We start from the raw sequence: 72,089 nt of genomic DNA on the forward strand, positions 1-72,089 counted from the left end.
TGAGACGACACCGTTTGAATTATGGTTTGGGAAGAAACCTAAGCTGTCGTTTCTAAAAGTTTGGGGATGCGATACTTATGTCAAGAAACTTCAACCTGAAAAGCTCGAACCCAAGTCAGAAAAATGCGTCTTCATAGGATACCCTAAAGAAACTGTTGGGTATACCTTCTACCTCAGATCCGAAGGCAAGATCTTTGTTGCCAAGAATGGATACTTTCTAGGGAAGGAGTTTCTCTCGAAAGAAGTAAGTGGGAGGAAAGTAGAACTTGATGAAGTATTACCTCTTGAACCGGAAAATTGCGCAACTCAAGAAAATGTTCCTGAGGTGCCTGCGCCGACTGGGGAGGAAGTTAATGATGATGATCATGAAACTTCAGATCAAGTTGCTATTGAACTTCGAAGGTCCACAAGGACATGTTCCGCACCAGAGTGGTACGGCAACCCTGTCTTGGAAATCATGTTGTTAGACAACGGTGAACCTTCGAACTATGAAGAAGCGATGGCGGGCCCGGATTCCGACAAATGGCTAGAAGCCATGAAATCCGAGATAGGATCCATGTATGAAAATGAAGTATGGACTTTGACTGACCTGCTCGATGATCGGCGAGCCATAGAAAATAAATGGATCTTTAAGAAGAAGACAGACGCGGATGGTAATGTGACCATCTATAAAGCTCGGCTTGTCGCTAAGGGTTATCGACAAGTTCAAGGGGTTGACTACAATGAGACTTTCTCACCGGCAGCGAAGCTAAAGTCCGTCCGAATCATGTTAGCAATTGCCGCATTCTATGATTATGAGATATGGCAAATGGACGTCAAAACGGCATTCCTTAATGGTTTCCTTAAGGAAGAATTGTATATGATGCAGCCGGAAGGTTTTGTCGATCCTAAGAATGCTGACAAGGTGTGCAAGCTCCAACGCTCGATTTATGGGCTGGTGCAAGCATCTCGGAGTTGGAACATTCGCTTTGATGAGATGATCAAAGCGTTTGGGTTTACGCAGACTTATGGAGAAGCCTGCGTTTACAAGAAAGTGAGTGGGAGCTCTGTAGCATTTCTCATATTATATGTAGATGACATACTTTTGATGGGAAATGATATAGAACTCTTGGACAGCATTAAGGCCTACTTGAATAAAAGTTTTTCAATGAAGGACCTTGGTGAAGCTGCTTATATATTAGGCATCAAGATCTATAGAGATAGATCAAGACGCCTCATAGATCTTTCACAAAGCACATACCTTGATAAGATATTGAATAAGTTCAATATGGATCAATCTAAGAAGGGGTTCTTGCCTGTGTTACAAGGTATGAAATTGAGCTCAGCACAATGTCCGACCACGGCAGAAGATATAGAAGAGATGAGTGTCATCCCCTATGCCTCAGCCATAGGTTCTATTATGTATGCCATGCTGTGTACCAGACCTGATGTAAACCTTGCCGTAAGTTTGGTAGGAAGGTACCAAAGTAATCCCGGCAAGGAACACTGGACAGCGGTCAAGAATATCCTGAAGTACCTGAAAAGTACTAAGGAAATGTTTCTCGTTTATGGAGGTGACGAAGAGCTCGTCGTAAAGGGTTCCGTTGACGCTAGCTTCGACACAGATCTGGATGACTCTAAGTCACAAACCGGATACGTGTATATTTTGAATGGTGGGGCAGTAAGCTGGTGCAGTTGCAAGCAAAGCGTCGTGGCGGGATCTACATGTGAAGCGGAGTACATGGCAGCCTCGGAGGCAGCACATGAAGCAATTTGGGTGAAGGAGTTCATCACCGACCTAGGAGTCATACCCAATGCGTCGGGGCCAATCAAACTCTTTTGTGACAACACTGGAGCTATTGCACTTGCCAAGGAGCCCAGGTTTCACAAGAAGACAAGGCACATCAAGCGTCGCTTCAACTCCATTCGTGAAAATGTTCAAGATGGAGACATAGAGATTTGTAAAGTACATACGGACCTGAATGTAGCAGATCCGTTGACTAAACCTCTCCCTAGGGCAAAACATGATCAACACCAGAATTCCATGGGTGTTCGATTCATCACAATGTAACTGGATTATTGACTCTAGTGCAAGTGGGAGACTGTTGGAAATATGCCCTAGAGGCAATAATAAAAGCATTATTATTATATTTCCTTGTTCATGATAATTGTCTTTATTCATGCTATAATTGTGTTATCTGGAAATCGTAATACATGTGTGAATAACAGACACCAACATGTCCCTAGTAAGCCTCTAGTTGACTAGCTCGTTGATCGACAGATAGTCATGGTTTCCTGACTATGGACATTGGATGTCATTGGTAATGAGATCACATCATTAGGAGAATGATGTGATGGACAAGACCCAATCCTAAACATAGCATAAAGATCATATAGTTCGTTTGCTAGAGTTTTTCCAATGTCAAGTATATTTTCCTTAGACCATGAGATCGTGTAACTCTCGGATACCGTAGGAGTGCTTTGGGTATACCAAACGTCACAACGTAACTGGGTGACTATAAAGGTAGACTACGGGTATCTCCGAAAGTGTCTGTTGGGTTGACACGGATCAAGACTGGGATTTGTCACTCCGTATGACGGAGAGGTATCATTGGGCCCACTCGGTAATGCATCATCATAATGAGCTCAAAGTGACCAAGTGTCTGGTCACGGGATCATGCATTACGGTACGAGTAAAGTGACTTGCCGGTAACGAGATTGAACGAGGTATTGGGATACCGACGATCGAATCTCGGGCAAGTAACATACCGATTGACAAAGGGAATTGTATACAGGGTTGCTTGAATCCTCGACATCGTGGTTCATCCGATGAGATCATCGAGGAGCATGTGGGAGCCAACATGGGTATCCAGATCCCGTTGTTGGTTATTGACCGGAGAGTCGTCTCGGTCATGTCTACATGTCTCCCGAACCCGTAGGGTCTACACACTTAAGGTTCGGTGATGCTAGGGTTGTAGGGATATGTATATGCAGTAACCCGAATGTTGTTCGGAGTCCCGCATGAGATCCCGGACGTCACGAGGAGTTCCGAAATGGTCCGGAGGTAAAGAATTATATATAGGAAGTTCTATTTCGGCCATCGGGACAAGTTTCGGGGTCACCGGTATTGTACCGGGACCACCGGAAGGGTCCCGGGGGTCCACCGGGTGGGGCCACCTGCCCCGGGGGGGCACATGGGCTGTAGGGGGTGTGCCTTGGCCTACATGGGCCAAGGGCACCAGCCCCAAGAGGCCCATGCGCCTAGGGTTTCAAGAAGGAAGAGTCCCACAAGGGGAAGGCACCCCCTAGGTGCCTTGGGGGGGAGGGAATCCTCCCTTGGCCGCCGCCCCCCTAGGAGGTTGGATCTCCTAGGGCCGGTGCCCCCCCTTGGGCTCCCTATATATAGTGGGGGAAGGAGGGCCTCTCAACCAAGCCTTTGGTGCCTCCCTCTCCCTATCCAATACCTCCTCCTCCTCCATTGAGCTTAGCGAAGCCCTGCCGGAGTACTGCAGCTCCACCACCACCACGCCGTCGTGCTGCTGCTGGAGCCATCTTCCTCAACCTCTCCTCTCCCCTTGTTGGATCAAGAAGGAGGAGACGTTACGCTGACCGTACGTGTGTTGAACACGGAGGTGCCGTCCGTTCGGCGCTAGGATCTCCGGTGATTTGGATCACGTCGTGTATGACTACCTCATCCCCATTCTTTGAACACTTCCCTCGCGATCTACAAAGGTATGTCGATGCATCCGATCACTCGTTGCTAGATGAACTCATAGATGGATCTTGGTGAAACCGTAGGAAATTTTTTGTTTTCTGCAACGTTCCCCAACAGAGATAACACTCTGAAGTTGTGAGATAATTTCATTTTCCCTAACTGAAACTCACATTGAGGAACTACTGCAGTGGACAAAAATGTACCTCCTCAAGCAACAACAATAACTCTAGGCTTCACTGGTACACTACTAGGGAAAACCTTATACACAGAACTTTAGCAGTAGCGCGGGTGAAAAAAGCACGCTGGTGCTAAGTAGCAGTAGCACGCTTGTGCAAACCGCGCTACAGATAAAGTTCTAGCAGTAGTGCACCTGATTCTAAACTCGCTACTACTAAAATTCCCACGGCATAGCCGATAGGCTACACATAGTAGTAGTGATCTATATCGAAGCGTGCTACCGCTACTTGCTTTGTAGCAGCACATTTACGCTGAAAGGAGCTACTGCTAAAGGATATAAAATTAAATGGAAAGCAAATAGAAAAATAAATGAAAATGAAAGAAATAGAAGAAGGTGAAAGGAAAAGAATAAAATGAAAAGAAAAATAAATGAAAAAGGGGGAAAAAGAGAAAGGAGTAGCAGTAGCGCGTATTGCAGAACGCATTGTAGCTAACTTAGCAATAGTGCACTTTCTGGAACGCGCTACTGCTACTTCTGACTTAACCACGGGGTTCGTCCTTCCCCACGGCCACTTCCCCCAAATCCAACTCCTCCGCTCTCGCCGCCACCGTTGCTCGTCAGCCGCCGCGCGCTCTTCGCACACCCTCGACGCCGCCCCCGACCCCGGATTCGACGCTGCCCCGGACGCCGCCCCCGATCCCGACCTCGACGCCGCCCTCCGCCGCGCGCCCGAGCCCTGACCCCGACCTCGACGCCGCCTGCCCCTCCCTTGCCGCAGGCACCCGAGGTGAGCATGCCTGCTCCTCCCTATCCCCTACCTCTGCCTAGGGTTCTTTAAATTTTAGTTGCATCAAATTAGTTAGGGTTCATGTAAGGGTGGAAACGAATCGGATGCGGATGTTAGTGGATGCGGATGCGGCTCAAATTAGTTAGGGTTCATGTAAGGATGGAAACGAATCAAATTTCTAAGATGAATCATAAAATGAGTAAAATTTGACCACTTATTTCAGTTTTAAGTTGGATAATTGGAATATCCGCTACCACTTTCCACACCCTAGGTTCATCAAATTAGATGGTAATTAGGGCAGTAGTTCCTAGGTACTAATTAGTTAGTAAGAACTAGGTACTAATTAGGTACTAGTTTATTTATATTTATATTAAGTTTATTTTTAGTAAGAACTAGTTGAATTAATAGAATTAGTTGAAGATGTCACATTTGTTCTTATTTTTTTAGTTAAAGCAATTTTTCCCGCATCGACGTCGACGATGCCTATCCCGTATCCTCGTCATCGACTCGGCGGAGGACGTCTGCTTGACCAGATGGGCCATGTCCGGGACTGAGCTCCGCCGGGCTGGTACTGGGAGGCGCTACCTACCGGGGGCCCAGCTTGGTGAGGAGTCAGCCCGTCGTTGACCCGAACCTTCTTTGGTGGCGGTTGCGTGGGCCAGTGACGGTCGAGAGGCTTAAAGACCCCGCGGAGGTGGTACGTCACGTGTCAGCGAGGAGGACGCGCACGTCCGTCGCTACTTGTTTGCGCTGGAGCACAGGTTCTCCAATACCTGGCAGGTTCTCCAGGGATCTCACTGGAGCTATGATCCTGCGATGGTTCCTTCTCTTTGGATGTCCACCGCCCGCGCCAATACCCGTCGTTCGCTAGGGTTTTAGTTGTATTAGTGATGTTATATGTATGATACTATTCGGGATGTATTAGTGATAATATTCGACGATGTACGGACGCAAGAGATGATTTACTTTTGCTTATTGAATGCATGCTAATTTGAATACTTATTTATTTTATGATTTGATTTTGCTTATTGAATGCTCATGACAATATGAGTCCTATAAGATATTTTGAAACGTATATCTTTTGTTGCTCAAATAGGATATGTGCTTGCCCAAGTGGCCGGTCATGTTTGCATGTTACACCTCCGAGTGGCCTATGTTTTGCCGGAGTGTAGATTCATTTCTGTTCCGGCAAATTTCAGGCGCTCGACATGTCCTATTTTAGCAAAGGTCATGCCAGATTTTTCCGTAAATTTTTGCATTACTTGTGCCAGAATATGTAGGAAATATCGAGTGCCCCGGATTTGTGTGTTGAGTATTCTGGTAGTTGTCTTCGATCAATTTTCAATTAATGTTTCAACTATGAACATAGGAAATGACTGACGACGAAAAGGTTTTCGGTATTTGCAAATACTGCGAAGACGAGCGCGGCCTGTGCGACAGAATCTTCCTAGATGGTGATAGGCGCTTCAGCATCAAGCTGGATGAGAACTTCGAAGTGGATACAGTAAGTCACAACGACAAGTATTCTTTCGTAATTAAGCATGACATCTGCTTCATTTGCTTCAACTTATAATTTAATTTTTTTTACTATTCTACTAGCGTATCCCCTGCCATGCAAGAGTTTTTGTCTTGGATAAGATAGGTTTCAGTCCTATGAAAACTACTATGATGGTAAAGAGAGTTTACTTGAAGACCGAGCATGGTTGTATTTTCCACGCAAAATTATACAACGCAGACACCTTAACCTATTTTGGATGCAAAACTTGGCAAGCACTATGCAGGACTTATGCATTTGAGCCTGATATGGTTATCACCTTAGATATTCGTCCGAAAGGTTTCATTGCTAAGTATGTTACTATATGATGTTCTTCAACAGGGACTCCCGATGAATGTTGTGCCTCATTGGATGGAGACTAAAGGTCGCATGAGAATTGTTAGCTTACGGCCAAGATATCCTACAATGCACTTTAGTGCATACAAGATTTCTAATAGCCAGGAATGCTTAATAGTGAAAGACTGGAGCAAAATTGTGAACGATCGCAGAGAAGTACTAGGGGGCAGCAATCAGAAACGCAGCCCATGATTAGGAGACAGGTTCATTTGCATGCTCCAACTTGATGAAGTAGGAGTGCTACACATGTTTTATGTTATTTTACCTTAGAGATAGCAGCAGGAGTGATTAATTAGCTAGATAGAAATGAGTTTGAAGATGATGATGCGCTACACTATGACTATGATGATTACATAGCTAATGTTGGTGGTAATGACTATGATGATTATTATTAGCTAGTGTTGGTGGTGATTAGATAGCTACCGCAGCTAGTGTTGATGGCGATTAGCTAGCTAGAATGAGTTTGAAGATGATGATGTGCTACACTATGACTATGATGGTTAAATAACTACTGTTGGTGGTAATGACTATGATGATGATTACATAGCTTGTGCTGGCGGATTAGATTCAAGTGGAGGCAACATGTGGTGCACATCGAAAGTACTACTAGTCCAAACTAGATCAAGTTTGGATTGGTAGTACACTTTTGACGTGCACCACATATTGCCTCCACTTGAACCTAATTCACATTTATTTGACACACTGTTACGGACATAATGATATAAACCTCATAATTGGTATTATACCAAAATTTATATAATGGCGTATTAATATATTGAAAATAAAAAAATGAAAAATAATACTAGTAGCGATGGATAGGAAACACGCTGCTACTAACTAGATTAGCAGTAGCGCGTTATAGAACAAACGTTGCGGCTATGAGTCTTAGCAGTAGCGCACATCGTACACGCTACTGCTAAGTAATAGCTGTAGCGCCTTATTAGTAGCGCGGTTATCCGTGCTACTACTACTAGGGTTTTCCCTAGTAGTGGTACTAATTGGCAATTAGATTTAATTGCAAATTCATGATTGAGAAATGAAGAAGTACTACAATAATCTAGTAAAGTTATAGATCATTTTCCATTGATATGTATAACCACAGTAGGTGCTGGCACTGGTAGCTGCTGGCCCATAGCAAATGCCGAAATAAACATACTCCCTCCTTTCATCTATATAGGGCCTAATGCGTTTTTTGAGGCTAACTTTGACCAAACATTAGAGCAATAATATATGACATGCAACTTACACAAAGCACACCGTTGAATTCGTGTGTGAAAGGAGCTTTCAATGATATAATTTTCACATTGTGCATGTCATGTACTATTAATCTTGTCAATAGTCAAATGCGGTCTTAAAAAATGAATTAGGCCCTATATAGATGGAAGGAGGGAGTAGCATGTTCTTCCTCTGCAACAACTTCAGTTTGTTGTGGATTTGTTTCCTCATTGTCCTGAAGTATATGCTCATCATTCTCCTGTTGCATAAGATGTACACCGGGAACTAACTTGCATTTGTGTCCATGCATCCATTTATCTTCACACCTCCAACATTCTCCCACTTTTCTAATTTTCGGATTATTGGTATTACTCACTTCAGCATGTCTGATTGGTAGTTGTGGTGCAGTGGTATATGGTATAGATGTAGATTGTTTCACTGAATTCCCAGCTGGAAATTTTTGATAGAAATTTGCATAAGGAACACCTTGTTTTTTAGGTACAGAAGTGATAGGTGGATAGCAAGGTTCAATGTCTTTGGCCAACCAGTATGCATCTGTCAGAGTTTGAGGTCTCAATGGCCTGATTTGAAACTTGATGCCCTCTCTGAGCCCATTGACATAACATCTGACAAACCACAACTCACTGAGCTCAGGATTTTCTTCATGCACATCTGCCATCAGATATTCAAAGAGCTTTGTGTATTCAGACACAGAAGTATTTAACTGTTTAACTGAATTGAATTTTTCAGTTAAATCATAAGACCCTTGCTCTGAGAATCTTTTGATGAGCTCAGCACAAAACTGTTTCCAAGTTAATTGTATCTTGAGCAAACCTAATCTCCTCAACCAAACATCAGCCTCTGGTGCTGCAGACATTTGAAAATACTTGTTACACTGCCTAATCCATCCTACTGGATCCTCTCCTTGAAGGCATATCCTATTTGGCGCTTACGCACCGGTTCACCAACGAGCACCTGCAGGCGTTTCTTATTAGGCCGACCCATTCCGTTGCTTTTTTTCCTATTTTCTTTAAACGCAAAATGTGTGCGTCGACGGGGATTCGAACACGCGTCCCATTTAGGCACGCGCCCGTGACTGAACAATTAGCTTGTTTTTCTCTTTTTTTACTTTGTTCTACAGTTCAGTTTTTCTATTCTTTTTCCTTTTTTTCTCATCTTTCTTTGTTTTCTTTAGTGCGCGGTTTTTTATAAATTCGATGAACTTTTTTCAGAATCAATGAACTTATTTTCAAATTCGATGAACTTCTTTTAAATTGGATGAACTTTTTTGAAATTCAATCAACTTTTTGAAATTTGATGAACTTTTTTCATATTCGATGATTTTTTTTCAAATTCAATGAATTTTTTTTAAAAACGATGAACTTTCTTTCAATGTGATGAACTTTTTTAAAATATTGATGAAATTGTTTTTAAATTGATGAACTTTTTTCTCAAATCAGTGAACTTTATTCAATTTTCTTGAACTCTTTTTGTTTCATGTGAACTTTTTCAAATCTGTGAACTTTTTTCAAACTCACGAATTTTTCTTAAATTAGTGATCTTTTTAAAATTTCGTGAACAATTTTCATTATTTGTGATTTTTTTGAATACGTGAGCCTTTTCTATTTTGAAAAAAATTGTAAATTTTTTATTAATATGCGAACTTTCAATTTTTGGAACCACGCAGCTCTGTCCTTAAATACTGTCGAGGCAGTACCGGCCACAAGTGCTAGATAATTTTTACTGGTTAGCCAAGCGGGTGTAGAAAGCAAATGCGTGAGTTCGAATTCTGGTGCTGCAACCTATTTTAGGATTTTTTGTCCACTGGCGTTACACATTCGTGGGCCGGCCTAGCAAGGCGCTGCTGCGAGCGCCAGTTGGTTAGTTGGCGCTGAAGGCGCGGAGTAGGAGCTCCCCTCCTAGAAACCTAGGGAAGTCCATCTTTGGTCCTTTAGTCAGTGATTTCATGAACTGGGCCTGCATGTTGATGGGGTTATGTACCTAGGGTAGGGTCATGGACCTGTTCCAAGTAACTTACCCTAGGACATCCCTAGAAGAGGTCGCCTTCCAGTCGACCAACGAGGATTCACTCGACTGGCCTGAAGGACTCGACCACGAAGACTCACTCGACCACCAGGAGGTCAAGAGGCACTCTGCACCGCAACGGCCTGTAATTAAGTAGACTTTATGATAGTAAAGGCACTTTATGTGGAGCGTTACCAGTAACGCCCCAGACTTAACTCACCTTAAACCCTCTCCTACGTGGGCTGGCTGGGGTCCTGGCGCACTCTATATAAGCCACCCCCCCTCCACAGGCAGAAGGGTTCGGCACCTTGTAATCCATACATTCATAATCCACTCGACGCCTCTGGGCTCCGAGACGTAGGGCTGTTACTTCTTCCGAGAAGGGCCTGAACTCGTACATCCTTTGTGCTTACAACCTCTCCATAGCTAGGACCTTGCCTCTCCATACCTACCCCCACTCTACTGTCAGGCTTAGAACCACGACAGTTGGCGCCCACCGTGGGGCAGGTGTTTTAGCGATTTTGTGGAGAAGTTGCGATTCTTCCGAGTACTTTCATCATGGTGTCTGCTGGAATTTTGGTCGAGGGTCAAGAGATCCGTCTCGGCGCTCTCGCCTTCATCGCCGACGACTCCGCATGGCTCCAGGAGGCTCCACTCGACGTAGATGCACTCCCCGTCCGCGGTGCGACGCATTTTCGCGCATGTGTCCGCGGCGTTCTGCTGCGGCAACCATCGACCCAGTATCGGTCGGCTCCTCCATCTTCCACCCTCCCGGTCTCCCGCCAGCGCAAGCGCTCAGGCCGGTCGAGGCTTCAGCGATGGGTGAGTCACGCGGTGGCTCGCCAGTCGGCTACTACACAAGTTGCGGCAATCGAGCCCAACGAATCTCTCTACGGCTTGTTCGATCAGTCGACTGGCTCCGGAGAGACTGCATCCGAGTGCGGAAGCAGTGATCCAGCGGCGGAAATCTTGATGGTCGACGGGCCCCACAGTCCTCCTGGCTTCGCCCGTGGTGGTGGAGCAGGCGACGGCGGCGACCCTGCACGAGGCTACAAAGAGTACCAGCCCGAGCCACTCGACTCTATGCAAAGAGAAGAGCTTCGCCGCAGGAACGAGGATCCCCTGCGTATTCCCATCGCAGGAGAAACCCCCGAGGCTCGTGCCTTGGAGGAGGCGCGTCTGGCCAATTTGGCCGAGCGCACTCGACTGGAGAACCTTCAGCGAGCACTCGACGAGCGCGCGCGGCAACGAGTTCCCGACACCAGTCGACGTCAACTCTTCCCGCCGACTCAGGTATATCGAACCCCAATTCAGAATTTAGCAGTTGCGACCCGTATAGCAGAGTCCATTCAGCCTTCGCAGTCAGAGGCTGGCAGAGGTTTGCTGCAGATCAGGGATCTGCTCCAGGCAGCAGGAGATCAGAATTCAGCCGTGTCTCAGTCGCGCAACAGAATTCACAGTCGATCTGTCACTGTGAATACGGTTCAGTCGGCTCACAGCCCCAGATCGCCTCCGCGGCGCGAAGGGCGTGAGAATCGGCGAGATCAATATGGCGACAGACTCGACCGAGATGATAGGCGTCGAGTGCCCTATTCCCCTCCGAGGGGTGGGTCTTACGCTCCTCGGCAGCCAGATGATAGGCGTCAGTACAGTACAGGGCGTAGGGTTCCGGTTGACCCCAGAGAGCCAGGCTTCGACGCGCGATCCATTATCGTGCAAGGGTTGGTCGACCGGAACAGAGCCCATCGAGGCGCACTCGACAGAGATGTGCCCACGAGCCGTCGAGTACATGTTTCTGGTCCTGAATGTTTCAGCAGAGCTATCAGAGCCGCAGTTATCCCCCCCAATTTCAGGTTGGCAACAGGAGTCAGCAAGTTCACTGGTGAGTCTAAGCCTGAAACTTGGCTTGAAGACTACCGAGTGGCAGTTCAGATCGGTGGTGGGAACGACGAGGTGGCCATGAAGCATTTGCCCCTCATGTTGGAAGGTTCTGCCAGGGCATGGTTGACTCAATTGCCTCCTAGCAGCATTTACACTTGGGAAGATCTGTCCCGAGTGTTCGTCAGAACGTTCGAAGGGACTTGCAAGCGACCAGCGGGATTGACAGAGTTGCAAGTCTGCGTGCAGAAAACCAATGAGACTCTCAGAGAGTATATTCAGAGGTGGATCACTTTGCACCACACTGTGGAAAATGTCTCTGACCATCAGGCAGTATGCGCCTTCAAAGATGGTGTCAAGAACAGAGAACTGAGTTTGAAATTTGGTCGAACCGGTGACATGACCTTGAGTCGGATGATGGAGATTGCTACCAAGTACGCCAACGGCGAAGAAGAAGACCGACTCCGAAGCGGCAAGCAAGCCGAGTCAGTCGGAAAAAGGAAACACCAGTCGGAAACAGAAGCGGAAGGCTGAACCGGCAGCTCCTGGAGAGGCTCTGGCCGTGACTCAAGGAAAGTCTAAGGGGAAACCAAAAGGATCCTGGAACCCCAAGAAAGTAAAGGATAAAGAAGGGAACGACGTGATGGATATGCCGTGTCATATTCACACGAAGAAAGATGAAGAGGGGAATATCATTTACCCAAAGCACACCACTCGCCAATGTCGACTCCTGATCCAGCAGTTTCAGGGAAAACAGTCTAAGGACAAGGAGAAGGAGCCGGACAAGGCCGAAGACAAAGAGGACAGTGAGGGAGGATATCCGCATATCAACTCCACTCTGATGATCTTCGCAGATGTGGAAAGCAGAAGTCGACTGAAAGTGATTAACCGAGAGGTTAACATGGTTGCCCCGGCAAAGGCAAATTATCTGAAGTGGTCTCAAACACCCATCACATTCGACCAATCTGATCACCCGACTCATATTGCCACCCCTGGGAGGCAAGCTTTGGTGGTCGATCCAGTTGTCGAAGGCACTCGACTGACAAAGGTGCTGATGGATGGTGGAAGTGGGCTGAACTTACTGTATGCAGACACACTGAAAGGTATGGGCATTCCGATGTCCCGACTGAGCACTAGTAACATGAGCTTCCATGGAGTTATACCAGGGAAGAAGGCCGAGTCACTCGGCCAGATAGCTTTGGACGTAGTGTTTGGCGATTCAAAGCATTTTCGCAAAGAAAAGTTGACGTTTGAGGTCGTGGATTTTCAAAGTGCATATCATGCCATTTTGGGGAGACCAGCCTATGCACGGTTCATGGCTCGACCATGTTACGTGTACCTCAAATTGAAGATGCCCGGTCCCAAAGGTGTGATCACTGTCACCGGTGATAGGAAAAAGGCAGAGGAGTGCTTTCAGAAGGGCTCCAAAATTGCCGATTCCCAAGTGACAGCGGTCGAGTTCGAAGAATACAAGCAAAACGCAGATCCGAGTGACTTGCTGTGATCCAAGAAGCCCGCCACAGAATCTGCATTCCAGTCGTCCGGTGAGACGAAGCTTGTTCACATTCACCCGACCGACCCCGAAGCAGCTCCGACCCGCATCTCCACAACACTCGACCCAAAATAGGAAGAAGCGCTCATCCAGTTCCTCCGTGAGAACTGGGACATTTTTGCATGGAAGCCCGCTGACATGCCAGGTGTTCCCAGGGGACTGGCTGAGCATCGCCTAAGAGTCGACTCGTCTGCAAAGCCAGTCAAAGAACATCTTCGGCGGTCCGCCGTCCAGAAGAGAAAGGCCATCGGTGAAGAAGTGGCTCGACTGTTGGCGGCAGGATTTATCCGAGAGATATTCCACTCCGAGTGGCTCGCTAATGTCGTCATGGTTCCTAAGAAGGACAAGTCGCTCCGAATGTGCATTGATTTCAAGCACATCAACCGGGCCTGCCCGAAAGATCACTTTCCTCTCCCTCGCATAGATCAAATTGTTGACTCGACCGCGGGATGCGAGAGGTTGTCTTTTTTAGATGCTTACTCCGGGTACCACCAGATCCGTCTGTATGGGCCCGATGAAGTAAAAACAGCTTTCATCACTCCATTCGGGTGCTTCTGCTATATCACCATGCCATTCGGCCTCAAGAATGCCGGAGCCACATTTATGCGAATGATCCAGAAGTGTCCACTCACTCAAATCAGTCGGAATGTGGAAGCTTATATGGATGATATTGTTGTCAAGTCACGAAAAGGTTCCGACCTGCTCGCTGACCTCGCCGAAACATTTGCCAACCTCAGAAGGTATGATATCAAGCTCAATCCATCAAAGTGCACATTTGGAGTTCCTGGTGGCAAGTTACTCGGTTTTCTCGTTTCCGAACGGGGAATCGACGCCAACCCAGAAAAGATTGGCACTATTCTCCGAATGAAACGCCCTGTGCGAGTGCACGATGTCCAGAAGCTTACTGGATGCTTGGCCGCATTAAGTCGATTCATCTCACGACTCGGTGAAAAGGCATTGCCTCTTTACCGACTGATGAAGAAGGCTGACAAGTTCGAGTGGACTCCAGAAGCTGATGCAGCGTTTGCCGAGCTAAAAGCTCTGCTCTCCACCCAGCCGGTGCTTGCTGCTCCAATCAGCCAAGAGCCTCTGTTGCTCTACATCGCAGCCACAGGACAAGTCGTCAGTACTGTGCTAACGGTCGAGCGGGAAGAAGAAGGAAAAGCTCTCAAAGTTCAGCGCCCAGTGTATTATTTGTCTGAAGTCTTGACTCCATCCAAGCAGAGATATCCTCATTATCAGAAGCTTGTGTATGGAATATACATGACCACAAAGAAGGTTGCTCATTATTTCTCTGACCATTCAATCACAGTCGTCAGCGACGCTCCACTATCAGAGATTTTGCACAACAGAGATGCAACTGGTCGAGTGGCCAAATGGGCGATTGAACTTCTTCCCCTTGATATCAAGTTTGAGGCAAAGAAAGCCATTAAGTCCCAGGCAATAGCAGATTTCCTCGCCGAGTGGATCGAACAGCAGCAGCCGGCTGAAGTTCACTCGGAGCATTGGACCATGTTTTTCGATGGTTCTAAGATGTTGAATGGTTCCGGTGCTGGGGTTGTCCTGGTTTCCCCCAGAGGAGATAAGCTCAGATATGTGCTCCAGATTCACTTTGATTCCTCCAACAATGAGGCAGAATATGAGGCCCTCCTATATGGGTTGCGCATGGCCATTTCACTCGGCGTCCGTCGCCTAATGGTCTATGGCGACTCGGATTTAGTGGTCAATCAGGTGATGAAAGAGTGGGACGTGAGAAGCCCAGCCATGACTGGATACTGCAGTGCAGTGAGGAAGCTGGAGAAAAAATTCGAGGGGTTGGAGCTCCATCATATACCCCGACTGAAAAATCAAGCAGCTGATGATCTAGCAAAGATAGGTTCCAAGAGAGAAGCCATTCCGAGTGGTGTGTTCTTGGAGCATATACATACTCCGTCAGTCAAAGAAGATCCTTTCACCGAAGAAACTCCGCAGCCCAAGAGTGCCACAGATCCGACTGAAGTTGAAGTCCCAGCGGTGGTCGACTTGATCATGGAGGTTTTGGTAGTCATTCCCGACTGGACGATTCCGTATGTCGCATATATCTTGAGGAAAGAGCTTCCGGAGGATGAGGAAGAGGCTCGACAGATCGTCCGTCGATCTAAGGCCTTTACCGTCATCAAAGGACAATTATACAGAGAGAGCACGACTGGAGTCGGTCAGAAGTGCATAACACCAGAAGAAGGTCGACTCATCCTCAATGATATTCACTCGGGAACCTGTGGTCATCATGCGTCCTCCCGGACCATCGTGGCCAAAGCATACCGAGCCGGATTTTACTGGCCCAAGGCGAATGAGATGGCAAAGGAGATAGTGGATAAGTGCGAGGGATGTCAGTTCTACTCGAATATGTCGCACAAACCTGCGTCAGCTTTGAAGACCATCCCACTCGTCTGGCCTTTTGCAGTCTGGGGGCTGGACATGGTCGGCCCTTTGAGAACAGGACGAAGTGGCTTCACGCATGTACTGGTGGCAGTCGACAAGTTCACCAAGTGGATCGAGGCTAACCAATCAAGAGCCTCGACACCGGTACTGCTGTTAGCTTCATCAGGGAACTAATATTCAGATATGGAGTCCCGCACAGCATCATTACGGATAATGGGTCGAACTTTGACTCAGAGGAATTCAGAACCTTCTGCAACTCCCAGGGCACACGGGTCGACTACGCATCAGTCGCCCATCCGCAGTCGAATGGACAAGCAGAGCGAGCTAATGGACTGATTCTCAAGGGACTGAAGCCGCGACTGATGCGTGATCTCAAACACGCGGCTGGAGCTTGGGTCGACGAACTTCCATCTGTACTCTGGGGACTGCGGACCACGCCCAATCGGTCGACCGGAAGAACTCCATTCTTCTTGGTCTATGGAGCCGAAGCAGTCTTGCCGAGTGATCTTCTCCACAATGCTCCTCGAGTCGAAATCTACAATGAAGCAGAAGCTGAACAAGCGCGGCAGGACGCAGTCGACCTTTTAGAGGAAGAAAGGGAGATGGCTCTGATCCGGTCGACCATCTACCAACAAGATCTGCGCCGTTTCCACGCCCGAAATGTGAGAGGTCGAGCCTTCCAGGAAGGGGATTTGGTTCTCCGAGTGGATCAGCACAAACCACACAAGCTTGCTCCTTCTTGGGAAGGCCCCTTCATCGTCACCAAGGTTCTCCACAACGGGGCGTACCGTCTTTACAACGTCGAGCATAATATCGACGAGCCCCGAGCTTGGAACGCGGAGCTACTCCGCCCATTTTACACTTAAGTTTTATCACTCGGATGAGTTGCAATAAAGTACTTCTGTAGTTCATGGGTTTAGAAATAATTGTGTCATCACTTTTTATTTTTGTCCACATAAAAACTCCCCCTCAGTGGGTGGCTTAGCCGCGAATCCGTTTCGCCTAAGTTTGTAAAAATCCTATCGAGTGGTGAGCCAGACTCACACTCGGAGGCTTAGCTGCGAATCCGTTTCGCCTAAGTTTATCAAAATCCTACCGAGTGGTAAGCCAGCCTTCCACTCGGGGGCTTAGCTGCAGTCCAAGGACTCGCCTAGGTTTATCAAAATCCTACCGAGTGGTAAGCCAGCCTTCCACTCGGGGGCTTAGCTGCAGTCCAAGCACTCGCCTAAGTTGTGAAAATCCTACCGAGTGAAGAGCGATCCTCTCACTCGGAGGCTTAGCTGCAGTCCAAGGACTCGCCTAAGTTTATCAAAGTCCTACCGAGTGGTAAGCCAGCCTTCCACTCGGGGGCTTAGCTGCAGTCCAAGCACTCGCCTAAGTTGTGAAAATCCTACCGAGTGAAGAGCGATCCTCTCACTCGGGGGCTTAGCTGCAGTCCAAGCACTCGCCTAAGTTTATCAAAATCCTACCGAGTGGTAAGCCAGCCTTCCACTCGGGGGCTTAGCTGCAGTCCAAGGGCTCGCCTAAGTTATACAAATCCTACCGAGTGAAGAGCAACCCTCTCACTCGGAGGCTTAGCTGCAGCCTCGTGCTCGCCTAAGTTATAAAAATCCTACCGAGTGAAGAGCAACCCTCTCACTCGGGGGCTTAGCTGCAGTCCAAGCACTCGCCTAAGTTGTGAAAATCCTACCGAGTGAAGAGCGATCCTCTCACTCGGGGGCTTAGCTGCAGCCTCGTGCTCGCCTAAGTTATCAAAATCCTACCGAGTGGTAAGCCAGCCTTCCACTCGGAGGCTTAGCTGCAGCATCGTGCTCGCCTAAGTTATAAAAATCTTACCGAGTGGAGAGCAACCCTCTCACTCGGGGGCTTAGCTGCAGCCCTGCGCTCGCCTAAGTTACAAAAATCCTACCGAGTGAAGAGCGACCCTCTCACTCGGAGGCTTAGCTGCAGCCCAGTGCTCGCCTAAGTGGACTAAAGAATAAGTCGATTGCGGTACAGGCACCTTGCTTTGAACCTGCAAAAGACATTCCGAGCCGAAGGCAATCATATTCAAGTGCCAAATTCAAGTTTGGATCGATATCTAAAGGAACCGAAAGTGCTCGGGCGTCAAGCCTGTTAAGGTTTGTCGGTTACAATTCCACTCGGCATACCGAGGCAAATTTAAAGTGTCGAGCCAGAAGAAGTTTTTTACCCCTCCTGTGGAGGGCTGGAAGGTGCAACAAATTCATCAAGGTCAATTCCGTCGGCGATCCGAGTGGCAGCTGCAAGGAAAGTCTCCATAAAGGACCTGAAGTCGTGCTTCTTGGTATTGGCCACCCGAAGGGCCGCCAGCTTCTCCTCTCGTGCATCTTTGCAGTGGACTCGGGCCAGACACAGAGCGACATCTGCACCACACCGAGCCGAGGACTTCTTCCACTCCTGCACTCGACCAGGGATCGTGTTCAAGCGGGCCATCAGCGACTCAAGGTCATTCTGAAGTGTCTCCTCAGGCCAGAGCGTCGAGTCGATGCGAGATGTGGCGGCCTTCAGCCTTGCGAGATAGTCCACGACAGCTGCGACACGAGACTCCAGTCGGAAAACATCCATGGCAACTTCGTCGTTCACCGGAGAATTGACGGGGTCAAGGTTTGGCTCCAGTCGGCTGGTTTCCTCTTCAAAGTTTTGACAAAATTCTGCAAGGGTGATCACTAAGTCAAGGGGATAGTCGAATGGAAGAAGCCACAGTTGGAAATATTTGCCAAACATGGAGGTTTACCTTCAAGCATAAGAAACAGCTTCTTGGCAAGGCCACTCAGGAAGGCCTCCAGTTCAGTTTTCTTCTCAGTCAATTTGCTGACTTGGTCGGTCAAGGCAGCTTTGTCAGTTCTCAGTCGACTGACTTCCTTGTTGGCAATCCCAAGAGCAGTTTTCAGATTGGTATTGTCTTGTTCGAGCTTGGTGACTGAAGCTAACTTCTCGTCAGCAAGCTTGATCTTCTCAGCTAGCTCAAGGTCTTTCTTCTGCTGGGCCTCCCTTACCTTACCTGCAAGTTACAGTGAGATCAGATGCCGAAACAAGCAAGGGGAAAAGCAGTCGTCAGGGTCTCACCAAACATACCTTCGGTCTCCTCCTTTGCCTTTGTCAGCTTCTCCTGAACCAGCTTCAAGCTCAGCTCGACTTGAGTATGTTTTTGTTCCAGCTCTGAGTAGCGAGCCACAAGATCACAGGAGTTCTGCGAAGAACCAATCGACTAAACGTCAAATGTAACTCACTTCCGAGTGAAAAAGGGAAAAAACACACGTTTCTGAGACTACAGCCGAATACAAGCATTCGACCGTAGTCTCGGGGACTACACCCAGTGGGTGCACTCAGCGTGCCCCCACTAATCCTGTTGAAGACAAAGTCGACCAGTCGACCTCAAAAAAAAAACAGTGTGCGAGACACATTCTCTAAGACTGTGATCAACTGCAAGCAGTCGACCACAGTCTCGGGGACTACATCCAGTGGGTGCACTCAGCGTGCCCCCACCGGTTTGCGAAATCCAGTTGACCAGTCGACTGACAGAAAGATTGACATCATAAAGCCTAAGGCCGACTGCCAGCAGTCGACCTTAGCCTTGGGGACTACACCCAGCGGGTGCACTCAGCGTGCCCCCGCTAACACGGAGTTTATTCGACACACCCAGTGGGTGACTAATATAAATTCCGGAAAAGAAAAGTTTTTGGTAGCATATCCAACAGAACAAACAGCGGTCGACTGACCTGGACATTGCTTTGGAGGGCAGAACTGGCGTCATAAGCTGCCTGGCTCGCGTCCCGGATGGTCTTCAGCTGCTCCATCATGAGTCCCGCCTGGCGTATCGCCTCCTTCGCTGCGCCAGCTTGGTCCTCTGGGACGTGGTGCGTCAAGAAGAGGGAAGGCTGCTGAGCACTCGTCAGTGGATTCGCGAAGGTCACCGTGTGTCGAGTGGTGTTCTCTTCCTCCACAGTCAGAATTTCAGGCGCCGGCACATCCTGAGGCACCTTACTGGCGGACGCTTTCCGACTCCTCCTGTGCTTCAGCGGCTCTTCATCCTCATCATCATCAGGAAGATCGATAACAGTGTTGGGTGGAGCTGCGGAGAAGGATCAGGATCAGAGATCGCGAGTCAGTCGACTAAGAATGGTATTAAGAACACAGTACCTGGATTCGAAGTTGCTGCATCCTCCATCTCGTGGTCATCGGCCCGGGCCGAGGTCTCAGAAGTAGCAGCACTGCAACTCCAAAGGATCAGTCGACTAACCTCAGCGTCGACTAGAGATAAAGTTCGCACAGAATAAGAAAATATGAGCAACACAATTACCCTGATATGGTGGGGATGGACACCTTCATCTTCGGCAGGAGCTTGGTCGGCTTCGATGAGGCCGCCCTGGGCTGCTTCGGCGCCTTTTCAGTCGGCGCCGGAGAGGTGGTCCGAGGGCGCTTGGTCGACTGAGTGGCGGTCGCAACCCCCTTACCACGTTCGGTCGAAGGGTCGTGGACAAGCTTCGACCGCCTTTCTGAGCGCGGTGGAACGACCTCCTCCTCCTCTTCTTCCTCGTCCTCGATGTCATCTTCATCACCTTCATCATCATCATCGTCGTCATCATCCCCTGCAGCATCCGAGTCCCATTCCTCCTCTTCCTGGCTCTCGCCCCCGCTCGCCTCGCCCCCGCTCGCCTCGCCTTCCTCAGTCGAAGCTTGTGCCCCATTGGGCATCGAGTACAGCTCGGTGAAGGCCTAGCAGATGCCCAAACAAGGATCAGTCGACCAGTCGGCAGGGTTAGCAGAAATGAATACGACAAGGACACGATGGAAAGCAGAGCAAGTGTACCTTGTTTGGGTCGCTGTTGTGGTCGAGTGGAGGAATCCTTCTGGCTCCGCGCAGGTTGTCCCTGTTTCCGGTAACGGCTACCATCCATCTTTCCAGAGTGGCATCGTCGACTTCTTCTGGATGGACTCTAGTCTCGTCTTCGGGCCCACAGTACAACCACATGCAGTGGCTCCGGAATTGAAGGGGTTGGATGCGACGCCTGAGGAAGACCTCCAGAAGATCCATGCCCGTCACCCCCTCCCGAACCAACTGCACCACGCGCTCCATCAACATCTTCACGTCGGCTTTCTCCTCCGGAATCAGCTTCAGAGGGGAGGGCTTGTTCACTCGGTCCATGGTAAACGGAGGGAGTCCACTCGACTGCCCTGGCGTCGACTGGACCTGACAGTAGAACCAAGTCGACTGCCAGCCTCTGACGGACTCGGGAAAGGACATGGGCGGGAAGGTGCTATTATTCCTCACCTGAATCCCCAGGCCCCCACACATTTGGACGACTCGGGTCTTCTCATCACCTGGGCTCGCCTTCTTCACGGTCTGAGAGCGACACGTGAAGATACGTTTGAACAAACCCCAGTGCGGTCGACAGCCCAAGAAACCCTCACACATGGACACGAATGCAGCAAGATAGGCAATGGAGTTTGGGGTAAAGTGGTGGAGCTGCGCTCCAAAGAAATTCAAGAAGCCACGGAAGAAAATGCTTGGCGGCAAGGAAAACCCACGATCAACATGAGTGGCCAGAAGCACACACTCACCCTCTTCTGGCTGTGGCTGCCACTCCTTCCCCGGCAACCTCGCAGCTCCGTGAGGGATCAAGCCCTCGTTGGCCATGTCGAGGAGGTCCTTCTCCGTGATGGTCGACTGGATCCAGTCTCCTTGGACCCAGCCTTTCGGCAGGCGGGATCTGGACGAGGACCCTCTGCGGCTGGTGGATCTCCCCTTCGCCTTCTCCGATGCCGACGCCTTCTTGGCACGCTCCAGCGCCGCCGTCTTCTCCTTGGCCATGGTCGCCGGTGAGATGCACGAAGGGAAGTGGTGCGGGGGCGAGAGCGAGCACGCTGAGCAGGGAGGAAGGAAGCAGAGGGAGAGAGGGAGAATGCTGAGGCGCAGCACAGAAATCCTCGCCGGGCACATTTATAAGGTCCCTTCCGAGTGGCTGACATGTGGGCCCGGTCGATCTAATCATATCTGGGAGCAGTTATGAGGACTGGATACGTGGCGAAAAAGGCGGCGCGGAGATCGAGGCGTCTATGCCCCGTCCCATCCGAACGCCGTGGTCTGCCCCGCTTCGCGCGCGCCCCCAAATTTCGCACCCCGCGGAATCCGCGAGCAACAAATCAGTCTGTCAGACGCGGTGTTTCCGGCGATCCGTCGCTCGGAGATCGTCGAAGCTCGAAAGATCACTCGACGCAAAAATAGAATGGATCGAGTCGACCAAAGACAAATTGCTCCCTGTCAACGAAGAGATTCTTTGATCCAGAACAGCGCACAACTAGAGCGCAAAGGTTAATCGGAAACGACATCAACTCCTTCTTCACTCGAAGCCTCAATCCATTCGGGGGCTAATGATGGGGTTATGTACCTAGGGTAGGGTCATGGACCTGTTCCAAGTAACTTACCCTAGGACATCCCTAGAAGAGGTCGCCTTCCAGTCGACCAACGAGGATTCACTCGACTGGCCTGAAGGACTCGACCACGAAGACTCACTCGACCACCAGGAGGTCAAGAGGCACTCTGCACCGCAACGGCCTGTAATTAAGTAGACTTTATGATAGTAAAGGCACTTTATGTGGAGCGTTACCAGTAACGCCCCAGACTTAACTCACCTTAAACCCTCTCCTACGTGGGCTGGCTGGGGTCCTGGCGCACTCTATATAAGCCACCCCCTCCACAGGCAGAAGGGTTCGGCACCTTGTAATCCATACATTCATAATCCACTCGACCGCCTCCGGGCTCCGAGACGTAGGGCTGTTACTTCTTCCGAGAAGGGCCTGAACTCGTACATCCTTTGTGCTTACAACCTCTCCATAGCTAGGACATTGCCTCTCCATACCTACCCCCCACTCTACTGTCAGGCTTAGAACCACGACACATGTCTTGTTCATAAGTCTTGAAATATCCTTGCCATAGTTGCCTGTCCTTGTTTGGCTGGTAAAACTTGTTGAAAACAGGGGCGTGACCTGCCTCCCTTGCAGTTACAGGAGTACCCACAGCACTAAGATTATCAGCTCTTTGCTGATTATCATACCCAGGAGGAATAGGAGGTCGTTGAACTCTGATGGGGGGTAAATTTTGCAGATGTAATTCTTCTGCTTGTCGAGTTTTCTCCCTTTCTAGTTCCAACTGTTTCCTGAGAGCATCGTTTCTGGCCTGCTGATCTGGGATTTGTTCCTGTTGCAGAGTGGGAGAATGTACCACATGACTAGTACTAGGCTGATCTGGGCCCGATGGTGCCTGGGCATTTGGCTAAGCAATTGATTTCAAAACTGCACTTATAGTACAGAGTTGTTTGCCCAAATCCAGTACTGCCTTCTCAATTCCCCCAACTTGGAGAGAGATCTCACCTTGTTTGGAACTGATGGACCGAACGTCTTCTTGCAACTTGGATACTTCCAATCGCATCATAGAACTGTCCTTCTAAAGAACACCAAAGTCATCTCGCAGAGAGAGAACTTCTTGAAGATCCGCCTCATCGATCGTCTTCGCGCGACCCATCTCCTTGATCTCAGGTAAGGGCGAGGAATTTTACCCTGGAACACCAGCAACCTTTCCCTCACCTCAGATCCAGCCGCCGCCACGATCCACGCCTCCAAAGCACACGGATCAGCGCTCGGACGCGGAATTTTACCGATCGAACAGAGTATCGATCAACCGCCCCTGCTCTACCGATTTGTGCCCTAATTCTCACTGCCACATGCGCCTCCACACCGCCTCAACCCCGCTGCCGTATAACAGCACCGCCGAAAACGAAGAAGGGTGGGAAAAGGGTGGGCATCACCAATCTATGGGGAAATTTCTGCCACCCTCATACGCCTCCGCCGAGAATCGCTGGCATCTAATACCAATTTGTCAGGACCTACTAGCAATTCAGAAACATGAAAGGGGAATTTAGTGTTTGGCTATGGCGAATCGCCTCGGTCCTATATAGATATTGTATAGAGTTTTAGCCCAGCCCAGAGGCAAATGATTCACAGAACTCGTCATATCCAGCTCCGACTGTTATATAGGCGAGAAATTGACGGCTCACGACGAGCGACAGTAGCTGTCTTCAGGCCTGACACCAAGGTTAGGGTAGCACTGGCCGCTAAGCTATTTTGGCATAAACCAAGGTCGTCGGCGGAAGAAGCGCTCCTAGCGGCGCCTTTCTTTCTCCTCTTCCAAGAAAGAAATCTTACAAGAAAGAAAGTTCCTTTCTCCTAGCGGCGAACACAGGAATTCAAGACTGGAGGAATTCAAGAATTAGCAAACGCGGGATGTACTCCGCAGCAGCATTACAAACAGTACAAGCACACAAGTCTTTGTTACATAGTATTCCCTCTGTAAAGAAATGTAAGAGTGTTTAGATCACTAAAGTAGTTATCTAAACGCTCTTATATTTGTTTACGGAGGGAGTACTTAGGTAGGTGCCTTGCACTAGCTAGCGTGGGTCTGCCAGGCATGGCACATTTTAATTTAGGACATCAGTACTTCATCATGACTCTGAACAAGGTTACGTCATGCGCAAAACAATCATCCGACCTTGAGACAAAAGCATGCACAGGACGATATGATAGATAACTTGATGGCAGGAAGATGATGACCCAACCATCACCGCCGCGACCTGCATGCGCAAACAAAAAACACGACCATAAGATGACTGACTGGCGCATACATAACCGGGGGCTAATCTGCAGATGCTTCGATTTGTTCAGACCTAAGGTGCATCAGATGACCATATATATGTACGTTCCCTAGCTCGAGACCATGCATGCTCACAAATTTGAACAAGAAAACCAGCATTCAAGGTGGCCTTACCTTTCTATACTACTCCTCATGCCTTCTTCAACACTTTGAGCAGCATCAATGCCGCTGTACCAAACAGCCTTCTTCCGGGTTGAGGATTCACTCCTGTACCAATCACCATCCTGGGCTGATAATTAACCGCTGTACTAAACAGCCTTCTGGATTGCCTTCTCTGTTGTTGCTTCATGTATTTGGGTATATCAGCGAGCGGTATTGTAGTAAACAGCTCACCGGGCTTGCTACTATATACCACCATGGGAAATCGGCCCATCACGCCGTGACCTGCAGCAGCAGACCCATCCTCGACGGTTTCCTTCTTCGAAGCTGTCTCACCATCCAAGCCTTGAGTAGGTTTCTTCCAAGCCATCTCGAGATCCAAGCATTCAGAAGGACGTGCCCATTTGTGGGGGATGATGATCTTGACTTTAGACCGGGCAGATAACACTGATCTCCACCATGGGAAGAAGCTTCTCCTGGCGAGTTTGAGCTCCCATCGTCTTGGTTTTCTCTTTCTTGTGGCCTGGCTCGAACATCAAAACAACATCTGAATGTTAGAAACCTCAAAACATCAAACAGTGAAACCTGCCGGCAGCACTGCCTTGGAATATTACATAATGTGATTATGGAGAATGTAATGTCACTAAACCTACACATAATTTAGTTTAATGAGTGAGATTTTATTGACTAAAGGTACAACAAACCACAAAGCATCTTTAACTAACACGTTAAGCTTCTGAATGACTATGCTGCATGAGATTTGCTAGTACATCTACATTCTAGGATTGGCTGCGTTGTGTCACCAATCCAATCGTATTTTAGCATGAGAGAGAGAAGCATTAAGACAGAATTTTATCACAGATTGGATAGCTCTTCAGTGTCAGATAATTCAGCTTGAATAATCCAAATTCTATGTAGTCATCAAAATCAAACAAATAAATCTTCGGAGATGATGTTTTCGTATATTTACCTTGTTCACTACTGTCTGTAGATAATCCATTTCTAGAGCTTCCCTGTTTGTGTCACTTTCCCCTGATTTTCATCGTATCATATCCAACAAAAAATATTTAGGGTTATTTTTTTCCCTCACAGCTTAAAAGAAATGCTTCAATCAATACACACAGATACGTACCAGATTTGTTAGGTACATCCTCACTGGACAACACATCCTCATAGGGGCAGCTTCAAGAACAAGTGGAAGAAATAATTAAATAAAGATCATATCAGTTGTGTATGTAACTATGTATACAAAACATAGTCCTTGACCAAAACGTACAGGTTTCCAATTTCTGTCCATTCACTAGTAGGACAAAAACCATTATCCTTGAGAATCGACGAGACACGTTCAATGACCTCCAAATGGGGCACCTGCATGAAATACGGCACCTGCACGACCATTTTAACTTATGAGATATATGTCATGAGCACCATGAATCATGACGACTGAGATACGACAGAAAGAATTGTTTGCAGTGGTAACAGTATATTAATATAATACAAGTGGAAAGGCCACAGATAAACTTAAGAACACTAATAACATTGTAGAATGGATGTATTTTTTATGACATCAATACATGTACAGAACACATGTTTTGTCTTAGTTATTTGGGTTAATTAGATATACGGCATTATTTTGTTTAGTTTCCCAAATTTGCCCCAATTGTTTAGTTTTGGCTTTTAAAAGAGTGGTGTGTTCATATTGTCCACGCCATCTAACTGAAAGTAACAGCCTAGACAGGTTTCATCACATGTGAAGCTGTGAATCACCGATTGCCCAGAGTTTGTGTAAACTAGACAAGACTTCTTTTTCCGAAGAAACCAGCAGGCGCTCTGCCTCTTCATTACAAAAGGAAGTTGCTATACACACCTGCACTTAGATGGCTTGCAGACTACTCCAAAAAGGAAGGGACCGCCTATGTTGTCTCAACATAGCCGGTCCCAAGCCCGGGTAAAGGAGGAGGGTTGTGATAGGCTTGGCGAGCCAACGTAAAAACTCAGCCACTCTTATGGAGATGAAACCCGAAAGATTTTCGTTGGGGCGTAACCCTCTCAGCGATGCGCTACATCGGAACCCGGGTGTGGTGGAAAATGGGCAAGGGCCGGGCCGTCACCCCCAAGGTGGCGCGCTGTATCTTGATCCGGATACGGTGGCAAGTGAGCGAGGATCGGGTCGTCGCATCCTTAGTGGCGCGCTACATCGACGCCCGGATGTAGTGGAAAATGGGCAAGGGTCTTCGCATTTGACTCGACGAGTGCGAAGGGTAAGGAAGCTAGCCGAGCCTAGGAGGATTCGCTTAGGTAGCTGGAACGTAGGGTCTCTGACAGGGAAGCTTCGGGAGCTAGTTGATGCAGCGGTGAGGAGAGGTGTTGATATCCTTTGCGTCCAAGAAACCAAATGGAGAGGACAGAAGGCGAAGGAGGTGGAGGATACCGGCTTTCAAGCTATGGTACACAGGGACGGCTGCAAACAGAAATGGCGTAGGCATCTTGATCAACAAGAGCCTCAAGTATGGAGTGGTAGACATCAAGAGACGTGGGGACCAGATTATCCTGGTCAAGCTGGTAGTTGAGGACTTGGTTCTCAATGTTATCAGCGCGTATGCCCCGCAAGTAGGCCACAATGAGAACACCAAGAGGGAGTTCTGGGAAGGCCTGGAAGACATGGTTAGGAGTGTACCGATTGGTGAGAAGCTCTTCATAGGAGGAGACCTCAATGGCCACGCGGGTACATCTAACACAGGTTTTGAAGGGGCGCACGGGGGCTTTGGCTATGGCATCAGGAATCAAGAAGGAGAAGATGTCTTAAGCTTTGCTCTAGCCTACAACATGATTGTAGCTAACACCCTCTTTAGAAAGAGAGAATCACATCTGGTGACTTTTAGTAGTGGCCAACACTCTAGCCAGATTAATTTCATCCTCTCGAGAAGAGAAGATAGGCGTGCGTTGTACCCCAGCATAAGCTGGTGGTTGCTGACTTCCGCTTTCGGATTCGTGTCCAGCGGGATAAGCGTGCCAAAGTCGCTAGAACGAAGTGGTGGAAGCTCAAGGGGGAGGTAGCTCTAGCGTTCAAGGAGAGGGTCATTAAGGAGGGCCCTTGGGAGGAAGGAGGAGTTGCGAACAATGTGTGGACGAAGATGGCGACTTGCATTCGTAAGGTGGCCTCGGAGGAGCTTGGAGTGTCCAGGGGAAGGAGAAGCGAAGATAAGGATACCTGGTGGTGGAATGATGATGTCCAGAAGGCGATTAAAGAGAAGAAAGATTGCTTCAAACGCCTATACCTGGATAGGAGTGCAGACAACATAGAGAAGTACAAGATGGCGAAGAAGGCCGCAAAGCGAGCTGTTGGTGAAGCAAGGGGTCGGGCATATGAGGACCTCTACCAACGGTTAGGCACGAAGGAAGGTGAAAGAGACATCTATAAGATGGCCAAGATCCGAGAGAGGAAGACGATGGATATTGGCCAAGTCAAATGCATCAAGGACGGAGCAGGCCAACTCTTGGTGAAGGGCAAGGAGATTAAGCATAGATGGCGGGAGTACTTCGACAAGCTGTTCAATGGGGAGAATGAGAGTTCTACCATTGAACTGGACGACTCCTTTGATGAGACCAGCATGCGTTTTGTGCGGCGAATCCAGGAGTCTGAGGTCAAGGAGGCTTTAAAAAGGATGAAAGGAGGCAAGGCGATGGGCCCTGATTGTATCCCCATTGAGGTGTGGAAAGGTCTCGGGGACATAGCGATAGTATGGCTAACCAAGCTTTTCAACCTCATTTTTCGGGCAAACAAGATGCTAGAAGAATGGAGACGGAGTATATTAGTACCAATCTTCAAGAACAAGGGGGATGTTCAAAGTTGTACTAATTACCGTGGAATTAAGCTGATGAGCCATACAATGAAACTGTGGGAGAGTCATTGAGCACCGCTTAAGAAGAATGACAAGCGTGACCAAAAATCAGTTTGGTTTCATGCCTGGGAGGTCGACCATGGAAGCCATTTTCTTGGTACGACAACTTATGGAGAGATATAGGGAGCAAAAGAAGGACTTGCATATGGTGTTCATTGACTTGGAGAAGGCCTATGATAAGATACCGCGGAATGTCATCTGGTGGGCCTTGGAGAAACACAAAGTCCCAGCAAAGTACATTACCCTCATCAAGGACATGTACGATAATGTTGTGACAAGTGTTCGAACAAGTGATGTCGACACTGATGACTTCCCGATTAAGATAGGACTGCATCAGGGGTCAGCTTTGAGCCCTTATCTTTTTGTATTGGTGATGGATGAGGTCACAAGGGATATACAAGGAGATATCCCATGGTGTATGCTCTTTGCGGATGATGTGGTTCTAGTTGACGATAGTCAGACGGGGGTAAATAGGAAGTTAGAGTTATGGAGACAAACGTTGGAATCGAAAGGGTTTAGGCTTAGTAGAACTAAAACCGAGTACATGATGTGCGGTTTCAGTACTACTAGGTGTGAGGAGGAGGTTAGCCTTGATGGCCAGGTGGTACCTCAGAAGGACACCTTTCGGTATTTGGGTCAATGCTGCAGGAGGATGGGGGTATTGATGAAGATGTGAACCATTGAATCTAAGCCGGATGGATAAAGTGGCGCCAAGCTTCTGGCATTCTCTGTGACAAGAGAGTGCACAAAAGCTAAAAGGCAAGTTCTACAGGACGGCGGTTCGACCCGCAATGTTGTATGGCGCTGAGTGTTGGCCGACTAAAAGGCGACATATTCAACAGTTAGGTGTGGCGGAGATGCGTATGTTGAGATGGATGTGTGGCCACACGAGGAAGGATCGAGTCCGAAATGATGATATACGAGATAGAGTTGGGGTAGCATCAATTGAAGAGAAGCTTGTCCAACATCATCTGAGATGGTTTGGGCATATTCAGCGTAGGCCTCCAGAAGCTCCGGTGCATAGTGGACGGCTAAAGCGTGCGGAGAATGTCAAGAGAGGGCGGGGTAGACCGAATTTGACATGGGAGGAGTCCGTTAAGAGAGACCTGAAGGATTGGAGTATCACCAAAGAGCTAGCTATGGACAGGGGTGCGTGGAAGCTTGCTATCCATGTGCCAGAGCCATGAGTTGGTTGCGAGATCTTATGGGTTTCACCTCTAGCCTACCCCAACTTGTTTGGGACTAAAGGCTTTGTTGTTGTTGTTGTTGTCCTTTTTTTGGACAATGAGCTTTGTAAGCTGTTGTCTGTCCTTGGCAACTTTATTTTTGTAACAAATCTCCTACTCCTATTTGTTTCAACTTTTAGTATATATTGAGTTCACTCCTTCCCTGTTGTTCTTATTCCAACAGAAATTGAACAAAAGCCTATGAAATAGCAAGATGAGCATACAATTATTTATTTGATCACTATATGTGCCAAGCATCTACAAATTACTACCTCCGTCCTGATTTATAAGTCCCCTTTGTATTTTGTGCCAAATTTTAACGAGAGATTTAACTAACACAATGTTAATGCATGTCACAAAAAATCATATCGTTGGATTCGTATTCAAACATAGTTTTTAATTATATTATTTTTTATGACATGCATTAACATTTTGTTAGTAAAATTTAAGGTCAAACTCTGGCAGTTGGCACACAATACGAAGGGGACTAATAAACCAGGACGGAGGTAGTATATCAGGAGCAATGACACTAGCAGATGTTCTCTACTCATGCACCATGAACAATAACATTTAGCACAATGCAAGATACTCCCTCCGTCCGAAAATACTTGTCATCAAAATGGATAAAAAGAGATTTATCTAAAAGACTAGAACTAAAATACGTCTAGATACATCTTCTTTTGTCTATTTTGATGACAAGTATTTCTGGACAGAGGAAGTAACAATTAGCTCCTATGGAAAACGTGACGCTGATTTTCGTAACTTCAGTGCGATGCTAACAGTAGGTTTCAATGTATTACTAGCATATTAACAGAAGGTAGTGGAATACTCTTTCACTGGTATAGCGTGCATGTCAACTACAAGGCACCCATGGAGACTTCCATCAATCTCAAGATGTGCCACCTCAGTGTCTCGGATGTACTCAAAGGGGTAGGGTGTGCATGCGTGCATTCATAGGAGTGAGTGTGTGTCTGCGTCTGTACTGTGTTCCTAAAAAACATATAACAAACCAAATACACCCCTGACAGCCAAAGCTGCACAACTGCCTAGGCACCCCAAATACACCGATAAACAAAACTGTAAGAGGAAGCGCCTATGCAGCGCTAGGCGAACACCAGCTGCATCAACCACACTTAACGCTAATTTGGACCACGATTCTCAAAACGAGAAGTTTTCGTGGAGGGACTCAAAATGAACTTCATATTTTCAAAGTCATTTTACAAACTGTATTTACTGCCAATGACCCCAAACAAATCTTACATTCTTGACTGAGCCTATAATAAGTAGATACATTACAAATTTTGTTCAGTGTTTCTAGAAAAATAATATTGATCAGATAATGCAGGAATTACCAAAGAGCCAATGCTTATACCTCACCAACATATACAATTTTTGTAAAACAGAGAAAATCGAGGAATTATAACTGCAAGCACCAACAGAATGATACCTCTAGATGCTTCTGAATGTATGAATCAAGACCTTCACCAGCTTTGGAAATTACATGAACGAGCATCAATGCCATATTATTTTCTCAGACTGCAAAGCAATATTGTTGTTCCAAATACGGTCACAGATAATAGCAAGCCCATCTGGCTTACTATCTCCATTTCTCTTGCGAGAAGTTCCCATGCGTATCTGCTCTTGAGCTGCCATGAGCAAAACGGCTGTCTCGGCAAGCTTTCCCTCTTTTATGTAATTCCACAGCTCATCCAATAGATTATCTGTGTATTTTGCAATCAGCCGAGTCGTATCCAAGAAGATCTTCTGCAAAAATCACCAGCACAGACCAAAAACTGAGTCTTTTAGAATTTATTTATAGGTAAGACTGTAGTGCTGATTAACTTAAAACTATGTTCTCAACAACAATCTTAATAAAACCACAACCTTATTTTCTTCGTTAAGAACAAAATAGAGTTTGTTTTCTCTCAACAAAGAGTCAAAGGCTAAAAAATGTCACTACAGCACAGAAAACAATTCCGACTATGAAAAATGGAGATTTAGGGATTTAAGGTTCCTTTAGTATTATTGCTACGTCAGTTATTTATAAGTATGTGACTTTGCTAGGCTGGAGTAGTAAATTGTTAAGGGGTGGATGTGAGACAAACCATTTCAGGTAGGCACAGAAGATGGATGAGCTTGAAGATAAAGTTGGCATCTGCCACACTGTAATCCCGATGCTCGTGGTTAGGAAACAGACTGTCTTCCAGATACTTATGCATACACGTGTTCTCGACTGCAACATGGAGTGGGAGAAGGCCCTCGATGACCTCAGCACCGGCTGTGCGTAGATTGGCGGATGCGCCGTGGCGGACGAGCAACTGAATCATGTCAACCGAAAAAAATTCAGCAGCTCGGTGGAGGGGATAGTACCCATACTGGTTCATGCAGTTGGGACCGGCTCGGCACCCATCAAGCTCAGGTGCCTGGCCCTCCAAGACAATTTTGACACATTTCACCGCATTTTGTGAAATCATATGGTTCAAAGCCTCTGGGGTGATGATCGAACCCCATCGCATGCCCTGCCCATTCCTCTCCATATAGCTGAGAAAGCGCCGGACGCTATCCTTATCCAGGATGGGTGCCAAATGGTGCACTTTATCATGGAAGAGATGATTCACCTCCTAATCAGGATCAAAAGAGGTGAAAGGAAATCAGTTATCCGATTAGCAAAGCAAAATGAAATAAGCAGTGCACTATAGGACAACAAAACAAAAATGTTGCATAAGTAGCGCACACAAAAAATACTGCAGGGGGAAAAATGAAATAAGCAAATGATTTTTTTTTCAAATGCAGAGAACCTTAGGGATGCGTTCTGGGAAGATTATACTGGATGCTCTGAGGGCACCAAGTGCAGCTTCTTTCTCACGTGACCACTGCAAAGAGAGGGAGAGGGCGTCAAGAGCTATACTAGGGGAAGCAAACATGATAAGATAGAAATGCCATAAAGTTAAAAAAGAAAGTTGGTTAATTATTGCACCTTAGCTACTAAACGGATAGAGTCACTTAAGCTATATTCAACAGCAGGAGGGCATGGAGGAGGATACGGAGGATTCCATGGATCGTATTCATCCATGCTTGATCCATCAGTACTGGTAGTATCTTCATGACATGTGGTTTTCACTGCCTCCTCCTTGTGTGTTTTATCCATTGCTGCCGAACTGGCCTGGAATTCCAGATCCACTGTTTGTTTGGCTGAAAAGAGTTTAACCAACCAGGAATTGCATCCCAAATCAGTTTCACACCTAGTTTGATTCAACATTTTTTAAGAGATGGTGGAGCAATACGAAATTGGGATGCTAGAATTTTCAGAGAAACCTCCAAACTTCACATAAATGTCAAATGTGGCAATCTCATCAGTTAGGTTAAAAAAACATATTTCATGAAAAAGACTTACAAGTAATACAATATGGAAGTGCTGTATTGTGCACAATTTTACAGTAAGGCATTGCAAACTTGATTCATAACTGCTTCAACACTGAAATGGCTTTTGTTCCTACAAACTGCTAGTGCTAGTTTATTCAATTGAGAAATACTACTGTACTTTGTCAAATAAATTTGACATTGTAAGCATTGTTCAAGCACTGATGTCGAAGACAATGATGTCAAACCGCAGCATCGTATTTCTAAACAAAATCAACACATGTCCTGCAAATTAAATAAAAAGCTCTTTCCTGATCCGCATATAACATGAAGTTAACACGTAGGTTAGGCATATGCCAAGTGAACTAAATGTAAGCATTTGTGCGTAGCACTAGTTCTGATACTACATAAGTTGATTAAAGCCTACATGCATAGCAATTGTGGAAGTTGAACAAATTAACCAATATACAGATACAGGCATCATTTTATCACAGAAACAAGTGTGAAGCTTAAATAAAGCTACTCCCTCTGTCCCAAAATATATGGAGGGAGTATTTATTTTCATGGGACACCAATTATTGGTGATACTTATCAGTTAGGAACCACTAGTAGTATATTTCCATTCAAGCACCATGAACGAAATGAACTTGTGAGAAGAAAACCCTTGAGGGTTCGTTCCAGCAACAATCCGATAAAAGGAACTGCAGTAAATGAAATTCGGAATAGCCACCGTGGGCTGCAAACCAGATCTGTATGCAACGACGATGAAAGCTACAGATCCCAACTTGAAAGCAGCCCCCGAGAAGGGCTGTCGAAAACAAACAAAACTGAAAAAAAGAAACTGTTTTTTTTTCATACAAAAATGCAACCGAGCACAACCGCGAGAAAACGGAATGCAAAGATTTCAGCTTTCGTGCGTAGAACCGCGGAATCAGGGGCGGATCTAGACGGCGTCCAGAAACCCTGAAGCAGGGCCGGCGGGGTCGCCGGATGAAAAGAACCCCGTACCCGATGAAACCCCGATGGCCAGCAGAGCTTGCGGACGGGGTGGATGCGGGAGGGGCGCGATGAGGGAGAAGGTGAACGGCGACGGCGGCGGCGACACGCGAGCGAGCGAGAAGGGGTGGGGTGGGGATTCCGGCGTCGGCGGTGACGAGGAGGGGAGGTGGAGACTCGGGTGAGGAAGAGGAAAGGAAAGGGGGTCTAGTCCATTACTAGCGGGTTGTGCGCCGCGGCACGCCGCGCCTCATTCATAAATCTATATGTAGTTTTGTATACTCGGCTCGAATATGTATATCTTAATTTTTGGCTTGTTAGATCATTCTTCTTCCCAAAACTTATGTCGTATAATTATGGGCATGGGTACTGTCATGAATTGGGCAAGCATCTACAGAAATTTAATACCCTATTTATGCATGACACCACTCGACCACCCCATATCAGTATTAGCATACATAATTTCATCTCTGAAATCCTCCACTCCTAAAGATATTTTGAATGGCAAAGCAACATCAATTATTTTAGCACCAGTTCTTTCCGCCGTTCCAAAAAAAGAAGCTATCTGCTATAAAAATCTTCTCTTCGTCTCATGATATGATGGATGACACACTCTGCCTTGTATAGCAGCATTATTTACAATCTATCCCATCAAAGAAAATGAGCTTAATACATTTGAAAAGAAACATTGAAGTAAATGAGCCTAAGACCTTTGAAAGGAACCTACATACATTTGTCTGGCTAAATTACTACACACACAAATTCGTTAACTCCAGACTCCCATGAATTTTTTGAAAAATATCGCCTGGAACATTCTTGCCGTTTCAAGAAATTCACCTCATAAAAATTCAAATTCATGTATTGGTTGTTTCTCCCCGTAAAAATTCAAATTCATGTATTGGTTGTTTCTCCCCGTAAAAATTCAAATTCATGTATTGGTTGTTTCTCCCCGTAAAAATTCAAATTCATGTATTGGTTGTTTCTCCCCATACAAGAGTTGCTCAAATTGTATTATGCACAAATAGTTGATAAATATGTGGGCGCACCCACACACTTGGAGAAGTTTGGGAGGACATGATTTGATCAGTCAGTCTGCAAAAGATGCAAAACTGATCAAAGAACTTCAATTAAGACCAGAAGAATTCACCATGATCTGTAAAACAACTCTGGGAATTTCTTAAACTTGTCTCGGAAAATGTGTTTGGACATATCATAAACATACCGTGCAATTAAGCCCTGAGTTGGAGGCTGCTATGTGAGATCCTATGAAGTACATTACTCCGTCAGTTTCAAAATAGATGAACCAACTTTATACTAAAGTTAGTACAAAGTTGAGTCATCTATTTTGAAACGGAGAGAGTACACTATTATTGGCAACAACAAACCCAAAACCCATGGTGCCAAAGAGAAGAACATTGCCCCAAACTATACTCTTAGCGCCAGAAGGCCGAAACCCACTCAAACGGCAAGACGACGCACAGAGAACTCATTGTGCTTGCCGGTGTCGCTCGTCGTCCGCGTCTTGTAGAAGTAATTCTTCAGTTGCTTCCTCATGATCCCCATCTCGACAGGTAGTCATCATTATGCTATTGCTGCACATATCAACACAACTGAGGAAACATCAGAACTGAACAAATCATGCTACTGAATAAAAACAAACCCAGTGTTACGAATCATTGAATCCCATCAGCTTGCACAGATTTGTTACCCCAAGTCTACAGGATTGAGATACAAAGATAATACAATATTTTCAGCACATCATGAGTTCACGACCCAGACCACTTGCTAAAATTCTGTGAAGTGTCAATGAAAAATCATGTGAACTACAGAAGGCTTTCCTGAAATTCTGTTAAGTGTCAATCACAGTCATGTGAACTATACAGAAGGTTTTGCTCATATCATAATATGTGCAAAGTATACTAAGTATGATCACTTTGTTCGTTTCAGGGACCATTCCTTGCCCTCATCATTTCTACTATAGATACACATGCTTGTTTCTCCACCTGAAAATCCACTGCCACTCTAAATAGAAAGATTTCGTATACAGAAGTGGTATATTGTTAGAATAAAATATTAGACAGATATGCAACCCAAATGTATTCAGTAATATGGCTGCCCCAGCAATAGGTATATATATCATCCAGGTTATCTTCCATGCTCAGTATATGACTCGAGTCGTATCACAGGAAAAAAATATTTAAGCGCTCAAGCCTTTAGCTTACATATCATCAAGATCACTTCTAATAAACCAGTCAAAACCACTAAACCTCAGCATGCGCATTGCTATTAACAGATAGAAAGAACTTTGTTGAAGCACTTAAAAATGCTTGTGTCTGAATAACTGAAGAACCTGCCTTGGAAAGGGGTCTGTGCCTTTTCATCTCACGTTGCTCTACCTCTGTTACCACAAATTGAGAAGCACATGAAACCAAACAAATGAATTTTTTTGAATCTTTGAATCATGAAAGTACATTATTTCGGTACTTTCACGACTCAAAAATAAAAAAACTGGAAAGAGTGATATGTCAAATGGACATGTTAATTACCTTCCTAGAATTTTTCTGAAGCTATTGGTGATTTTACCACGGTTGGGTATGGTTTGTATGTTGCTACTCATAGCTCGGAATTCTTTCCCCTGACTCATCGATCCTCCTTAAACCCCATGAATCTCAAACAACCATAATGTTTCTGCTCAATCAGAGTGGCTTCGTCTATGTTAGCTTCAGTAAGCTACAGAAAAAAAAATGCAAAATCAATGCTATCATCAACTTAAATTCGTGTTCACATGTATAATAAACATTAAAAGGGCGAACATGTTTGATCAGATCATGAAAAAAACCCGGTACTATGTGCACAAAGTGAAAGCATTTTGGGTGAAAGAATGATCTTGCAAATTCGAAACAGGCATTAGTATAGATTTCCATTTTCATTTTTAAGAAATAAAAAACCCGTTGTGATTTCATCAGGAACATGCCTCAGCTCCTCTGTCAATACATGAAGTGGTAAGTAAGCTTAGACCTTAAAATTATCTCGGAATCTAAGACGGATTACACATTTGAGTTGATGCTATTAAGTGAATTTTGTTTGGCAAAACAATATTTTTTTAATCTAGATGGTTTATATTTGGAGGCCCTATTTATAAAAACACCAAAGATATATTACTGTATGTCCATCAGGCACCATTCTAGTTCCCAGATCAAGCAACCTCTTATGTTTGTCCTAAGGCTGTTTTGTCTTCTATTAGTCCCTCCTTGCACCAAGCAAGCAGGCAAGAATCGGAAGCTGCTCAAGACTGATTACCAAATCAGCGACCTCCAAATTAGTTCCTGGTGTAAAAGAATATGGCTTTACATGGCTGTATTTTTCAGATTAGAAAATGAAGAAATAACTACATGTCCCCAGGATTGAAAATCAGAAAACAAACTTTAAAGAAGCCTTAAAAAGACACTTGTGCTTTGACATCTTACTACTTGGAGAACAAAAGCATAAATATACGCTGTTGTAAGGCTCGGGCAGGGAAACAGGGAACTTCTTCACCACTCAGAGATGGGTATTCATCTCTATCCTTCCTGCAGATCATTGGAAACCACTTCATCAATCACCGTGCAGCCATAACCGCAGGTGTCCGGGATAGGGCTCTTATAAAAATCATCATCCATCTTGAGCACCCGCATGGAGGTGCAGATGCGCTGACAGATGACGACCTCATCGGACTTTTTCTTGTGCCAGTCTGACCACCCACGATCGCGAGCAGCGGCCAGCATGCACCCACCATCCTGGCCACAAATATGGAATTATGAAAATCCAGTTACCAAGAATCGGATTGAACCCAATTCGTCACATGAAAATCAAATCGCCAGCAAGAATCCAACAAACTAACAAACAATGAAGGGGAAAAGAGAAGGGGCAGTACAACAGTTGCTACCTCAAATTGATTGGCTGCTCATCTCTTTCTTGCATAGACTCAAGACACTGAAAAATAACGACAACACAAAGAACTCACGTTGCCTCCACAAGTCCACGGGGAAGGTTTGGATCGAGGCGGTTGTGTGCCTCGGAAGAGGGAAATCCAAGAAGACACGCAAAGCACGTTTGGTGGCGGCGCTCTTGCTGCTGGCGGTGGAGGAGGGAAGAATCAGGTGAAACCAAGCCGCGGTCGCCCTGCTGTCCAACAGGGGCGAGCTCCACCTCAATCGGCCACGGCCTCCGCGTGCGCCCCTTAAGCCGTAGCTGATGACCGATGGGGGAGGGCCTCGTCGGGAAGAGAACGGAGATGGGGCAGGGGCCTTTTCCTGTATGCAAGAAAAGGCAAAGACAAGAAATCTCAGAGGTTAGAAGCCGGGAAACAGGCGAGTGAGGCCAGCGGCGCTGACGGCCGGCAATCGATTTTTCTGGACGGTGAACTCCTCCCCACCTTGGCTGTGGCCACCATAGTAACTCTCGTGTGCCGTCTTTTCTGTGTGCACCACCACCTCGGCCGCACGGAGAGAGACATGGGGTGATGCCGGGTTCTCCGGCGAGGCACGCGTCGTCGATGAGGTCTAGTGTGGCGGGATTTTGAAGACACTGAGGTAGACATGTCGATGGGAAGCCTTTTTATAGCCCTGTACATGGGGTGAAGCGATGGCACGCGACAGACGATGGAAAGGTAGCGAAGCCCTGGGCGACGGGTGTTGCTTCTGGAGTTATGAGATCCTACGTGAGTCTTCTAGAGCTGGTAAGTGGAAACCAAAAAGACACATGGTCAAAGGGTAGAGACCAACCAAAGCGGTGGAGTCCAAAAAAATAAAAACGTGTGGTAACGTGCAGACTGCTCTATCTACCACACAATTAAAAAACCACATAACAAGTGTCATTTTTACAACAGCGGTAAGAAAAATTCCAAAAAATCCAAGAAAAAGAAACCCTTACAGACCTAGTATTCTAGTTATTATGTTGGGCTCGGACGGACGGGTCACGGGTGGAGTGGAGACCGATGGCCGATGGGAAAGGCCGCAGTCGCCTTTCTAAAATGCTAACCAGTAAACATTTACCTCGTATCTCTCTATTCCTAATGGACGAATTGGTTGAATAGTCTCTCTACTTTCAACCGGTTTATTTTCAACCGGTTTTTCTTCGTCCCACCTCCCACCAGCCTCTCCCACCGGTTTTTCTCTTTTCTCGTCTGACCGGCAATACCCAACGTATTTATGGTAATCAATCATAATTAATCCACGTATAGTAATAAATCAATCCAGGTATGGTAAGGTCATAACTCAGGAAATTTTGAATATGGTAATTATATGGTAATAAATTTAAATTACCCCAAAGGCTATCAATCCAAGTACGGTAAGGCCATAACTCGGGAAATATCGAATATGGTAATAAATTTAAATTACCACCAGGTATGGTAAGGCTATCGATCCAGGTATGGCACACCCTCACCTGATCACCTATCACAATCTCCAGCCCCACGCACGCACCAAAGAACCCACCCGGCACCAAACGCAGCTCCTCTCGATCCCCTCAAGTAAACGCCGCCACCGTCGTGCGATCTTCCTGACACAGACGCCGTCGCCGCCTCCTTCCCACGTACGGCGTCCCCCACGTCCATGGTGACGGCGCTCGCGTCCTACACTGACCCTCCGCCTCATATAGGTTGGTCGTTGATGGAGTGGGATGTGCCGCTGCGGTCTGGGGAGGCGCAATCACGATCTGGTTGGGATCTCAGTGTGGACTCGTTCTCTACGATGAAGGATGGCGTTGCCTCCCTGGCAAATGGGATCGGAGGAAGGGGCTCTACGTCCTGAATGTCGGCGTGGCAGCGGCCGAAGGAGAGCCCGACGGTGAGCACGGGTGTTCGTCCCATGAAATAGGCGGCCACGGAGGGCGGATCTGAGGCCACCCCAATCGCCGGTGGCCCTTCCTCCCATCGCTCATCGCCTCCATTCTCTCTCTCCTCTAAATCTTTGTCGCCCCTGCCTGATTCTGGCCGACGCCATCCGGCTCTCGCATCGACCACCACCAGCACGGCTGCGGACGAGGCGCAACCGCAGACGCCGCCGCCGCCATCCTCATCCACCTCCTCCACCATCCTTCCCAGCCGTCGTCAGGGGCACCCGCCATCTGCGCTCTAGCCCACCCGCTCCCTCCTATCCCCTCCCCCTGCCTGCCAGCCCCGTGATCCATCGCATAGATGGCAGGTACTACAGCGACCTCCTCCCCAGCGGATCCGGCCTCCTCCGATGGAGATCCATCCTGGGCACCGCCTTATTCTCATGCGTGCACGTCTATATCAACGTCTCATTCCACCTCACCTGAGCCTTTACCTTCCCACCTCTACTTCAGATCCACATCACTTTGCAAGGTATGTGCTTGATTGTTCCGAACTGGATCGATGGATTATGCAAGGTACTTTGGGTGTCGTCATTGACGGCAATTGTCACGCCATGCTACCATCGGAGGGGTCCCTCATCGAGGATTAGGGTCTTCCGAACTGCACGAGCTCCATTGAGAAGGATGTTTTTAATTCTGGTTTTGCCTACATGCTTTCTTTGCCTGTATCTACTTAGCTAATGTCTTCTTATAGATAGTAGCTGCTGAAGTGGTGATCAAAGTTGTTCACTATAAGGAAACAACCATGATAACAAAAGTGTATATTCCCTGACCTTTGACCTGAAGTACTTTTTCATTAGAAACTTGCAACAGCCAGGCATTGAAATTAGCAATAGCTTCGTACGTACTGAACTAATTTGCAGCAACACGTACTGAACTAAGTTAGGTTATGCTCATCGTTCCAACATGCTTAGTGATAACCACCTAGCAAGCTGATCAAACATGAAAAAATTGAAGTGCTACTGCTAATCGTACTATTCTGAATGTGAAAATCTATTTAATTGGCTCTTCTCTAATTGTACACTTGCATAAATCTCAGATCTTGCAAATTACAGTATAACCATAAAGTCATGCTTTGACTCCTATAGGGCCTTTTGCACTTTAATATGACTAATAATTTGCCTTAATATCACAGATTGTATTACTACCTTTCTAAGTGAATGACATTCAAGAAGGTCATTAAATAAAACCAAGAAATCCTTCTCGTATTGGAGTGTAGGAAAGTTGAGACTATAAAACCAAAAGGTTATATTTACGTTTATTAGAGAAGGTTCTTTACTTTTTATAGGAAAACACAAAATGTTGCGATGTAGAGTCTAGGTGGTGGGCCTCCTTGATCCACTTGGTGGATGAGGGCGACTCCGGTCCTGGCACCCATAGTGCCAGTGATCCAAAAATCATAGGGCCTGGATATAGCTCTAGCAGACGTATGCGGCTTGCGCATCGAGCTTGGTCGTCTCAAGCATGGAGATAGGCGAGTTGTAGACCAAAAGCTGGTATAGAGATAGGCGAGTTGTAGACAAGAGCTGGTGGGCAGCAAGAAACGCATGCACACCAAAGAACAAATCTGAGTCACATGCCTACTTCTATTGGTTTCTACAAAGAGCGGCTAGCTTAGATCTTAGACCAGTCGGTCACTGTCGAGGTCGCCAAGGTGATCTTACAGCACCGCCGTGGGGATTTCTCATGATTTTATGTAGGCAAGCCGCAAGCGGTGGTGGCGATTGGCTGGGTGGTGTCGCTGCCTTGGGCAGAGACGAAGTGATGGTAAAAGTAAGCAGGATCCGATGATTCTTCCGTGGGGATAGCCAAAGTCAAGATGTCGACTACAGACTCGTCGCAGACTTGCAGTGAATCTGGATGCGGCGAGCCTGATTTGTGGATCGATGGCGGGTCTTGACTTTGTTAGGCCGGGATTGGATGGTTGCGGAGGGTGGTGTGCTTGGTTGGGTTCCCATGGAAGAATGTGGCCTCCTCGTGGATCTGGTCATGCCCATCCTAGAGAACATTGTGTCCCTAGCTCCCTCGAGGAGCAAGGACAGTGCAAGCGGCAGCAGGGGGTAGGGGTAGATGTGGGGAGCGATGTCGGCGGCTGCTCGAGGTCATCATGATGAAACCCTTGACGTTCCATCTTTATCAATGGAAGTGGAAGAGCACGAAGTCGAGATTGGATAAGAGTTTGAGTTCTTTTTGGCACCGATCGGTTCCCCACTTTAGAGATGTATTTTTTTGCGTGCGAGCAAACAGTGGATTGATTCTAAAAGGGATAGGCACTTTTCAACAGAAGTGCATGACGGACCAAAAATGTGACCTCATTTTATTCGTTTGATAGATATCGTATTATTCGTTGTTGTTCGTTCGGTGAAATTTCCTAATATTTGATTGTTGTGTTTCTAATTAGAGCACCCCATAATCATCCAATATGAGGGGATGATAAATGAAAGATACTGATTATAAATTTTGAAGAGCCCGTGGCAACGCACGGGCGTTATACTAGTGAGAAAGTGGTAAAAACGATATTATTATTCCGCCAACCACGTGTCCACAACCCTCCCGTTTTCCCCAGTTCCTTCCACAGCTCCATGCGCCTTCCCATTTCAAAAAACAAAAAAGAAAAAGCAGATGGGACGGCCGGCTCGCATGGTGGGCAGTGGCATCTCCCCCGCTGCTGCAGAGCATCTCCAGCCAGGAGGCATAAAAATCGCCCTCTAAGAGCGAGTCGGCAATACAATCGGTGCTGGGGTGGTTGGGCATCCAACCGTCGCCCTCAGGCATCGATATTGGCCCAGTTTTCGGCCCACTTTCGGCGATTAAAGGGCCCATATGGGCGAGAATAAGCCCATATTCGGCGTGGTTCGTCGTGGCTCGGCGTTCAATTATCAACATAAATTTTTTTATCACATAGTTCATCACAGAAAATCAAATAATTCAACTAAATAGTGCAACAACAAATAATTCAATACAAGTTATATAGTTCAACAAATAAAAACTCATATTTCATCACACGTCACGCCCGGCGTCGCCCTTGAGCCTCCATAGGTGCTCCACCAGATCCTGCTGCAGTTGATGATGCACCTGTCGGTCTCGGATCTCCTGACGCATACTGAGGTAGGCAGTCCAGGTTGCCGGTAGCTGGTGATCAACTTCGGCTAGAGGACCATGCCTGTAGTATGGTTCAGTGTCAAACACTGGCTCTTCTTGCTCGCTCTCGATGATCATATTGTGCAAGATGACACAGCAAGTCATGATCTCCCACATTTGATCTTTCGACCAGGTCTGAGCAGGGTACCGGACAACAGCAAATCGAGATTGGAGCACACCAAATGCCTGCTCAACATCCTTCCAGCAAGCCTCCTACACCTTGGCAAAGTGGGACTTCTTGCCTCCTGGCACAGCGTTTGAGATAGTCTTCACAAATGTAGACCATCTCGGATAGATGCCATCAGCTAGGTAGTACCCCTTGTTGTAGTGCCGCCCATTGACCTCGAAATTCACCAGAGGAGAATGACCTTCAACAAGCTTGGCAAAGACAGGGGAGCACTACAACACGTTGATGCCATTGTGAGTTCCTGGCATAGCAAAGAAGGAGTGCCAAATCCAAAGGTCATGTGTGGCCACCGTCTCAAGTACCACACTTCAACCGCCTTTGGCGCCTTTGTACATCCCCTGCCAAGCAAATGGGCAGTTCTTCCATTTCCAATGCATGCAGTCGATGCTTCCAAGCATCCCAGGAAATCCTCTTGCTGCATTCTATGCTAGGATCCGACTAGTGTCTTCCGCATTGGGTGTTCTCAAGTATTGCGGTCCAAACACTGCCACCACTGCCCGAGAAAACTTGTAGAAACACTCAATGGTGGTGGACTTGGCCATGCACCCATAGTCATCGAGAGAATCACAGGGAGCTCCGTATGCAAGCATCCTCATTGTTGTCGTGCACTTCTGGATCGAGGTGAATCCAAGTTTGCCGGTGCAATCCATCTTGCACTTGAAGTAGCTGTCGAACTCCCGGATGGAATTCACAATCATGAGGAAGAGCTTTCGGCTCATCCGATAACGGCGCCAAAATGTTTTGTCATCGTGAAGTGGAGCATGGGCGAAGTAGTCGAAGTAGAGCATGCAGTAGCCTTCGAGACGATGCCAGTTCTTTGCTTTCATCTGCCCCGGCATCGAGCCACCTCGCCGCGGCTTTTCATTGCTCGCCAGCAGCTGGGCGAGGGCGGCGAGCACCATGAGATGCTCTTATTCCTGGACGTCGGCCTCGGCTTCCTCCTCCAGCAACACGGAGAGCGCTTCCTCGTCGTCCGAGTCCATCGCCGAGGCAGGCAAATCGCCAAACACGTTGCGCCCGGTGGGTGTGTACCCGCCGCTAAATTGCCCCTCCGCGGCCGGAAATGGCGGCAAAAATGCCCAGCTGCTGGTGGAGGGGCTGCCTCGGCGAACCTTTGCTCTTTTTTCGGCGACAATTGGCTATCTAGCGGAGAAGGGCGGCGGGCGGCACCGGGATACAGCTAGTGGCGGTCGAGGGCGCAGCGGGTGGGAGGCGAGTCGGGGAAGAAAAACTTGACTTTTCACCTGACGATGTGGGCCAGCCGTGCTTTTCCCTTGCGTCGGAGCTCCCGATCGCCCCCCCAGTGCGCCAGGTTTGGCCTGCGATCGCCGGGCCCAAAAATGGGCCGAACCGGCGATTTTCGGCGTCCTGGGGGCGCAACTGGGGCGTTTTTTCGACGCCGACGCCGAAAAAGTGGCCTGGGGGGCCTGTTGGGGGCGCGGCTGGAGATGCTCTATACTCTTGCTAAGAGCAACTCTCGCACATGCCTCAAAATCTCGTTTCGCAAAATCAGTTTATGGCAATACTGCAAGACGTTTCTACGATATGTCATTTCTTCTCGCAGAACAGATTCCCTAAAAATTCATGTTAGATATGGAGCCCACTAGTCAGTAGTTGAATTTATAACCGAGTCCCTGCAAAATAGCGTAAAGCCTCTCCGTCCCTTCACGGCTAGGGCAAGCTCTCCCCTCAAACTTCGCCGGCGAGCCCATGGATTCGCCTCCCCTCTGCCTGCTGCTTCGGTGGCCTGTGGCGGGAAGGGGAATTCTGGTGCCTTCAGTCTGGTTAGTAGTTTAGGTTAGGGTTTTTTAGTCCTCGCAAGTGCGGCGCTCTGGTGGATGGCGACGCTTCTTCTTCGAGTTTGTTTTCCGTCTTTGATCCTCCTCGAGTTCGTCCACCTGGACATACTCGATGGAGCTCCGGCGTAGATTCCTGCCGTCTTCTTAGGCCATGCGGAGGAGGCGCTGCATGGCCGACCGACGTCTATAGGATGGCATATGTCGTCCCATGTCATGTGCCCACTGTGCGACCAGGTGGCGAAAACTGCGGACCATCTCGCCTTGGGATGCGTCTATGCTAGGGCGGTGTGGCATTCGACACTTGCTCATTGCAGGTTAGGCCATCTCGTTTTGGCACCTAACGACTCGCTCATCGAATGGTGGCCGGGTAGTCGTGATCTAATTTCTCGTGCGCAGTGTAAGGGTTTCGACTCTGTGGCCATCCTCATCGTGTGGATGCTGTGGAAGGAGCGCAACAACCGTGTCTTCCAACGCTCAGCGGTCGTGGCTCGGGAGCTTTGTCGGCGTATCGAAGAGGAAGCCAGGTCGTGGAAGATCTCTGGAGCAAAAGGGTTGGATCATATTTGGAGATAGTTTCCTCTCCTTTGTAGGGCGTTGTCTTTCTTAGTGCGACATTCTTCTTGCCTGCCAGGCACAATTGCATCATCCCCTGTAAACGCGGCCTGCCGCTGGACACTCTGTACTATTTTTCCTTCCTCTAATACATCGACACGCAAGCCTTTTGCATGTCCGCAAAAAAATTTCAGTTGTTTCAGATCTATTCAAGTGTTCAACGACGACGATTGTGGCTCCAGGGAGCCGGTCCTTAGGGGCACATGCACGAAGACTTCTCAGCTGCCATCGACAAGGTCAATGATAACAGCTACCTCTTGAGCACTGTGTTGGGTTTCCCTTGAAGTGGAAAGGGTGATGTAGCAAAGTAGCGTAAGTATTTTCCTCAGTTTTTGAGAACCAAGGTATCAATCCAGTAGGAGACTACACGCAAGTTGCCTCGTACCTACACAAACAAATAAGAACCTTGCAACCAACACGATGAAGGGGTTGTAAATCCCTTCACGGTCACTTGCAAAAGTGAGATCTGATAGAGATAATAAGATAAATATTTTTGATATTTTTATGATATAGATTGAAAGTAAAGATTGCAAAATAAACGGCGACAAAAATTGGCTAGTTGACAGGAAAATAATATGATGGAAGATAGACCCGGGGCCATAGGTTTTACTAGTGGCTTCTCTCAAGATAGCATAAGTATTACGGTGGGTGAACAAATTACTGTCGAGCAATTGATAGAAAACTGCATGATCATGTATATAGGCATCACGTCCGCGACAAGTAGACCGAAACAATTCTGCATCTACTACTATTACTCCACACATTGACTGCTATCCAACATGCATCTAGAGTATTAAGTTCATAAGAACGGAGTAACGCATTAGGCAAGATGACATAATGTAGAGGGATAAACTCAAGCAATATGATATAAACCCCATCTTTTTATCCTCGATGGCAACAATACAATACATGCCTTGCTGCCCCTGCTGTCACTGGGAAAGGACACGCAAGATTGAACCCAAAGCTAAGCACTTCTCCACTAGTAGAAAAAGGGCCTTCAGTCCCGGTTCATAAGGGCCTTTAGTCCCAGTTCTGGAACCGGGACTAAAATGTCGGTACTAATGCCTCTCCCTTTAGTCCCGGTTCAATCCAGAACCGGGACTAAAGGACGCGGCCACGTGGAGCTCCACCTTTAGTCCCGGTTGGTAACACCAACCGGGACTAAAGGAAATTTTATGAATTTTTTTTGATTTTTTTTTGAATTTTTTTTATTTTCAAATTTCTGAATTATTTTAACCTCTAGTCTGTAATCACCACCCCTCATCACTTCTCAATTTATCCTATAATCACCCCTCATCATTCCAAATCATCTAACTTCCTGAACGGTCACCCATCCTCCCACTCCCCCAGCCTGAGCACGCTTAACTTCCGGGTTCTATTCTCCCTCGCTCCAAGTCTGCACTTGTTCTTTTCCTGACAATACTGAGATGGCAATCCTATTAACCTTCAGGAATTTTGCTTGAGCATGAAGTGACACATTTCATAGTTTTATTTTGAAACTATTGTTTTAAAAACAATAATTATTTAGTAACACTAATATTTCTTGAATAATTAGTTTGACCATTGTTTGACCACAGTTTGACCAGATTTGACCAAAATTGAAATAACAAAAACAATTATTTAGTAACACTAATATTCTAGAATAATTAGTTTGACCATTGTTTGACCACAGTTTGCCCACCGTTTGAATATTTTTCGATTTTTTCCACTCTAGATCTTAAAAGCCCCGTAACTTTTTTCTATTAGGTTTTTGAGGATTTTGCAAATGTTTAACGGGGTTCCCCCGGTTAAATTCGGATGTAACTTTTCGAGTAGATGATTTTTCATATAAAAAACTTTTTCATCCGAGTTAGTATGCAAAAGTTACGCCCATTTTTACAAATTTCAGAGAGATTTTGCAAATAAAGTCAAAATTCACATTTGCAAATTTTCCCAACAACTAGACCACATATCACATGGGAAACTTATTTTCTTTTATTTTTTTTGACATTTCCATCATTTTCTTTTATTTTTTTTAAAACTGAAAAGGCGATCCACAGGGGGGGGGGTAGAGTGTGGGACCTTTAGTACCGGTTCGTGGCACGAACCGGGACTAAAGGTCTCAACCCCATTAGTCCCGGTTCGTGCGTCAAACCGGGACTAAAGGTGTAATCTTTAGTCCCAGTTTGAGGCACGAACCGGGACTAATGGTCATCGCACCCTTTAGTCCCGGTTCATGTCTTAAACCGGGACTAAAGGGCCCGAGTGAACCGGGACTAATGCCTTAGCCGCATGAACCGGGACCAATGCTCACATTAGTCCCGGTTCATGACTGAACCGGGACTAATGTGAATATTGCCCCGTGACCATAGCCCTGTTTTCTACTAGTGCTCCCATTGCAAGAAAGATCAATCTAGTAGGCCAAACCAAATTGATAATTCGAAGAGACTTGCAAAGATAACAAATCATACATAAAAGAATTCAGAGGAGATTCAAATATTGTTCATAGATAATCTTGATCATAAACCCACACAATTCATCGGATCTCGACAAACACGAGGGACTTGTGTGTAGTCTCCTACTGGATTGATACATTGGTTCTCAAAAACTGAGGGAAATACTTACGCTACTTTGCTGCATCACCCTTTTCTCTTCAAGGGAAAACCAACGCATGCTGAAGAGGTAGCAACCCTCTTCTTCAAATTAGGTCTGGCAGATGCGGGATGAACTCCTACCACAAGATCGCATACGAGCAATTCAAGAGGAATTGGCGGGATTCTTTCTTAACCACGTCATCAACAAAGCCGGAGAATACCATGTGGAATTTGACATTAGATGTTAGGGATTGTAAGAGATCTTATATTGTATATATGTAGCTAGTAGCGTCGGATAGATATACGAAAACTTGTTGTTCGACAAATCTCTCGAAGAAAGAGAGGTGCACTCCTCTTTGTATATGTTTATGATGATCTTGTGTAATTAATGGTTCCTTCATTTGCTTACTAGCTAGCATGTTGAGTTCTCTCTGTACGTATAGTAGCTAGTGTCGACCCAGCATGGAGATAAGAGAGGTCACTTCTCTCTATTAGCTAGCTAACACAATATATGAAACCCCTAAATTAACCCTCCAAAACCCACTACCCCCCCTTAAAAAACAAAATCCCCTGCTCCTGCCAGCTGCTGACGTGTGGATGCCTTTTGGTGCCGGTTGGTGTTACCAATCGGGACTAAAGGTCCTCTTGCCTGGGCGCCCCGTAGCGGCCATATGGAGCCCCTTCTGTCCCAGTTTGTAAGTGAACCGAGACTAAAGGTTTTGGGCTTTAGTCCCGGTTCCAGAATCGGGGCTAATGGGCCTCTGGAACCGGGACAAATGGGTCGTTTTCTACTAGTGATAACAGACACAATCCAGAGCGATACACAATAGCTCTAATTCATCATGAAGGAAATATGCCCTAGAGGCAATAATAAAGTTATTATTTATTTCCTTATCTCATGATAAATGTTTATTATTCATGCTAGAATTGTATTAACCGGAAACATAATACATGTGTGAATACATAGACAAACAGAGTGTCACTAGTATGCCTCTACTTGACTAGCTCGTTAATCAAAGATGGTTATGTTTCCTAACCATAGACAAAAGAAGTTGTCATTTGATTAACGAGATCATATCATTAGTTGAATGATCTGATTGACATGACCCATTCCATTAGCTTAGCACCCGATCATTTAGTATGTTGCTATTGCTTTCTTCATGACTTATACATGTTCCTATGACTATGAGATTATGCAACTCCCGTTTGCCGGAGGAACACTTTGTGTGCTACCAAACGTCACAACCTAAATGGGTGATTATAAAGGAGCTCTACAGGTGTCTCCAAAGGTAGATGTTGGGTTGGCGTATTTCGAGATTAGGATTTGTCACTCCAATTGTCGGAGAGGTATCTCTGGGCCCTCTCGGTAAGGCACATCACATAAGCCTTGCAAGCATTGCAACTAATATGTTAGTTGTGAGATGATGTATTACGGAACGAGTAAAGAGACTTGCCGGTAACGAGATTGAACTAGGTATTGGATACCGACGATCGAATCTCGGGCAAGTAACATACCGATGACAAAGGGAACAACGTATGTTGTTATGCGGTCTGACCGATAAAGATCTTCATAGAATATGTAGGAGCCAATATGGGCATCCAGGTCCCGCTATTGGTTATTGACCGGAGATGTGTCTCGGTCATGTCTACATTGTTCTCGAACCGTAGGGTCCGCACGCTTAAGGTTTCAATGACAGTTATATTATGAGTTTATGAGTTTTGATGTACCGAAGGAGTTCGGAGTCCTGGATGAGATCGAGGACATGACGAGGAGTCTCTAAATGGTCGAGACGTAAAGATCGATATATTGGACGACTATATTCGGACATCGGAAAGGTTCCGAGATTCGGATATTTTTCGGAGTACCGGGTAGTTACGGGAGAAGCAATGGGCCTTGATGGGCTTTAGTGGGAAGAGGAGAAAGGGCCAAGGGGCTGCTGCCCCCCCTCCCCTCTGGTCCGAATTGGACTAGGGAAAAGGGGGCCGGCCACCTTTCCTTCTCCTCCACTTCCTTCTCCCTTCCTCCCCTCTTGGTGGACTCCTACTAGGACTTGGAGTCCTAGTAGGACTCCACATCCTGGCCGCACCAAGCCTTGCCGGCCTCCTCCTCCTCCATCCTTTATATACTGAGGCAGGGGGCACCCCATAGACACACAAGTTGATCCTCGTGATCGTTCCTTAGCCGTGTGCGGTGCCCCCCTCCACCATATTCCACCTCGGTCATATCGTTGCAGCGCTTAGGCGAAGCCCTGCGCCGGTAGAACATCATCATCATCACCACGCCGTCGTGCTGACGGAACTCTTCCCCGACGCTTTGCTGGATCGGAGCCCGGGGATCGTCATCGAGCTGTACGTGTGATAAGAACTCGGAGGTGCCGGAGTAACGGTGCTTGGATCGGTCGAATCGGGAAGACGTACGACTACTTCATCTACATTGTGTCAACGCTTCCGTTGTCGATCTACAAGGGTACGTAGATCACACTCTCCCCTCTCATTGCTATGCATCACCATGATCTTGCGTGTGCGTAGGAATTTTTTTGAAATTACTACGTTCCGCAACAGTGGCATCCGAGCCTAGGTTTTATGTGTTGATGTTATATGCACGAGTAGAACACAAGTGAGTTGTGGGCGATATAAGTCATACTGCTTACCAGCATGTCATACTTTGGTTCGGCGGTATTGTTGGACGAAGCGGTCCGGACCAACATTACGCGTACGCTTACACGAGACCGGTTCTCCCGACGTGCTTTGCACAGAGGTGGCTTGCGGGTGACAGTTTCTCCAACTTTAGTTGAACCGAGTGTGGCTACGCCCGGTCCTTGCGAAGGTTAAAACAACACCAACTTGACAAACTATCATTGTGGTTTTGATGCATAGGTAAGATTGGTTCTTGCTTAAGCCTGTAGCAGCCACGTAAAACTTGCAACAACAAAGTAGAGGACGTCTAACTTGTTTTTGCAGGGCATGTTGTGATATGATATGGTCAAGACATGATGCTAAATTTTATTGTATGAGATGATCATGTTTTGTAACCGAGTTATCGGCAACTGGCAGGAGCCATATGGTTGTCGCTTTATGGTATGCAATGCACTCGCCCTGTAATGCTTTACTTTATCACTAAACGGGAGCGATAGTAGTAGAAGCATAGGATTGGCGAAACGACAAACGATGCTACGATGGAGATCAAGGTGTCACGCCGGTGACGATGGTGATCATGACGGTGCTTCGAAGATGGAGATCACAAGCACAAGATGATGATGGCCATATCATATCACTTATATTGATTGCATGTGATGTTTATCTTTTATGCATATTATCTTGCTTTGTTTGATGGTAGCATTATAAGATGATCTCTCACTAATTATCAAGAAGTGTTCTCCCTGAGTATGCACCGTTGCGAAAGTTCTTCGTGCTGAGACACCACGTGATGATCGGGTGTGATAGGTTCTACGTTCAAATACAACGGGTGCAAAACAGTTGCACACGCGGAATACTCAGGTTATACTTGACGAGCGAAGCATATACAGATATGGCCTCGGAACACGGAGACCGAAAGGTCGAGCGTGAATCATATAGTAGATATGATCAACATAGTGATGTTCACCAATGAAACTACTCCATCTCACGTGATGATCGGACATGGTTTAGTTGATTTGGATCACGTGATCACTTAGAGGATTAGAGGGATGTCTATCTAAGTGGGAGTTCTTAAGTAATTTGATTAATTGAACTTTAATTTATCATGAACTTAGTCCTGGTAGTATTAGCATATCTATGTTGTAGATCAATAGCTCGCGTTGTTAGTTTCATATGTTTACTTTGATATGTTCCTAGAGAAAAATTGTGTTGAAAGATGTTAGTAGCAATGATGCGGATTGGATCCGTGATCTGATGTTTATCCTCATTGCTGCACAGAAGAATTATGTCCTTGATGCACCGCTAGGTGACAGACCTATTGCAGGAGCAGATGCAGACGTTATGAACGTTTGGCTAGCTCAATATGATGACTACTTGATAGTTTAGTGCACCATGCTTAACGGCTTAGAATCGGGACTTCAAAGACGTTTTGAACGTCATGGACCATATGAGATGTTCCAGGAGTTGAAGTTAATATTTCAAGCAAATACCCGAGTTGAGAGATATGAAGTCTCCAACAAGTTCTATAGCTAAAAGATGGAGGAGAATCGCTCAACTAGTGAGCATGTGCTCAGATTGTCTGAGTACTACAATCGCTTGAATCAAGTGGAAGTTAATCTTCCAGATAAGATAGTGATTGACAGACTTCTCTAGTAACCATCACCAAGTTAGTAGAACTTCGTGATGAACTATAATATGCAAGGGATAACGGAAACAATTCCCAAGCTCTTCGTGATGCTGAAATCGACGAAGGTAGAAATCAAGAAAAACATCAAGTGTTGATGGTTAACAAGACCACTAGTTTCAAGAAAAAGGCAAAGGAAAGAAGGGGAACTTCAAGAAGAACAGCAAGCAAGTTGCTGCTCAAGTGAAGAAGCCCAAGTATCGTTGCAGCGCTTAGGCGAAGCCCTGCGCCGGTAGAACATCATCATCGTCACCACGCCGTCATGCTGACGGAACTCTTCCCCGACGCTTTGCTGGATCGGAGCCCGGGGATCGTCATCGAGCTGTACGTGTGCTAAGAACTCGGAGGTGCCGGAGTAACGGTGCTTGGATCGGTCGGATCGGGAAGACGTACGACTACTTCCTCTACATTGTGTCAACGCTTCCGTTGTCGATCTACAAGGGTACGTAGATCACACTCTCCCCTCTCGTTGCTATGCATCACCATGATCTTGCGTGTGCGTAGGAATTTTTTTGAAATTACTACGTTGCCCAACACATCAATCATATGTAGGTTTATTCAATGGGTCGTTTATTGAATTTGAAAAAAGTTAATCGAATTTGAAAAATAGTTCATCGAATTTCAAAAAGGTTCATCAATTTTGAAAAAAGTTCAACGCATTTGATAAGTTCATTGATGTTAAGAAAAATTTCAAAAAAATTTAAAAAAGTTCATCAAACCCAGGAAGAAGAAAAGCAAAAAAGAAAAAGAAAAAACAAAAAAGGAAAACAGAAAAATAAAAAAACAGAAGAAAAAAAACGAAGTAAAAGGCATAGAAAGATGAAAGTAGCACATTGATTTTGGGGTGGCCGGTTGGTTATGCAGCTTACCTTTTTTTTGAAGTTAAAGCAAAGCTTTATAACTTGACGGTGTACGGGTAAATCACCCGCAACACAAACAGCCACTTGGGCTGGTACATCGGACACCCACTCGACAGCCGAGTTTGTAGGGTACATATGACCAAGGCTTGCTAGCTCATGAGCAGCGGAGTTAGCACTACGCCGACACCATTTTATTACAAATTTAGAAAACCACATCTTAAGCTTACCTTTGAGCACGGGGTCCTGGGTTCGAATCAAAGCACGGGCATAATTTATTTCGAGTTTTGAAAAACAGAGGAAAAAAGCTAGATGGGCCAGCCCAGCAGAGAGGTGGGGGTATGCTCCCGATTGCGAGTTGTACTGTATCGGGCGCATAAGGCGCCAAATAGGATTTGCGAGAAATAGGGGTGCCCGTTGGGGGACGCAGCGAGCGTCATATCCTGAGAAGTAGGCCCATAGAACCCAGATAACAATATACCCTGAGAATTAGGCCCAGTGTTTGTGCCCCATCGATGGCCCTGTTGTCGCTCGTGTCGCCGCCATCGCCGGTTCTTCCTCGTCGCGTCCCTGCCGCGGCCTCCACCCCGCCCTCAAGCTTTGGCCATTGACCTTCAGAATTTCTGCGATCTGTACGTACCTTTTGCCGCAGCTCCTGAGTCTCCGCGTACAGATCTGACCTGCAGCCCACGGTGGTGGTCACATCGATCTTCGGCTCTTGTGAACCACGGTTGGACCTCATGCCTCGTAATATCTTCTTCGCTTCCTCAAATTGGAGAATTGCCGTCTAATCATTCATCGTTGAAAAGGCAAATCCTTAATAAGGGTTTCTTCTCTTGCCAAGCGCACTTTAGTATGCACTTTTATATGACAGTTACGTAGTACATTGCTATTCTGAATTTCATCTGTTGGTGTTTTTTTGGGATTATTGCTGCTGGAACCCTTGAGGGTTTTCTCACAAGCTCGTTGTCTTTGATGGTGCTTGAATGGAGATACATATAGTACTACTCCCTCCGTCCCATAATGTAAGACGTTTTTTGACACTAAAAAAACGTCTTACATTATGGGACGAAGCGAGTAGTTCCTAACTGATATTACCAAGAATTCGTGTCCATTGGAAATAATAATAGCTTTATTTAAGCTTCACACTTCTTCCTGTGCAAATATGAGGCCTGAATATTGATTATTCAACTTGCACGGCTGCTAAGCATGTAAGCTTTAATCAATTTATGTATCAGAACTATTGCTACGAACTTCTTACATTTAGTTTACTTGGCATGTGCCTGACTTGTGAGATCTTATGAGTTTCACCTTTAGCCTACCCCAACTTGTTTGGGACTAAAGGCTTTGTTGTTGTTGTTGTTGTTGGCATGTGCCTGACTTATGTGGTATCTTCATGTTATATATGGAGGGAAGGAGCTTCTTATTTAATTTGCAGGACATGTGTTGATTTTGATTAATATGACGCTGCAGTTTGTCATCATTGTCTTCAACATCAGTGCTTGAACGATGCTTATAATGTCAAACTTCTGGACATTTCTCATCAGTTGAATCAACTGGCAGTGGCACTAGTTTGTAGGAACAAAGCCATTGCAGAGTCGAAGCAGTTATGAATGAAGTTTGCAATGGCCTTGCTGTAAAATTGTGCACAATATAAATAATACATCACTTTCATATTGTAATACTTGTAAGTCGTTTTCATTAAATATGTTTTTTTAACCTAACTGGTGAGATTGCCACATTTGACATTTACTTTTCGAGTAGATGATTTTTCATATAAAAAACTTTTTCATCCGAGTTAGTATGCAAAAGTTATGCCCATTTTTACAAATTTCAAAGAGATTTTGCAAATAAAGTCAAAATTCACATTTTGCAAATTTTCCCAACAACTAGACCACATATCACATGGGAAACTTATTTTCTTTTATTTTTTTGACATTTCCATCATTTTCTTTTATTTTTATAAAACTGAAAAGGCGATCCACGGGGGGGGGGGGGGGTAGAGTTTGAAAATGGGACCTTTAGTACCAGTTCGTGGCACGAACCGGGACTAAAGGTCTCAACCCCATTAGTCCCGGTTCGTGCGTCAAACCGGGACTAAAGGTGTAATCTTTAGTCCCGGTTTGAGGCACGAACCGGGAATAATGGTCATCGCACCCTTTAGTCCCGGTTCATGTCTTAAACCGGGACTAAAGGGCCCGAGTGAACCGGGACTAATGCCTTAGCCGCATGAACCGGGACCAATGCTCACATTAGTCCCGGTTCGTGACTGAACCGGGACTAATATGAATATTGCCCCGTGACCATAGCCCTGTTTTCTACTAGTGCTCCCATTGCAAGAAAGATCAATCTAGTAGGCCAAACCAAATTGATAATTCGAAGAGACTTGCAAAGATAACAAATCATACATAAAAGAATTCAGAGGAGATTCAAATATTGTTCATAGATAATCTTGATCATAAACCCACACAATTCATCGGATCTCGACAAACACGAGGGACTTGCGTGTAGTCTCCTACTGGATTGATACATTGGTTCTCAAAAACTGAGGGAAATACTAACGCTACTTTGCTGCATCACCCTTTTCTCTTCAAGGGAAAACCAACGCATGCTCAAGAGGTAGCAACCCTCTTCTTCAAATTAGGTTTGGCAGATGCGGGATGAACTCCTACCACAAGATCGCATATGAGCAATTCAAGAGGAATTGGCGGGATTCTTTCTTGACCACGTCATCAACAAAGCCCGAGAATACCATGTGGAATTTGACATTAGATGTTAGGGATTGTAAGAGATCTTATATTGTATATATGTAGCTAGTAGCGTCGGATAGATATACGAAAACTTGTTGTTCGACAAATCTCTCGAAGAAAGAGAGGTGCACTCCTCTTTGTATATGTTTATGATGATCTTGTGTAATTAATGGTTCCTTCATTTGCTTACTAGCTAGCATGTCGAGTTCTCTCTATACGTATAGTAGCTAGCGTCGACCAAGCACGGAGATAAGAGAGGTCACTTCTCTCTATTAGCTAGCTAACACAATATATAAAACCCCTAAATTAACCCTCCAAACCACCTACCCCCCTTAAAAAACAAAAACCCCTGCTCCTGCCAGGTGCTGACGTGTGGATGCCTTTTGGTGCCGGTTGGTGTGACCAACCGGGACTAAAGGTCCTCTTGCCTGGGCGCCCCGCAGCGGCCACGTGGAGCCCCTTCTGTCCCAGTTTGTAAGTGAACCGAGACTAAAGGTTTTGGGCTTTAGTCCCGGTTCCAGAATCGGGGCTAATGGGCCTCTGGAATCGGGACAAATGGGTCATTTTCTACTAGTGATAACAGACACAATCCAGAGCGGTACACAGTAGCTCTAATTCATCAATCATATGTAGGTTTATTCAATGGGTCGTTTATTGAATTTGAAAAAAGTTAATCGAATTTGAAAAATAGTTCATCGAATTTGAAAAAGGTTCATCAAATTTGAAAAAAGTTCAACGCATTTGATAAGTTCATTGATGTTAAGAAAAATTTCAAAAAAATTTAAAAAAGTTCATCAAACCCAGGAAGAAGAAAAGCAAAAAATAAAAAGAAAAAACAAAAAGGAAAACAGAAAAATAAAAAAAAACAGAAGAAAAAAATGAAGTAAAAGGCGTAGAAAGATGAAAGTAGCACATTGATTTTGGGGTGGCCGGTTGGTTATGCAGCTTACCTTTTTTTTGAAGTTAAAGCAAAGCTTTATAACTTAACGGTGTACGGGTAAATCACCCGCAACACAAACAGCCACTTGGGCTGGTACATCGGACACCCACTCGACAGCCGAGTTTGCAGGGTACATATGACCAAGGCTTGCTAGCTCATGAGCCGCGGAGTAAGCACTACGCCGACACCATTTTATTACAAATTTAGAAAACCACAGCTTAAGCTTACCTTTGAGCATGGGGTCCAGGGTTCGAATCAAAGCACGGGCATAATTTATTTCGAGTTTTGAAAAACAGAGGAAAAAAGCTAGATGGGCCAGCCCAGCAGAGAGGTGGGTGTATGCTCCCGATTGCAAGTTGTACTGTATCGGGCGCATAAGGCACCAAATAGGATTTGCGAGAAATAGGGGTGCCCATTGGGGGACGCAGCGAGTGTCATATCCTGAGAAGTAGGCCCATAGAACCCAGATAACAATATACCCTGAGAATTAGGCCCAGTGTTTGTGCCCCGTCGATGGCCCTATTGTCGCTCGTGTCGCCGCCATCGCCTGTTCTTCCTCATCGCGGCCCTGCCGCGGCCTCCACCCCGCCCTCAAGCTTTGGCCATTGACCTTCAGAATTTCTGCGATCTGTACGTACCTTTTGCCGCAGCTCCTGAGTCTCTGCGTACAGATCTGACCTGCAGCCCATGGTGGTGGTCACATCGATCTTCGGCTCTTGTGAACCACGGTTGGACCTCATGCCTCGTAATATCTTCTTCACTTTCTCAAATTGGAGAATTGTCGTCTGATCATTCATCGTTGAAAAGGTAAATCCTTAATAAGGGTTTCTTCTCTTGCCAAGCGCACTTTAGTATGCACTTTTATATGACAGTTACGTAGTACATTGCTATTCCGAATTTCATCTGTTGGTGTTTTTTTTGGATTATTGCTGCTGGAACCCTTGAGGGTTTTCTCACAAGCTCGTTGTCTTTGATGGTGCTTGAATGGAGATACATACAGTACTACTCCCTCCGTCCCATAATGTAAGACGTTTTTTGACACTAAAAAAACGTCTTACACTATGGGACGAAGCGAGTAGTTCGTACCTGATATTACCAAGAATTCGTGTCCATTGGAAATAATAGTAGCTTTATTTAAGCTTTAAACTTCTTCCTGTGCAAATATGAGGCCTGAATATTGATTATTCAACTTGCACGGCTGCTAAGCATGTAAGCTTTAATCAATTTATGTATCAGAACTATTGCTATGAACTTCTTACATTTAGTTTACTTGGCATGTGCCTGACTTGTGAGATCTTATGAGTTTCACCTTTAGCCTACCCCAACTTGTTTGGGACTAAAGGCTTTGTTGTTGCTATTGTTGTTGTTGTTGGCATGTGCCTGACTTATGTGGTATCTTCATGTTATATATGGAGGGAAGGAGCTACTTATTTAATTTGCAGGACATGTGTTGATTTTGATTAGAAATATGACGCTGCGGTTTGTCATCATTGTCTTCAACATCAGTGCTTGAACGATGGTTATAATGTCAAACTTCTGGACATTTCTCATCAGTTGAATCAACTGGCAGTGGCACTAGTTTGTAGGAACAAAGCCATTGCAGAGTCGAAGCAGTTATGAATGAAGTTTGCAATGGCATTGCTGTAAAATTGTGCACAATATAAATAATACAGCACTTTCATATTGTAATACTTGTAAGTCGTTTTCATGAAATATGTTTTTTTAACCTAACTGGTGAGATTGCCACATTTGACATTTACTTTTCGAGTAGATGATTTTTCATATAAAAAACTTTTTCATCCGAGTTAGTATGCAAAAGTTATGCCCATTTTTACAAATTTCAGAGAGATTTTGCAAATAAAGTCAAAATTCACATTTGCAAATTTTCCCAACAACAAGACCACATATCACATGGGAAACTTATTTTCTTTTATTTTTTTGACATTTCCATCATTTTCTTTTATTTTTTTGACATTTCCATCATTTTCTTTTATTTTTTTTAAAACTGAAAAGGCGATCCACGGGGGGGGGGGGGGGGGGGGGTAGAGTTTGAAAATGGGACCTTTAGTACCGGTTCGTGGCACGAACCGGGACTAAAGGTCTCAACCCCATTAATCCCGGTTCGTGCGTCAAACCGGGACTAAAGGTGTAATCTTTAGTCCCGGTTTGAGGCACGAACTGGGTCTAATGGTTATCGCACCCTTTAGTCCCGGTTCATGTCTTAAACCGGGACTAAAGGGCCCGAGTGAACCGGGACTAATGCCTTAGCCGCATGAACCGGGACCAATGCTCACATTAGTCCCGGTTCGTGACTGAACCGGGACTAATGTGAATATTGCCCCGTGACCATAGCCCTGTTTTCTACTTGTGCTCCCATTGCAAGAAAGATCAATCTAGTAGGCCAAACCAAATTGATAATCCGAAGAGACTTGCAAAGATAACAAATCGTACATAAAAGAATTCAGAGGAGATTCAAATATTGTTCATAGATAATCTTGATCATAAACCCACACAATTCATCGGATCTCGACAAACACGAGGGACTTGTGTGTAGTCTCCTACTGGATTAATACATTGGTTCTCAAAAACTGAGGGAAATACTTATGCTACTTTGCTGCATCACCCTTTTCTCTTCAAGAGAAAACCAACGCATGCTCAAGAGGTAGCAACCCTCTTCTTCAAATTAGGTCTGGCAGATGCGGGATGAACTCCTACCACAAGATCGCATACGAGCAATTCAAGAGGAATTGGCGGGATTCTTTCTTGACCACGTCATCAACAAAGCCGGAGAATACCATGTGGAATTTGACATTAGATGTTAGGGATTGTAAGAGATCTTATATTGTATATATGTAGCTAGTAGCGTCGGATAGATATACGAAAACTTGTTGTTCGACAAATCTCTCGAAGAAAGAGAGGTGCACTCCTCTTTGTATATGTTTATGATGATCTTGTGTAATTAATGGTTCCTTCATTTGCTTACTAGCTAGCATGGTGAGTTCTCTCTATACGTATAGTAGCTAGCGTCGACCAAGCACGGAGATAAGAGAGGTCACTTCTCTCTATTAGCTAGCTAACACAATATATGAAACCCCTAAATTAACCCTCCAAAACCCCCGACCCCCCTTAAAAAACAAAAACCCCTGCTCCTGCCAGCTGCTGACGTGTGGATGCCTTTTGGTGCCGGTTGGTGTTACCAACCGGGACTAAAGGTCCTCTTGCCTGGGCGCCCCGCAGCGGCCACGTGGAGCCCCTTCTGTCCCAGTTTGCAAATGAACCGAGACTAAAGGTTTTGGGCTTTAGTCCCGGTTCCAGAATCGGGGCTAATGGGCCTCTGGAACCGAGACAAATGGGTCGTTTTCTACTAGTGATAACAGACACAATCCAGAGCGATACACAGTAGCTCTAATTCATCAATCATATGTAGGTTTGTTCAATGGGTCGTTTATTGAATTTGAAAAAAGTTAATCGAATTTGAAAAATAGTTCATCGAATTTGAAAAAGGTTCATCAAATTTGAAAAAAGTTCAACACATTTGATAAGTTCATTGATGTTAAGAAAAATTTCAAAAAAATTTAAAAAAGTTCATCAAACCCAGGAAGAAGAAAAGCAAAAAAACAAAAACAAAAAACAAAAGAAGAAAACAGAAAAATAAAAAAAAGAAGAAAAAACGAAGTAAAAGGCGTAGAAAGATGAAAGTAGCACATTGATTTTGGGATGGCCGGTTGGTTATGCAGCTTACCTTTTTTTTGAAGTTAAAGCAAAGCTTTATAACTTAATGGTGTACGGGTAAATCACCTGCAACACAGACAGCCACTTGGGCTGGTACATCGGACACCCACTCGACAGCCGAGTTTGTATGGTACATATGACCAAGGCTTGCTAGCTCATGAGCCGCGGAGTTAGCACTACGCCGACACCATTTTATTACAAATTTAGAAAACCACAGCTTAAGCTTACCTTTGAGCACGGGGTCCTTGGTTCGAATCAAAGCACGGGCATAATTTATTTCGAGTTTTGAAAAACAGAGGAAAAAAGCTAGATGGGCCAGCCCAGCAGAGAGGTGGGGGTATGCTCCCGATTGGGAGTTGTACTGTATCGGGCGCATAAGGCGCCAAATAGGATTTGCAAGAAATAGGGGTGCCCGTTGGGGGACGCAGCGAGCATCATATCCTGAGAAGTAGGCCCATAGAACCCAGATAACAATATACCCTGATAATTAGGCCCAGTGTTTGTGCCCCGTCGATGGCCCTGTTGTCGCTCGTGTCGCCGCCATCACCGGTTCTTCCTCGTCGCGTCCCTGCCGCGGCCTCCACCCCGCCCTCAAGCTTTGGCCATTGACCTTCAGAATTTCTGCGATCTGTACGTACCTTTTGCCGCAGCTCCTGAGTCTCCGCGTACAGATCTGACCTGCAGCCCACGGTGGTGGTCACATCGATCTTCGGCTCTTGTGAACCACGGTTGGACCTCATGCCTCGTAATATCTTCTTCGCTTCCTCAAATTGGAGAATTGCCATCTGATCATTCATCGTTGAAAAGGCAAATCCTTAATAAGGGTTTCTTCTCTTGCCAAGCGCACTTTAGTATGCACTTTTATATGACAGTTACGTAGTACATTGCTATTCCGAATTTCATCTGTTTTTTTTTTGGGATTATTGCTGCTGGAACCCTTGAGGGTTTTCTCACAAGCTCATTGTCTTTGATGGTGCTTGAATGGAGATACATATAGTACTACTCCCTCCGTCCCATAATGTAAGACATTTTTTGACACTAAAAAATGTCTTACATTATGGGACGAAGCGAGTAGTTCCTAACTGATATTACCAAGAATTCGTGTCCATTGGAAATAATAGTAGCTTTATTTAAGCTTCACACTTCTTCCTATGCAAATATGAGGCTTGAATATTGATTATTCAACTTGCACGGCTGCTAAGCATGTAAGCTTTAATCAATTTATGTATCAGAACTATCGCTACGAACTGCTTACATTTAGTTTACTTGGCATGTGCCTGACTTGTGAGATCTTATGAGTTTCACCTTTGGCCTACCCCAACTTGTTTGGGACTAAAGGCTTTGTTGTTGTTGTTGTTGTTGGCATGTGCCTGACTTATTTGGTATCTTCATGTTATATATGGAGGGAAGGAGCTTCTTATTTAATTTGCAGGACATGTGTTGATTTTGATTAGAAATATGACGCTGCGGTTTGTCATCATTGTCTTCAACATCAGTGCTTGAACGATGGTTATAATGTCAAACTTCTGGACATTTCTCATCAGTTGAATCAACTGGCAGTGGCACTAGTTTGTAGGAACAAAGCCATTGCAGAGTCAAAGCAGTTATGAATGAAGTTTGCAATGGCCTTGCTGTAAAATTGTGCACAATATAAATAATACAACACTTTCATATTGTAATACTTGTAAGTCGTTTTCATGAAATATGTTTTTCAACCTAACTGGTGAGATTGCCACATTTGACATTTACTTTTCGAGTAGATGATTTTTCATATAAAAAACTTTTTCATCTGAGTTAGTATGCAAAAGTTATGCCCATTTTTACAAATTTCAAAGAGATTTTGCAAATAAAGTCAAAATTCACATTTGCAAATTTTCCCAACAACTAGACCACATATCACATGGGAAACTTATTTTCTTTTATTTTTTTGACATTTCCATCATTTTCTTTTATTTTTTTAAAACTGAAAAGGCGATCCACGGGGGGGGGGGGGGAGGGGGGTAGAGTTTGAAAATGGGACCTTTAGTACCGGTTCGTGGCACGAACCGGGACTAAAGGTCTCAACCCCATTAGTCCCGGTTCATGCGTCAAACCGGGACTAAAGGTGTAATCTTTAGTCCTGGTTTGAGGCACGAACCGGGACTAATGGTCATCGCACCCTTTAGTCCCGGTTCATGTCTTAAACCGGGACTAAAGGGCCCGAGTGAACCGGGACTAATGCCTTAGCCGGATGAACCGGGACCAATGCTCACATTAGTCCCGGTTCGTGACTGAACCGGGACTAATGTGAATATTGCCCCGTGACCATAGCCCTGTTTTCTACTAGTGCTCCCATTGCAAGAAAGATCAATCTAGTAGGCCAAACCAAATTGATAATCCGAAGAGACTTGCAAAGATAACAAATCATACATAAAAGAATTCAGAGGAGATTCAAATATTGTTCATAGATAATCTTGATCATATACCCACACAATTCATCGGATCTCGACAAACACGAGGGACTTGTGTGTAGTCTCCTACTGGATTGATACATTTGTTCTCAAAAACTAAGGGAAATACTTACGCTACTTTGCTGCATCACCCTTTTCCCTTCAAGGGAAAACCAACGCATGCTCAAGAGGTAGCAACCCTCTTCTTCAAATTAGGTCTGGCAGATGCGGGATGAACTCCTACCACAAGATCGCATACGAGCAATTCAAGAGGAATTGGCGGGATTCTTTCTTGACCACGTCATCAACAAAGCCGGAGAATACCATGTGGAATTTGACACTAGATGTTAGGGATTGTAAGAGATCTTATATTGTATATATGTAGCTAGTAGCGTCGGATAGATGTACGAAAACTTGTTGTTCGACAAATCTCTCGAAGAAAGAGATGTGCACTCCTCTTTGTATATGTTTATGATGATCTTGTGTAATTAATGGTTCCTTCATTTGCTTACTAGCTAGCGTGTCGAGTTCTCTCTATATGTATAGTAGCTAGCGTCGACCAAGCACGGAGATAACAGAGGTCACTTCTCTCTATTAGCTAGCTAACACAATATATGAAACCCCTAAATTAACCCTCCAAAACCCCCTACCCCCCCTTAAAAAACAAAAACCCCTGCTCCTGCCAGCTGCTGACGTGTGGATGCCTTTTGGTGCCGGTTGGTGTTACCAACCGGGACTAAAGGTCCTCTTGCCTGGGCGCCCCGCAGCGGCCACGTGGAGCCCCTTCTGTCCCAGTTTGTAAGTGAACCGAGACTAAAGGTTTTGGGCTTTAGTCCCGGTTCCAGAATCGGGGCTAATGGGCCTCTAGAACCGGGACAAATGGGTCGTTTTCTACTAGTGATAACAGACACAATCCAGAGCGATACACAGTAGCTCTAATTCATCAATCATATGTAGGTTTATTCAATGGGTCATTTATTGAATTTGAAAAAAGTTAATCGAATTTGAAAAATAGTTCATAGAATTTGAAAAAGGTTCATCAAACTTGAAAAAAGTTCAACGCATTTGATAAGTTCATTGATGTTAAGAAAAATTTCAAAAAAATTTAAAAAAGTTCATCAAACCCAGGAAGAAGAAAAGCAAAAAAGAAAAACAAAAAACAAAAAAGGAAAACAGAAAAATAAAAAAATAGATGAAAAAACAAAGTAAAAGGCGTAGAAAGATGAAAGTAGCACATTGATTTTGGGGTGGCCGGTTGGTTATGCAGCTTACCTTTTTTGTTTTGAAGTTAAATCAAAGCTTTATAACTTAACGGTGTACGGGTAAATCACCTGCAACACAGACAGCCACTTGGGCTGGTACATCGGACACCCACTCGACAGCCGAGTTTGCAGGGTACATATGACCAAGGCTTGCTAGCTCATGAGCCACGGAGTTAGCACTACGCCGACACCATTTTATTACAAATTCAGAAAACCACAGCTTAAGCTTACCTTTGAGCACGGGGTCCTGGGCTCGAATCAAAGCACGGGCATAATTTATTTCGAGTTTTGAAAAACAGAGGAAAAAAGCTAGATGGGCCAGCCCAGCAGAGAGGTGGGGGTATGCTCCCAATTGCGAGTTGTACTGTATCGGGCGCATAAGGCGCCAAATAGGATTTGCGAGAAATAGGGGTGCCCTTTGGGGGACGCAGCGAGCATCATATCCTGAGAAGTAGGCCCATAGAACCCAGATAACAATATACCCTGAGAATTAGGCCCAGTGTTTGTGCCTTGTCGATGGCCCTGTTGTCGCTCGTGTCGCCGCCATCGCCGGTTCTTCCTCGTCGCGTCCTTGCCGCGGCCTCCACCCCGCCCTCAAGCTTTGGCCATTGACCTTCAGAATTTCTGCGATCTGTACGTACCTTTTGCCGCAGCTCCTAAGTCTCCGCGTACAGATCTGACCTGCAGCCCACGGTGGTGGTCACATTGATCTTCGGCTCTTGTGAACCACGGTTGGACCTCATGCCTCGTAATATCTTCTTCGCTTCCTCAAATTGGAGAATTGCCGTCTGATCATTCATCGTTGAAAAGGAAAATCCTTAATAAGGGTTTCTTCTCTTGCCAAGCGCACTTTAGTATGCACTTTTATATGACAGTTACGTAGTACATTGCTATTCCGAATTTCATCTGTTGGTGTTTTTTTTTGGGATTATTGCTGCTGGAACCCTTGAGGGTTTTCTCACAAGCTCGTTTTCTTTGATGGTGCTTGAATGGAGATACATACAGTACTACTCCCTCCGTCCCATAATGTAAAGTGTTTTTTGACACTAAAAAAACGTCTTACATTATGGGACGAAGCGAGTAGTTCCTAACTGATATTACCAAGAATTCGTGTCCATTGGAAATAATAGTAGCTTTATTTAAGCTTCACACTTCTTCCTGTGCAAATATGAGGCCTGAATATTGATTATTCAACTTGCACGGCTGCTAAGCATGCAAGCTTTAATCAATTTATGTATCAGTACTATTGCTACAAACTGCTTACATTTAGTTTACTTGGCATGTGCCTGACTTGTGAGATCTTATGAGTTTCACCTTTAGCCTACCCCAACTTGTTTGGGACTAGGCTTTGTTGTTGTTGTTGTTGGCATGTGCCTGACTTATGTGGTATCTTCATGTTATATATGGAGGGAAGGAGCTTCTTATTTAATTTGCAGGACATGTGTTGATTTTGATTAGAAATATGACGCTGCGGTTTGTCATCATTGTCTTCAACATCAGTGCTTGAACGATGCTTATAATGTCAAACTTCTGGACATTTCTCATCAGTTGAATCAACTGGCAGTGGCACTAGTTTGTAGGAACAAAGCCATTGCAGAGTCAAAGCAGTTATGAATGAAGTTTGCAATGGCCTTGCTGTAAAATTGTGCACAATATAAATAATACAACACTTTCATATTGTAATACTTGTAAGTCGTTTTCATGAAATATGTTTTTCAACCTAACTGGTGAGATTGCCACATTTGACATTTACTTTTCGAGTAGATGATTTTTCATATAAAAAACTTTTTCATCCGAGTTAGTATGCAAAAGTTATGCCCATTTTTACAAATTTCAAAGAGATTTTGCAAATAAAGTCAAAATTCACATTTGCAAATTTTCCCAACAACTAGACCACATATCACATGGGAAACTTATTTTCTTTTATTTTTTTGACATTTCCATCATTTTCTTTTATTTTTTCTAAAACTGAAAAGGCGATCCACGGGGGGGGGGGGGAGTTGGGGGGGTAGAGTTTGAAAATGGGACCTTTAGTACCGGTTCGTGGCACGAACCGGGACTAAAGGTCTCAACCCCATTAGTCCCGGTTCATGCGTCAAACCGGGACTAAAGGTGTAATCTTTAGTCCCGGTTTGAGGCACGAACCGGGACTAATGGTCATCGCACCCTTTAGTCCCGGTTCATGTCTTAAACCGGGACTAAAGGGCCCAAGTGAACCGGGACTAATGCCTTAGCCGGATGAACCGGCACCAATGCTCACATTAGTCCCGGTTCGTGACTGAACCGGGACTAATGTGAATATTGCCCCGTGACCATAGCCCTGTTTTCTACTAGTGCTCCCATTGCAAGAAAGATCAATCTAGTAGGCCAAACCAAATTGATAATCCGAAGAGACTTGCAAAGATAACAAATCATACATAAAAGAATTCAGAGGAGATTCAAATATTGTTCATAGATAATCTTGATCATATACCCACACAATTCATCAGATCTCGACAAACACGAGGGACTTGTGTGTAGTCTCCTACTGGATTGATACATTTGTTCTCAAAAACTGAGGGAAATACTTACGCTACTTTGCTGCATCACCCTTTTCTCTTCAAGGGAAAACCAACGCATGCTCAAGAGGTAGCAACCCTCTTCTTCAAATTAGGTCTGGCAGATGCGGGATGAACTCCTACCACAAGATCGCATACGAGAAATTCAAGAGGAATTGGCGGGATTCTTTCTTGACCACGTCATCAACAAAGCCGGAGAATACCATGTGGAATTTGACATTAGATGTTAGGGATTGTAAGAGATCTTATATTGTATATATGTAGCTAGTAGCGTCGGATAGATGTACGAAAACTTGTTGTTCGACAAATCTCTCGAAGAAAGAGATGTGCACTCCTCTTTGTATATGTTTATGATGATCTTGTGTAATTAATGGTTCCTTCATTTGCTTACTAGCTAGCGTGTCGAGTTCTCTCTATACGTATAGTAGCTAGCGTCGACCAAGCACGGAGATAAGAGAGGTCACTTCTCTCTATTAGCTAGCTAACACAATATATGAAACCCCTAAATTAACCCTCCAAAACCCCCTACCCCCCCTTAAAGAACAAAAACCCCTGCTCCTGCCAGCTGCTGACGTGTGGATGCCTTTTGGTGCCGGTTGGTGTTACCAACTTGGACTAAAGGTCCTCTTGCCTGGGCGCCCCGCAGCGGCCACGTGGAGCCCCTTCTGTCCCAGTTTGTAAGTGAACCGAGACTAAAGGTTTTGGGCTTTAGTCCCGATTCCAGAATCGGGGCTAATGGGCCTCTAGAACCGGGACAAATGGGTCGTTTTCTACTAGTGATAACAGACACAATCCAGAGCGATACACAGTAGCTCTAATTCATCAATCATATGTAGGTTTATTCAATGGGTCATTTATTGAATTTGAAAAAAGTTAATCGAATTTGAAAAATAGTTCATAGAATTTGAAAAAGGTTCATCAAATTTGAAAAAAGTTCAACGCATTTGATAAGTTCATTGATGTTAAGAAAAATTTCAAAAAAATTTAAAAAAGTTCATCAAACCCAGGAAGAAGAAAAGCAAAAAAGAAAAACAAAAAACAAAAAAGGAAAACAGAAAAATAAAAAAAATAGATGAAAAAACAAAGTAAAAGGCGTAGAAAGATGAAAGTAGCACATTGATTTTGGGGTGGCCGGTTGGTTATGCAGCTTACCTTTTTTGTTTTGAAGTTAAAGCAAAGTTTTATAACTTAACGGTGTACGGGTAAATCACCTGCAACACAGACAGCCACTTGGGCTGGTACATCGGACACCCACTCGACAGCCGAGTTTGCAGGGTACATATGACCAAGGCTTGCTAGCTCATGAGCCGCGGAGTTAGCACTACGCCGACACCATTTTATTACAAATTTAGAAAACCACAGCTTAAGCTTACCTTTGAGCACGGGGTCCTGGGTTCGAATCAAAGCACGGGCATAATTTATTTCGAGTTTTGAAAAACAGAGGAAAAAAGCTAGATGGGCCAGCCCAGCAGAGAGGTGGGGGTATGCTCCCAATTGCGAGTTGTACTGTATCGGGCGCATAAGGCGCCAAAGAGGATTTGCGAGAAATAGGGGTGCCCTTTGGGGGACGCAGCGAGCATCATATCCTGAGAAGTAGGCCCATAGAACCCAGATAACAATATACCCTGAGAATTAGGCCCAGTGTTTTTGCCCCGTCGATGGCCCTGTTGTCGCTCGTGTCGCCGCCATCGCCGGTTCCTCCTCGTCGCGTCCCTGCCGCGGCCTCCACCCCGCCCTCAAGCTTTGGCCATTGACCTTCAGAATTTCTGTGATTTTCCCGGTTCTTTTGCCGCAGCTCCTGAGTCTCCACGTACAGATCTGACCTGCAACCCACGGTGGTGGTCACATCGATCTTCGGCTCTTGTGAACCACGGTTGGACCTCGTGCCTCGTAATATCTTCTTCGCTTCCTCAAATTGGAGAATTGCCGTCTGATCGTTCATCGTTGAAAAGGCAAATCCTTAATAAGGGTTTCTTCTCTTGCCAAGCGCACTTTAGTATGCACTTTTATATGACAGTTACGTAGTACATTGCTATTCCGAATTTCATCTGTTGGTGTTTTTTTTGGGATTATTGCTGCTGGAACCCTTGAGGGTTATCTCACAAGCTCGTTTTCTTTGATGGTGCTTGAATGGAGATACATACAGTACTACTCCCTCCGTCCCATAATGTAAGACGTTTTTTGACACTAAAAAAACGTCTTACATTATGGGACGAAGCGAGTAGTTCCTAACTGATATTACCAAGAATTCGTGTCCATTGGAAATAATAATAGCTTTATTTAAGCTTCACACTTCTTCCTATGCAAATATGAGGCCTGAATATTGATTATTCAACTTGCATGGCTGCTAAGCATGTAAGCTTTAATCAATTTATGTATCAGAACTATTGCTACGAACTGCTTACATTTAGTTTACTTGGCATGTGCCTGACTTGTGAGATCTTATGAGTTTCACCTTTAGCCTACCCCAACTTGTTTGGGACTAAAGGCTTTGTTGTTGTTGTTGTTGTTGGCATGTGCCTGACTTATGTGGTATCTTCATGTTATATATGGAGGGAAGGAGCTTCTTATTTAATTTGCAGGACATGTGTTGATTTTGATTAGAAATATGACGCTGCAGTTTGTCATCATTGTCTTCAACATCAGTGCTTGAACGATGGTTATAATGTCAAACTTCTGGACATTTCTCATCAGTTGAATCAACTGGCAGTGGCACTAGTTTGTAGGAACAAAGCCATTGCAGAGTCGAAGCAGTTATGAATGAAGTTTGCAATGGCATTGCTGTAAAATTGTGCACAATATAAATAATACAGCACTTTCATATTGTAATACTTGTAAGTCGTTTTCATGAAATATGTTTTTTTAACCTAACTGGTGAGATTGCCACATTTGACATTTACTTTTCGAGTAGATGATTTTTCATATAAAAAACTTTTTCATCCGAGTTAGTATGCAAAAGTTATGCCCATTTTTACAAATTCCAGAGAGATTTTGCAAATAAGGTCAAAATTCACATTTGCAAATTTTCCCAACAACTAGACCACATATCACATGGGAAACTTATTTTCTTTTATTTTTTTGACATTTCCATCATTTTCTTTTATTTTTTTAAAACTAAAAAGGCGATCCACTGGGGGTAGAGTTTGAAAATGGGACCTTTAGTACCGGTTCGTGGAACGAACCGGGACTAAAGGTCTCAACCCCATTAGTCCCGGTTCGTGCATCAAACCGGGACTAAAGGTGTAATCTTTAGTCCCGGTTTGAGGCACGAACCGGGACTAATGGTCATCGCACCCTTTAGTCCTGGTTCATGTCTTAAACCGGGACTAAAGGGCCCGAGTGAACCGGGACTAATGCCTTAGCCGCATGAACCGGGACCAATGCTCACATTAGTCCCGGTTCGTGACTGAACCGGGACTAATGTGAATATTGCCCCATGACCATAGCCCTGTTTTCTACTAGTGCTCCCATTGCAAGAAAGATCAATCTAGTAGGCCAAACCAAATTGATAATTCGAAGAGACTTGCAAAGATAACAAATCATACATAAAACAATTCAGAGGAGATTCAAATATTGTTCATAGATAATCTTGATCATAAACCCACACAATTCATCGGATCTTGACAAACGCGAGGGACTTGTGTGTAGTCTCCTACTGGATTGATACATTGGTTCTCAAAAACTGAGGGAAATACTTATGCTACTTTGCTGCATCACCCTTTTCTCTTCAAGGGAAAACCAACGCATGCTCAAGAGGTAGCAACCCTCTTCTTCAAATTAGGTCTGGCAGATGCGGGATGAACTCCTACCACAAGATCGCATATGAGCAATTCAAGAGGAATTGGCGGGATTCTTTCTTGACCACGTCATCAACAAAGCCGGAGAATACCATGTGGAATTTGACATTAGATGTTAGGGATTGTAAGAGATCTTATATTGTATATATGTAGCTAGTAGCGTCGGATAGATATACGAAAACTTGTTGTTCGACAAATCTCTCGAAGAAAGAGAGGTGCACTCCTCTTTGTATATGTTTATGATGATCTTGTGTAATTAATGGTTCCTTCATTTGCTTACTAGCTAGCATGTCGAGTTCTCTCTATACGTATAGTAGCTAGCGTCGACCAAGCACGGAGATAAGAGAGGTCACTTCTCTCTATTAGCTAGCTAACACAATATATGAAACCCCTAAATTAACCCTCCAAAACCCCCTACCCCCCCTTAAAAAACAAAAACCCCTGCTCCTGCCAGCTGCTGACGTGTGGATGCCTTTTGGTGCCGATTGGTGTTACCAACCGGGACTAAAGGTCCTCTTGCCTGGGCGCCCCGCAGCGGCCACGTGGAGCCCCTTCTGTCCCAGTTTGTAAGTGAACCGAGACTAAAGGTTTTGGGCTTTAGTCCCGGTTCCAGAATCGGGGCTAATGGGCCTCTAGAACCGGGACAAATGGGTTGTTTTCTGCTAGTGATAACAGACACAATCCAGAGCGATACACAATAGCTCTAATTCATCAATCATATGTAGGTTTATTCAATGGGTCGTTTATTGAATTTGAAAAAAGTTAATCGAACTTGAAAAATAGTTCATCGAATTTGAAAAAGGTTCATCAAATCTGAAAAAAGTTCAACGCATTTGATAAGTTCATTGATGTTAAGAAAAATTTCAAAAAAAAATAAAAAAGTTCATCAAACCCAGGAAGAAGAAAAGCAAAAAAGAAAAAGAAAAAACAAAAAAGGAAAACAGAAAAATAAAAAAAACAGAAGAAAAAAACAAAGTAAATGGCGTAGAAAGATGAAAGTAGCACATTGATTTTGGGGTGGCCGGTTGGTTATGCAGCTTACCTTTTTTTTGAAGTTAAAGCAAAGCTTTATAACTTAACGGTGTACGGGTAAATCACCCGCAACACAAACAGCCATTTGGGCTGGTACATCGGACACCGACTCGACAGCCGAGTTTGCAGGGTACATATGACCAAGGCTTGCTAGCTCATGAGCCGCGGAGTTAGCACTACGCCGACACCATTTTATTACAAATTTAGAAAACCACAGCTTAAGCTTACCTTTGAGCATGGGGTCTAGGGTTCGAATCAAAGCACGGGCATAAT

The 72,089-nt window shown here is 45.5% G+C and overlaps 1 protein-coding gene and 1 pseudogene across 2 annotated transcripts; both read right to left on the reverse strand.

The window, feature by feature from the left end:
• Window positions 1–24,391: 24,391 nt before the first annotated feature.
• On the reverse strand, window positions 24,392–34,173 carry LOC123187734 (uncharacterized; annotated as a pseudogene).
• A 3,135-nt stretch (window positions 34,174–37,308) lies between these two features.
• Window positions 37,309–38,609, reverse strand: LOC123187744 (uncharacterized). 2 transcript variants are annotated; one of them, XR_006494117.1, is made up of 3 exons: window positions 38,367–38,609; window positions 37,878–38,244; window positions 37,309–37,728 (listed from the first exon to the last, which is right to left on the reverse strand). XR_006494117.1 is itself a non-coding variant. In XM_044599671.1 (3 exons), the coding sequence occupies exons 1-3, from the start codon at window positions 38,562–38,564 to the stop codon at window positions 37,658–37,660; spliced, it is 558 nt and encodes a 185-aa protein (XP_044455606.1). In that variant the 5' UTR covers window positions 38,565–38,609; the 3' UTR covers window positions 37,309–37,657. The 2 variants fall into 2 exon arrangements, 1 of the variants encoding a protein (XP_044455606.1); XM_044599671.1 differs by having other exon boundaries at window positions 37,956–38,244.
• Between the last annotated feature and the right edge of the window lie 33,480 nt (window positions 38,610–72,089).

Source organism: Triticum aestivum, chromosome 1A, assembly GCF_018294505.1.
Source record: "Triticum aestivum cultivar Chinese Spring chromosome 1A, IWGSC CS RefSeq v2.1, whole genome shotgun sequence".
Lineage (NCBI taxonomy): Eukaryota > Viridiplantae > Streptophyta > Magnoliopsida > Poales > Poaceae > Triticum > Triticum aestivum.

Bases quoted from the DNA above. Each gene is read 5' to 3' on its own strand.
- LOC123187744 (XM_044599671.1), bottom strand. From the start codon at position 38,564: ATGTACAGGGCTATAAAAAGGCTTCCCATCGACATGTCTACCTCAGTG. The intron at 38,245-38,366 runs GTGGGGAGGAGT...TCTTGCATACAG, and splicing joins CTATGGTGGCCACAGCCAAG to GAAAAGGCCCCTGCCCCATC. The intron at 37,729-37,955 runs GTGAGTTCTTTG...ATTTGTGGCCAG, and splicing joins CGTGGACTTGTGGAGGCAAC to GATGGTGGGTGCATGCTGGC.